The sequence below is a fragment of the Silene latifolia genome, chromosome X (genome assembly GCF_048544455.1).
Source record: "Silene latifolia isolate original U9 population chromosome X, ASM4854445v1, whole genome shotgun sequence".
Taxonomy (NCBI): Eukaryota; Viridiplantae; Streptophyta; class Magnoliopsida; order Caryophyllales; family Caryophyllaceae; genus Silene; species Silene latifolia.
The window spans coordinates 13,310,207-13,371,154 of NC_133537.1; the positions used below are offsets into that span (position 1 = coordinate 13,310,207).

Consider the following 60,948-nt stretch of genomic DNA (forward strand, 5'->3'; position numbering starts at 1 on the left):
AGATGGCATTGAAGCAGTGACCAGGTTCAGGGGTTGTGGATGGCGTGGGCAGCGGTGTACGGGTAGAATTATAGTGGGTTAGGCCGAGTGCTGGTATATGCAAGGTGAACGTGGATGCGGGATTTATTCACGGAAAAGGCGTGGGGTGGGAGCTGTGTGCAGAAGGAGCTAAGGGGATATAGAGTGGACTGCTACGGTACAAGAACAATGCGACATGGAGCCGAAGGTTGCGGAGGAAATAACTATCTATCATGGTGTCCGTGAAGCTCGTAGAATGGGTGTGAAGGACGTAATAGTTGAAAGTGACTGCTTGAATGTGGTGGAAGATTTGAAGAAGCGAAGATATGGAAGAGGCGATATCTATATTTTTCTAGTTTACAATGATATTTATTCTATATGTACTTTTTTTTATTCTTGTTCTTTTGTTTTTGCTAGTAAAAAACTAAATAGCGTAGCTCATGCTCTTCCATATCTTTGCCCATGGTCATTGGGTAGGCGTGTGTGGTTAAGTGATGTTCCTAGATACATTAAGGCTTTGGTCGTTGCTGATTTAGTAATAAATTAAGCCCATTTTGGGTTTCTTCATTAAAAAAAAAAAAAAAGATATTCATGTTAAATTATAGTTGTCGAAAATAAAAGTGTGAATTTTCATTTTAAAAAGTGTGGTATTTCAATGATGTTATTCCAAATCTGTTTGTACGGTGGTGTCGTCGTAATTATCGGCGCCTCTTTATTTTGTTAATTGAATGGTGGAAGTCGGAAGGAGAGAGGATTGAGTGAAACTAGTAGGCTGCAAAGGTGGCTGGATCGGAGTTTGATGGGGTGGTGGTGGCGCCGATTGCAAAGATGGGGGTGTCCGTGACGGGCTCGAGGTAAGAGAGAGATGGGGCGGGACTGCTGGAGGTTTAAGTTGTATAGGTAGAAACTGCTGGAGGTTTGTTAAGGGTAGCATTATAGCAATTCTAAGCTTTTTATTTTCTTTTGAATGGGACTTCCTTTCTGTTGGGCTAAACCTTCCTATTGGACCCGTCCTATGCTATAGTACAGTCTCATAAGAGAGTTACTGATACAAGTTTAATGAGCAACTCAAAAGTCGTTATTAATTCACTTAATTACTATGATTCATTGTATCTAGAGGTGATGAAATGGCACAAGTCCATTGACCCGGCCCGGACCAACCCTCTTTTTAAGGGCTTGGGCTTATATTTTGGCCCAAAAAAGCCCATGGGCCGACCCAAAAAAACCCAAAGTAATTTTGGGTCGGATTTGGGCCAAAATTTATGTGATAAACTGATAACTAATATGTTTCGTAATGCTCTGCGTCATTAAATTAGGAAAAATATACAATATACCGTCTTTTCATTTAAATTAATTTCATACATTTAAATAAATGAATCTCATATAAATACTCCCTCCATACCACACTAATGGTAATATTGACTTTTTCACAGTTGTCGAGACACGTTTTGCAACGTAAATATCTTTTATTACACATTATTAAAAATTATAAAAATTTGATATTCTTATACTAGCATTCATGACGATAAATCAAACAAGATCTCACGTGACTATATTTTGTCTTATAGATTAAGAATAATGTCGAAGATTCCCTACGACCATAAATAGTGGCAAAACGGTCAATGTTACTATTGGTCTGATATAGATGGAGTATATATACTTTCAAAAAAAAAAAAAGATGGAGTATATATACTTGTATTAAATAAACGTATTTAAATACTCCGTTAAGTAAAGGGGCGGATGTATCCCATATACACATAATTGTATTTGTATTTAAAAGATAGGGCCCAAAGCCCATGTGAATTTGATTACTGAAAACAACAATTCTTTCCCCCACTTTCATTCACAAGCAATCAGCAGCTTGACAAAGGAGGGATAAAAGACTATTTTTTGAGGGGGTTTAAAAGCTGGCCAATTTACCTTATTCATTAAAAAAAAAAAAAATTATGAAATACATTCAAGCTTGATTGTCAGCCCACAATACAAAACCTGTGTTTAACATAATACTGGGGTACTATAACAAATTGCTGCCAAAAAATAAAGAAACTACTACAGTGACAAATTAAGAGAAGAACACAAATAGTAAATGTCATGCATTATTGTTGCATTCCACCAATAAAATGATTTAATTATATCGCGTAAAATAATCTTACACAAAATTAACTGAGATTAAAAAAAATTGCACTTGTTATCCATACATAATACATTATCAAAATAACAAGTGAACAACCAATAAATTTTTAGTATCTGACCCGACCTGAACCTGACTCTATACCCGAGAACCGAAAAACAAGAACCCAAGCGCGTGACCCGCAACCACAACCACAAAAACACCAGCATTAAACGACATTACAGCCAACATAACAAAATAGGCCAGAACCATACGTAGTGCATGAACAAGAGTCCTCAACAACCTGGAAACGACACCGTTATCGACTCGAGAGCCAACAAGGAAAGAGCGTTGAAGCCACTCGACGAGAAACGCGAGTATGAAGAAGATGAATAGAGAAAGGACGTACATGCCCGTATTGCTGCCCGGCCAACCCGAGAAGAGTATTTCTGCTTCATGTCCCCAGTAAAATGTTGTGTGCATCATCTTCATTAACATCATCATGTTGTTGTTATCACTTGGCATGGATATAGACGGCGACGACGACGATGATGATGATGGGGATGGTGGTGGGGTCATCATGCCCATTCCTCCCATGTTATGGTCTTTTCCATGACCCATCATCCCATCCATAGCTGCTTATACTAGATTACAATGTTGTTTTTGTTTTGAGTTGATATAAAAGGTGGGGAATTGAGTTGGTTTATTGGACTGTTTTAACACGGGATCCTACTATATGAATACGGTTTTTTTTAACATGTGTCATAACTCAAGAATATATATTCCGTATGATATACTACTAGCAGGTATGTTCAATTATACTAATACTTCGTATGATTGGGACAGGGAATGCATGTACATATCTATAATTAGTCTCATTGTAGATGGGTATATCGTTTAAAGATATAGACGGGTCAAATATATCACCACTTTCATAATAAAAACAACTACACTCTCTCACTTATTGTTTGTTTTATTATAAAAGTGATGACATATTTAACCAGTTTATCGGTCTAAAGTGAGATTTTGTGATATATTTATTGCGTGAGATAATGGTCTTATACTTTCAACTCTACCAAAAAAACTCACGGGTCACGAATATGTTTGAAGGTCATTTAATGCAAGACAAACTCAATAAAGTCTTGTCTAAGGGCTTAGAGTAGCCTTACACAAAAATTTGTAAAACGGATTTTTATAGTAACTAATTAAATTTACAACTTGAAGGTAATCTATAAATGATGACTAGTATCTATGTTTTAATTTACTATTATTCGTAATATAGAGTAAACCGGATTTATAAATATAATCTAAAAATAAACATAACCATACTAGATTCAATGCATGCATAAAAACGGTTGGAGCATCTCCAATGGTTGAATAAAAGGACTTGCTTGCAAATTCTAAAAGTTTCAAGTTAGTTGCTCAACCATGAACTAGCTTAGTTTGAGCAACTAGCTCCATAGAACTAGTAGCTCAAATAGACTCACAAAGAGATACTTCCTCCATTCAACTTATGGAATAAAGGGTGTTAGTTAGAATATAAGTCGGTTAGGTTGTTAACATAACTAACCAACAAACTCTAACTAACTAACTATAAATACTCTTCCTCCATGTATTCTGTTAATTACGTTTTCAATATACAAGTTACCAATTATATCTCTCAAATACTTTCTTCCTTATTCTCTCTTACAATTGTTACCATGATCTAGATTGATCATATTTTATATGGTATCAGTGGTTTGATCCAAAATCGCTTCCGCACAAAATTCTCAATAATACAAACATATTCATTGTTAAATCTTTGAATTTCTTCATCAATTTCATCAAATTCATCACAATTAGTCATCACATACTTCAATCATGTCACAGCCTGATTCGAATTCACAGTCTGTTACTCAAGATTCTTTGTATTCTCCTCTTGATGATCCGTTTTTCTTATCTCCATCTGATCAACCTGGGTTGAAGCTTTCTGAAACTTTGTTTGATGGCTCCAATTTTCGACAATGGCAGCGTGAGATCATTCAGACGCTTCTCTCAAAGAACAAGATTAGTTTTATTTCTGGCGAATGTTCTATTCCTGATAAAGCTGACAAAAGGTATAATGTTTGGATTCGTTGTGATATATTTGTTTCTCGCTGGATTAAAAATTCCATGATCAAAAGTTTGCAAGATAGTTTTCAGTATACACAATCCTCTAAACATCTCTGGTCAGAATTAGTTGAGCGTTTTGGTCAGTTGAATGTGCTTGAACTGTATGAATTAAAGAAAGAACTTGCAAACGTTAAACAAGAAAATGCATCTTTATTGGACTATTATGGCAAAATCAAAGGACTTTGGGAAAATATAGATCATATGGACCCATTGCCTCAATGTACTTGTGGAGTTATGCTTAAATGCACCTGTCACATGCTAAAAAGGATGATACAAAGGGAGACACAGTCAAAATTAATCCACTTATTAATGGGATTACATGCTGGATATGAACAAGTACAGTCCTCTTTGTTATCCATGGATCCTCTTCCTCCCATTAATAGAGCCTTAGGGGTTTTGCAAAAGATTGAGCGACAAAAGACTATTAATGACAATAATGGTTATGTTAGTCTTGAAACTGTTGCTTATGCTGCCAAGAAAAGGTTTGCTAATCATAAGTTTACTGAGGACAATCAAAAGAACAAGTGTTCTAAGGACACTTCTCATCAGCCTGGTGTTCCTGGACAGCAGTCTGTTGGTCCTGGACAGTTTGCTGCTTCTTGTGCTCAGTGTGGTAAAAATAATCATAAGACTGAAGATTGCTATCAACTTCAGACCTACTTATTTTGTGACATTAAAGGGCATATCATTGAACATTGCTACAAGTTCAAGGCCTGGAAGGCTAAGCAGGCAAAGAAGGCTGCTAATTCAGCTGAAGTTGTTCCTTCTGCCAGTCACACTACTGTAAATACTGCAGAAGCCAGTTATAATCAGGATGTTGAGTATGCTCCTGTTAGTGGTCTTATGTCTCAGAATGCTGCCCCTTATGTTAATCCTTTTTATCCTACATCTTTTGGTTATGCTCCACCAATGAACTATTTTCAAGGGACATCAACCATTCCAAATTTTGTTCCTGCTCAGAATGCATCCATTTCAGCTGGGATTCAGAATGCTACTGCATTTGCTGGGGTTTCTCAGGCTTCTTCTGTTGCACCAGATATAGTGCAGGGCATTGTAGATTCTGTTACTTCCAAAGTTTTGCAAGCTTTATCTGATAAATCTAGTTCTTCTCATTCTTGTGATCCTAACTCTCAAGCTTATAGCCATTTTGCAGGTATCTCTTCTGCTTACTCTTTTATCAGTCGAGTTGTTTCATGTTATAAGGAATGGGTTATTGACACTGGTGCCACTGATTATATGACTTCAGATGCTTCCCTTTTATGTAATATTGTCAATTTGTCCTGTCCATTGCTTGTTACATTACCTGATGGCACATTAAAACAAGTTTTCAAAACTGGTACAGTTTATTTAACCAGTACTATTACTTTGTCTGATGTCTTGCTAATCCCTGATTTCCAGCCTAACTTGTTATCTGTTGGAAAGCTTATTTCAAGATCCCACTTAGTTGTTACTTTTCTAAAGGATATTTGTCTTTTTCAGGACCTTTCAAGTAAAAGAACAATTGCTCAGGGTAACAGATCAGAAGATTTATATACCATTACAGTACCTGTTTTTCAAAAAGTTTGTAATAATTCTAGCCTGAGTTCATTTAGTGCTGCTAAACAATTAAATATAGCTATTTTTCATTCTAGGCTTGGACATCCATCTGTTGAAAAATTGAAGCGTGTAAATCCTGTTGTAATGCAAGGTGTTAATAAAATGGTTTGTGAAACATGTGTTTTGGCTAAACATCATTCTTTACCTTTCTATAGAAGTCTTTCTCATGCTAAGCAATGTTTTGATCTTATTCACATGGACTTATGGGGGCCATATAGAACCCCTGATAGGACTGGTGCTCAGTCTTTTTTTACTATCCTTGATGATTACACCAGGAGTACCTGGACTTTTTTTTGTTGCAGCATAAGACTCAGGTTCCTGAGTTAATTCAGAATTTTATAAATCTGATAGAGAATCAATTTAGTACAAGGGTTAAAGTTATACGGTCTGATAATGGCACTGAATTCTTTCAAACCAAATGTAATGATTATTTTGCATCCAAAGGTATTATACACCAAAGAAGTATTGTTGGTAGACCACAACAAAATGGTAGGGTGGAGAGGAAACACCGTCATCTATTAGAAACTGCACGAGCACTGAGATTTCATGCACAGCTTCCTATTAGGTTTTGGGGAGACTGTTTGTTGACTGCTACCTATTTGATTAATAAAATGCCCTCTTCTGTTCTTAATTGGCAAACCCCACATGAGTTGTTGTTTCATACTAAGCCAGCATATGATGAATTAAGAGTCTTTGGTACATTATGTTATGCAACAAGGCCACCAACTGTCACAGATAAGTTCATGCCTCGAGCTAGAAAGTGCTTGTTCATTGGTTATCCCCCTGCTCAAAAAGGCTACAAACTTTATGATTTGGATACACATGATGTGTTTGTTAATAGAGATGTTGTTTTTTATGAGCATTGCTATCCTTTTAAGACTACTAACATTCAGCAAGTTGCAACTGATTTTGTTTCTGATCTTAATAGTATTGAGAATTCTTTATCAACTAATAGTAATATTCCTGATAATACAAATATCAATAACCTACAACAAGATAATAATAATATTACTCCTACTACTAGAGACTTTTGTGTACAGTCTGAACCACCTGCAGGATCAGATAATATCATAAAGTCCACCAGAAAGAGACAACAGTCTGTAAGATTGTCTGGTTATCACTGTCCAGCAACTTCTTCAGCATTTCATACAGCTGTCCTTCAACAACTTCATGATTTTGATCCAAGCTATAAATCTTCCCTGTTTAATGTAATTAAAGAGGTAGAGCCTAGCTATTATAGTCAAGCTAGTAAGGATCCTCGATGGGTTGCAGCTATGGATCAGGAATTGTTGGCTCTAGAGAAGAATAGCACTTGGGAACTCACTGAACTGCCTAAGGATAAGAAAGCTATAGGGAGTAAGTGGGTATACAAGATAAAACACAAGGCTGATGGGACTGTTGAAAGGTTCAAAGCTCGTCTTGTAGCTAAAGGGTTTAATCAAATCAAGGATAAAGACTACAAACATACATTTTATCCCGTTGCAAAATTTACTACTGTGAGGACTTTGCTAGCAGTAGCAGCAATCAGAAAATGGTCATTATTTCAACTTGATGTCAACAATGCTTTTCTTCATGGCTATATTGATGAAGAGGTATACATGAAGCCACCTCTTGGTTATACCAAAGCTAAAGAAGGATAGGTTTGCAGGCTAATTAGATCATTATATGGCCTGAAACAAGCCTCCGGGCAATGGAATCCAGAATTGACCAAGTTTCTCTTACATCTTGGATATGTCCAGTCAAGACATGACTATTCACTCTTCACCAAACAAGATCCTTTGACAAATAAATTGGCCCTTGTCTTGGTATATGTAGATGACATCCTACTGACAGGAGATGATCTGATTGCTTTAGGCACATTAAAGGCAGACTTGCATTCTAAGTACACTATTAAAGACTTGGGAGAAATGCGATATTTTTTGGGATTGGAAATTGGAAGGAATGAGACTGGGATAATGCTGAACCAAAGGAAATATGTGTTAGACATTATCAAAGATGCTGGTTTTGAAGACTGCAAGGCAGCTTCTTTCCCTATGCAGAAGGGTCTGAAGCTTGCAGTTGATCAAGGTCCATTGCTTCCTGATCCTGAGGTGTACAGAAGACTCATAGGCAGGCTATTATATTTGAGCTTGACCAGACCAAACATAGCATACAGTGTTCAACACTTAAGCCAGTTCCTTAGTCAACCTCGAGAGCCACACTATCAAGCAGCCTAACATCTTCTGAGGTATTTAAAAGGGACTGTTAATGCTGGTTTGTTTTACTCTTCTACTGCTTCACTCAGTTTGCAAGCTTACAGTGACGCGGATTGGGGCTCTTGTGCTTCCAGTTGTAGGTCTCTAAGTGGCTATTGTATCTTTCTAGGGAATTCTCTTGTTTCTTGGAAAACCAAGAAGCAACTCACTGTTAGTAAGAGCTCAGCAGAGGCAGAGTATCGTAGTATGTCCTATACTACGAGTGAGTTGGTGTGGTTGGCTGGCTTACTCACAGATTTCAGGGTACATGTTCAGCTCCATATTCCTCTCTTTTGCGATAACAAGGCTGCTCAACACATAGCCTTGAACCCAGTGTTTCATGAGAGGACAAAGCACCTCCACATTGATTGTCATTTTGTCAGAGACAAACAGTTGGAGGGCTTTCTCTATACTCAACATGTTAGGAGTGGCTTGCAGTTAGCCGACCTGATGACTAAAGCACTTGGAAAACAAGAGCATCATTTTTTTGTTTCTAAGTTGGGTCTTAAATTGTACCAAGATGTTCCATCTTGAGGGGGGGATATGGAATAAAGGGTGTTAGTTAGAATATAAGTCGGTTAGGTTGTTAACATAACTAACCAATAAACTCTAACTAACTAACTATAAATACTCTTCCTCCATGTATTCTGTTAATTACGTTTTCAATATACAAGTTATCAATTATATCTCTCAAATACTTTCTTCCTTATTCTCTCTTACAATTGTTACCATGATCTAGATTGATCATATTTTATACAACTCCACTCTACCTATTTCATTTTTGTACACTATTCACGAGTGAGTATTCAATTTCAATTTTCTCTCGATACGTAAGTGAAAATATATTCATGTGGGATCTTGTTTGATTCGTCTTTACGAGTACATTAGAAATATATAACTTTTATAATTTTTTCAAATACGTAGCTAACGATATTTAGCGCGTAAAACACGTGTTGGCAAACGTGAAAAAAGAAAGTGGTAGAGTGAAGTTGAATGGAGGAAGTATGTGCCAATTAAATAAATGTATACTTCTTCCATTCAACTCCACTCTACCACTTTCTTTTTTCACGTTTGCCAACGCGTGTTTTACGCGTTAAATATCGTTAGCTACGTATTTGCAAAAAATATAAAAGTTAGATATTTTTAGGGATTTGCTATATCACGCCCCCTGTTTTACTTGTTACGCCCCCTATTTTTTCATTTATTCCTATTTTGCCCTTAGACTATGTATTTTAGTTAAGTAAAATATTTCTAGTTTTTTATTTTATGATTTTTGGAGACGGTTTTTTACAAAATTAAATAAAATTAAATCGTACTCATTCATTCAAGTCGATTTTAAATCGTTACAAAAAATCGTCTTGAATGAATTAAAAGATTATATCGTTTCAAGAATAATGATTACAAGATTTAAAAAATAAAATAAAATTTAGCGGCACACATAACACGATTTAAAAAAATACGAAAATTGGCCTTGTCATGTAGCTTACAAGACACAGCCAAGGACCCGTCATGTGGATTACAAGACATAGCCAAAGACCTGTCGTGTGAATTACAAGACACGGCCATGGCATTGTCCTGTGGCTTACAAGACATGGCCATGGACCTGTCATGTAAACCACATGACACATCCATGGTTCTGTCGTGTAATCCACACGACACGGCCATGACACCGTCTTGTAATTCACATGACACCACCATGGCCGCGTCTTGTAATTCACAAGACAAGGCCACTTTTTTTTTTTTATGAAATTTTAAGTAAATGCAATAGTTGGTGGAAAATACGTCTTTTTAAGACCGGGTACATATTAAATTAATTATTCTAAAAATCGTCCCAAACTCAGTTACGACAAAGCGGTAATTAAATCAAAAATGAAAAGTTCAACAAAAATCATTTACTATAATACAATTATTAGTTATTGTAAATGATATTACCAAAACCCAATAATTATAAAACAATAATTTAAAAAACGTCCTCGATTATAATTTTGTAAAAACCGTCTCCGAAAACCATAAACTAAAAAACGAGAAATATTTTTTACTTTAATTAATTACATAGTCTAAGGGTAAAATAGAAATAAATGAAAAAGTAGGGGGCGTAACAAGTAAAACAGGGGGAGTGATATAGCAATTTTGTATTTTTAATATACTCGTAAAGACGAATCAAACAAGATCCCACATGAATATATTTCCACTTACGTATCGAGAGAAAATCGAAATTGAACACACAATTGTGAATAGTGTACGAAAGGGAAATAGGTAGAGTGGAGTTGAATGGAGGAAGTATAAGTCAATTTAAGCAACAACTCTTATAGTTTAACCATTGGGGAAGTTTGTAGCTTAAAAGTATTCTAGCTCAAAAATGTAATGTGGAGAGTTAAGCTAGTTGGGTTGTTGGTTACCATTGTGGATGCTCTTATATAAAACACAAAATCTCATTGAAGACGGCACGTATCCGTCACTTTGGAGTGACGGATACCATTTCCTCTCACAAATGACCCAAATAGAGGAGAGAGGGAAGCACATGGGGGTGCCCCCACCTTGTCCCCCTATCCGTTTTGTGAGTGGCATTACCCGTCACTTGCTCTGACCCGTCCTCAACAAGACTAACTGTATATAAAATCGTTTGTTAGAATTAAGTCCCTCCATCATTAAGGAATTAGATGTTTCCGTAAAGATGAAACATTAATCAACGTAATGAATATGGGAACGTTACATGGCGATTTTAGTTTGACATCTAGCTATAAAAGGATAACAAATGCTACGTATTTTATATCTTCACATCCTCATCAGTCGTCATCATTGCAAAATAATCTTAATGAGTGATTAATAAAATTCTTAGTGCAACTATATAATGAGAACGTAGTCAATTTAGTGCCTTAATAATTATTCGATTCTTGGTCTTTGTTATTATGTGTCTGATTCATATCAATTCAAAATCCCTACAATTTGTATAAACCCGTCTCACACAAATTTTTTTGAGGAAACTGTTAAATCATGTAACGGGCCTGGGCCGCACCCCAATGGAGGAGAGAAAGTCCGTTTTATAAGGTCAAGGAGGTTCTACTATAAAACCAATTGACAATAGAGGAAGTAGCCCCTTGTCTTATAAAGTGATTAACTCCTCTCCTCTTCTATTAATGTGAAACACTCACATGTGAGGATATATGAGTGGTTTTCTTCACAGAAACAGAAAGCGATAATACAGTTGGACATTTATGCAACTTGTATTATGGTACGCCACATTTTGCATGAAAACTTGAACAATTGGTCTCCCTTGTGACGGGTTACCATTTGTGACGGATATTTTGTGAGATAAAATGGTAACAAAATGGGTTAGTGGAGAAAGGGGACCACATGAATAGTGTTGCAGAGAGAGAAAAAGTGGGTACTTTGTGAGATAATATGGTATCCGTCTTCAGCTTGTGACGGATATGTCATGTCTTCAATGAGAATTTGTGAAACTTGAATTGTTGGTAAGTAGGACATGCTCTATGCGTTTTGAGGTTGTGTCATGTGTGTACTATGTACAAAACTAGCCCACCAACTTGATAAAATTCCAAATCTTGTGGTTATAAATTATTTTGTCACAAATTCTTATTTTGGCAGACAATATCCGTCACAAGTTTATGAAAATTTATGACGAGTCAAATAAAACCCACTTTAATAGATAAAGACAAATCATTTGTATTTCCCTAAGTATTTTTGCTTTTGTCTTATTTATCCAAGTGGGTGATACTTAACCTGTCACAAGTTTGTGACGGATATATCCGTCACAGGGAGACTTATTGTTATTTTGTTTACATGAGCGTTTATCGAATTGAAATGGATTTTTTCCACTTCTTTTCTCTCCCTTTCGTCTCACAAAACATCCCCTATATACTACACAAAATTTCATTATAGACGGCACATATCAGTCTATAACTAAAGACGGGTCAAATACAATATTACATTCTTAATAGGACAAGCAACAAATGGAATGGTGGAGGCCAAAAATGATACCACTTTCAAACTATTTGACCCGTCTTTAGCTATAGAATATTCGTCTATAGCAAGACTAGCTGTATATACTATATGAATAGGAAAAGCTTCACATTTTCCCGCCTAAGAACACTTTTCCTATTTTGATATAATTAACTCTTATTTACTTTCCTATTTTGATATAATTTCCTATAAAGATTTGTCGTATAGAGGATTTGTTTATAGGTTTTTGTCATAAAAATTTCGTTGACTTTGTAAGATAAGTCATAGCTAAAATATATGTTATTTAAAAAAGATGTCTCCTCCATTTTTAGTCTTTCTATTTATTTTCTCTTGATCTCCTAGATAATATTTTGACCGCTCATTTCGACACATATACAACTTCTTTTTTGCTTGAAAATGATATTTTGTGAAAGAAAAGAGATTTTGATAAATGGGAAGATATAAAAAAATTGGAGTATAAAATAATATCACTAATTTTGTGTAAAAAAAAATATTTTCATTAAAATACACATTTCATGTCACTACATAAATCTTTTGATTAATTTTGTTGTTTTAATTTATTTTCTCAAATCAAATAAAATAATGAGAAACGTTAAAAAAGTAATAATTGTCAATTTATAATCTATAAATAATATACTAAAAATTAAAACTCTATAAATACTGTGCATGCAATACACGGAGTCTACACTAGTTACCACGGAGTATATTATATCGATTTTTCTAATGTGTATCCTTAGGGCACACATTAATAACCTAAATGTGGTAAGATATGGATCATTATATATTCCAATCTCATTCATTTACCTTTTTATTTCCTAATAAATCTACAACCATTCAATCGAGCCCACATTTAATTTGGACCATTGAGAAGTAATGAACCTCTATTTCTTTTTGAGAAATAGAGAGAATCCTTACTCAACGTTTACTAGCGTTTATAGGTTGTTTCAGGTGTGGGGTTTGATGTCTACTTGAAAAAATATACGGAAAATGTACTCGGTGTTCCTGAGATTTGACATTTTGCCTGAAATACCCAATTTTTTAATCCGGAAAATTTTAAAAGGCCATAACTCGTGTATACGAGTTCAGAAAGTGATATTTTTTTTCCGAATCGATCATCTTTTTGAGAACTACGTTTGAAAACAAAATGCCGTATTTGTATCTCGTGGCTAGGAGTTTTTGTATGTCAAAGTTTTTTTGATCGAACAAACTTTGAGTGACCATATCTCTTGGTCACGAATTTCAAACTCGACAATTTTTTTTTAAGTCGTTCTAGGAAAGATGATTAATTTGAAAAAAAAAATTGTCAATTACCGAGTTTGTAAACACGAGTTATGGCCTCTTAAAGTTCTTCGGATAAAAAAAAAATTGGTATTTCGACAAAATGACAAACTTTAGGCGCACTGCGTGTACTATCCAGAAAAATGTATGGAATTCAATTATGAATAATTTGGGAAATACTGTTTTTTCCGTTTCAATTATATCAATCTCATTTAACAAGAAACTATGCTAAATAATGAATATAAGCTCCAAAACCGACTCAGGTAATCTTAAAATCAGTCTCATTAAAGACGGTCACTATCCGTCACAACATAATTAAAGTCATCCATATGTTAAATACCGACTCAGGTAAGCTTTTGTATCCAGGTTAATATAGGCAGGCAACTTTTGTATCAATGCCTTACATACGTTGTTTAGAAGAGTAAAGTAGGCTTAATGAGACCCATGTCATATACCGCAATGGGCCGGGCCTAAAGGAGTACAAGTACTGGGCCAGTTAGACTATAAGGCCTTCGGCCCTTGGTGTACTGATAAGTGATAATAGCAGTCTCAAACAACGATTCTTGAATGGGGGTGAGTAGTCGAGGAGTCAAGATCCTCTTCATTTCTTAAAAAAATTGAATGATTCATTTCTTTTTAACGAATCGGATTGTATTTTAGCGTCATTCAATGATTCTAGGTTTACACACGAAAATAGAGAGATAATTAGTGTAGAATATAAACTATTATTATATGATTCTTATAGAGGAAATTGAAAGAAAATAAATGAAGAGCATCCTTATGCGTAGTCGAGCACCCTACTAACCCCCTAGTTCCTCCTTATGTGACTTTGGGTAATGAAAACTATTTTTATAAGAGTGGAAAGTCTCTCGGGGTTCTCTTCTCGGCTGAAAAGAGCTGAATTGAACTTAATGGAACTAAATTTAATTGAATTTAATGGAGTTGAACTGAACTGAAATGAGAATTAATTTGTGAAAAGATGAGTTGAATTGAATGAAGTTAAACTAAACTGAACTGATTGGAATAAAGTTGAACTGAACTGAAACGAGTTGAAATTAAGTCAGAAATAAGAGAGAAACTAACTAAAACAATAAAATAATTAACTATCATCATGTAAATGTGAAATCGTCTCAAAGGGGAGGTAGGTAATGAACTAATGATACATTTATTATTGAGATATGGATAGAAAATAGGAATAATCATGGAAATATGAGAATAATATATGCTCTTGTATCAAAAATGGAAGAATAATAAAGACTTTTTGGGTATTGGACCACTTGACGTCATTGTTTACATGCTCAATTGTCCATTATTATTACCTTTTATGTGCAACAATAATGTTCATATACTTGATTGATACAAGCTCACCTCGAAACTCTTTTCAATAACTCCAGTAATTAAATTTTAGCACCAAAAAATAACTTTAGTAAATTTAGTTTACCATTGGATTCTTTGTCAGTATTAATGTTCAAATGTCATGCAAATTAAAGAAACTCAATTGAACAAACTTACAATTCCACTGATTTTTTTTTTATTTATGACGGGTATATCCGTCGCAGGTTTGCGACAGGTTCAGTATTATTTATGTGGGTAGATAAGACAAAAGCAGAGTGCCAAGGGAGTAGGAATCTGTTTTGTCTTATCTACCCAATGAAGAGATCTTGATTTCGTTTGCAAAGCTTTGATGATAGATATCGTTGTTGGAAACTTTCTTGGTTAGACTCTACATGTTCGGTAAAGTGGATTATACATCGACGATGTCTTACGACGAGATGTTATAGTTTTTGAGCATTAATATAAAGTTTTTGAGTTTTAATCTAAAATTTTTGAGTTTTATATTAAAGTTTTTGAGTTTATTTACTTAAACTTGTTTTTTTGTTTATTTACTTAAACTTTAATCTCAAAAAGTTGCATTATAACTCAAAAAAATTACATATAAGCTCAAAAAATTTTGATTTTTGACATCATAAAACTAAAATGTAATTTATAAACTCTATAATACTCGGAAAAAATACACAAAAACTCAAAAAGTCATTAAATATGATGTAGTACATCCGATGTACAATCCTTTTTCTCCTCTATGTTACTACATTGTTACTGTATTCTTATCAGACTGCTATTATCTGCGAGTAGATGACTATATGTCCCCTTCTTATCAGACCCGCTGACCAAGTCAACATATTGAGCAAGGTCAAAGATATCCACAGCAAGTCAACGACTTAGACAACCTAACCGACGCAGCCTGTCGGCCTGTCCTTTGTGCCTCGGCTGGTACAACTAGCCAGCCGGGGCACATATCCGCGAGCTCATATCCAAGGCCCCTCGGCGGCGAGTCAACAGGGCCCGCCGGCCTGCCATGGGTCCCTCGGCCGAGGGTAGATCAGTCTTTCCACCTGCTAACCACTTGGCCACTACGTGACAAAAGGTGAAAGTCTATAAATACTCCTCAACCCTCATTGAGGAAAAGATCCAAAAAAATAATCTAAACACCTCATAATCTGGTAATATCTTCCTTATCTCTCTACAATACATACTTCGCCAAGTAACATACGACTTAATCCTTTTAAGTTTACTGACTTGAGCGTCGGAGTGAGTTCGCTCGGTGCAAAGCCGAGCCCTCAGTTTGTTCATTGTTTCAGGAGACCGAAAGGGAGATTCAATCAAAGACGTCATTCTACAAGCACGGGTGGTAACAAATAACTGCTCTGGAATTACACCCGGAACAGAAAGATTTATTAATTTGATGGGATTTGGGTCACTTCCTTTGTCTCGTGAATTGTTATCTATTTCATTTTACATAAAGACGACTAACGAATGACTGCGGACGTCTGGACGGGAGGAGTCATGTTATAACGGATGTAAGAAAGATAAATAAAGAACGTGAAAAAGACAACAGATTTACGTGGTTCACTAACAATTTGTTAGCTACGTCCACCGGCAGAAGGGAAGAATATTATTGATCTTGAGGATTACAGATTTCAGAGTATACTCGTTAGAGTATTCAGATTTCAGACGACTCAGATTTTTGACAGATTTCTGAATGAATAAAATAGACGGCTTATGAGAGTTTATATAGTACTCTCATAACAGATATTTTCCTTAACTGAATTAGGAAACTCTAACAATTTCCTAAACAGACAAGGAAAGTAAATAATAGTTTCCTAAATGAGATAAGGAAACTAAATCGATGCGGAATTCGGAAACAGATTCAAGGCATATTCTAACAAATCTCCACCTTGACTTGAATCCTCTCACAATCGACAGATGTACCGGATGATGCACCATAACGGTGCCAGATGTACCAGACGCACTAAACTAGTGCCAGATAATTCTCTCCCTCCTGCCTCAGATATTGCCCACCATGGGACAATGAGATACTTCTAACATTTAGCAAGTCCAAACAGCGCTGGAACTTGCTATGCGGAACAGAAACAGAACCTGACAGCGTAGAACCTTGAAAACAATACAAGGTATCACGCTTAACACCTTTCAGAATCACATTCGAACCCTTGTAGACTTTCAGAACTCCACCTTTACCATGAAAACCGAAACCTTTACTGTCCAACACACTTAAGGAAATTAGATTCTTCGTCATCAGCGGAACATGTTTAACCTCGTTCAATGTGCAGAATTTACCATCTTGTGTCCGTATTTTAATCGAGCAAATTCCAACTGTCTTACAAATAGAACCATTAGCCATAGAAATATCGCCACCATCTATTTGCTTGTAGGTTGTAAACCACTCCCGACGCGGACATATGTGATAGGTTGCTCCCGAATCCAGGATCCACACATCATTAGGATGCGTGTATTTTTCAGCAACTAGAGCATAATCACCTTTAAGTGGTATCTGGTATTGCTATTATTGCATTTGTATACAGTGCTTTGTTGTCTGTTTATTTTTCTTGGGACAATCAAATTTCCAATGCCCATTTCCTTTACAGTAGTTACAAATATCAGTAGGTTTAGGACCCTTAAAATCAGAGGTACCAGCAGAATTAGAAGAACCGAAATAAGACGGCATCTTATAATTTTTCTTCCCAGAATTTCCCTGTCCATAACCCTCGATAGCGCTATTAAACCTGCGGCCTGATTATCTGTAACCGTACCAGCCGCCTTATGGCGCAATTCTCTAGTATGAAGAGACGATCTAACATCTTCTAGAGATACAGTATCTTTACCAACAATGAAAGATTGCACAAAATTCTCATACGACAAAGGCAAAGATACTAACAGAATTAATGCGGCATCCTCATCCTCAACTTTAACATCAATATTACGCAATTCTAATAAAATTGTGTTTAACCGATCTAAGTGATCTCGAAGAGAAGTACCTTCCTGCATTTTTAGACTGAACAGACCTTGCTTCAGAAGCAACTTATTGGTTAAAGACTTCGTCATATAAAGACTCTCAAGCTTTGACCACAGACCCTGCGCAGATTGCTCCTCCGCGACTTCAATGATAACATCATCAGCAAGACACAACATAATTGTTGAATGTGTCTTCTCCTCCAAAACAGCCATCTCAGCGGTGACGGGTTCTGCCGCCTTCTTCACAAGTGGCGCCCACATCCCTTGTTGTTTCAACAAAGCCCGCATCTTGATTTGCCATAGACTAAAACTATTCCTCCCCGTGAATTTATCAATCTTCACGCTCATCCCAGACATCTTTCTTACGATTCAGGAGCCCGAGATAAACCGCTCGATACCGATTTGTTATAACGGATGTAAGAAAGATAAATAAAGAACGTGAAAAAGACAATGATTTACGTGGTTCACTAACAATTTGTTAGCTACGTCCCACCCGGCGAGAAGGGAAGAATATTATTGATCTTGAGGATTCTGATTTGAGTATACTCGTTAGAGTATTGATTTCAACGACTCAGATTTTTGTGATTTCGAATGAATAAAATAGACGGCTTATGAGAGTTTATATAGTACTCTCATATGAGATATTTTCCTTAATGCAATTAGGAAATCCTAACAATTTCCTAATGCAGACAAGGAAACTAAATAATAGTTTCCTAAACAGATAAGAAAACTAAATCAGATGCGGAATTCAGAACAGATTCAAGGCATATTCTAACAAGACATACACTTTAAAATGAATAAAATGGACAAAGATCAGAGTTTCGTATTGTATTCCTATATGTTAAGAACGTAAGTTACGTGCACCGACGGAATTAGAGCAAGTCCAATGGTAGGCTACTTGCTATTAGCTTGTAAATCCACATCACATTTCAAGCCACAAGAATTTTAAGCTACCATATTATTCCAATGGTTTAGGCTAGCATTCATAACTTTTATTTAATTAATTAAAACATGCTATTGGTTGATTTTAAGTTGTGGGCCACTTTAAGCTACTAGCTTCATGAGGCTAGTTGCTTAAATCAAGCTATCATACATGGTCATCTCCAATGGTTTAACCACTAGCTTGCAATTTCTTAAAATTGCAAGCAAGTCTCTATGCTAAACCATTGGACTTGCTCTTATAAAACAAAATTATTTAAGCAATAAGTTGCTTGTTCCTCGTACAATCAATAATTTAATTAAATAGCTTTTCAGAGTTGTATATACATGACTTTACGAGTAAAAACAACTGATATAACAATACAAAAATTGACCAAGTTTTATTCCCATATCATTATTACTAACGTATGCATGATTCGTCTTTGATTCTTGTATGTTAAGAATTTTAAGATCGGTGAGCAACTAAAGAGCAACTCCAATGGCAAGCTACAAGGTCGACCTTGTAGCTTGCTTTACTCCATATCTTTTCTAAGCAATAAAACTTTCAAGCTATTATACTCTTCAATGATAAACTACAATAAATATAGCTTAAAATATTACACTAACAAATAAATATTACTCCCTCCCAGTCACTATAATGTTCACTCTTTCCCAAAATGGATTATTAAAGTAATGTTCCCCTTTCTATTTTTTAGAAACTTTTATTCTTATTTTATTCATTTCCCTCTCCTATCACCAAATCCCACACAACTCTTTTACTCCTATTTTATTACTTTCCTTTATGTTTTGGTCCCACAATTCTTTATTTAACTATAATAATTCATTCCTCTCTCCTACCACCAACCCCACACAACTCTTTTACTAATATTTTAATACTTTTCCTTAAGTATCGTGCCCATATCAAAGGGGACCATTATAACGACTGGGAGGGAGTATAATATAAATCATTATATTGTTTTTTAATTATTTATTTTATTATTTTAAAGGTCAAGCTACGTAGCTTGACAAAGCTACACCCGCTCGTAAGCAGGACGTATTTTTTGTACTCCAATAGTAAGCATACCGCGTAACAATTTACAATATTTGCAAACAGGTCCTTAAATTCAACCAGTGGAGTTGCTCTAACACACAAAGACACAAACATTTATAAGATAAAAGTAACATAAGACAATCTAAAATATTTGTCTAATAAACTTTAAAAAGACTTAAAATTGACACAAACAAATAAAAAGATATTCGGTATAAAGTAAATATTCAAACAGTTTCCAACTTTTTATCAGTTTTTTCTATAATACGATCATATTTTAAGCAGAGTTGTAAAGGCAAGTCTTTCACTAATTAAATAATTATCATGTGTTTTAAACGATCGTAATTATTTAAAATATAATAATTACGATCGTTTGAGACACATTTATTACTCAACTGATAAAAAGTTATTCTAACAAATTAAAATAGTAATTTTCATTGGTGATTCTACATTTCTACGTACCGTCACAAAGCAAAGTAAGAAATACTATAAAAATCCCCTAATGTGTCTAGGTGGAGAGATTAAGACATGATTAGATTGTCATTATTCAATTGTGATTGTAATTAATTTAATCAAATCATACAAATTGCTAAGAATGAAGCGACAAAAACCAATAATGAGAATTGAGAACAAAGGGAAATGGGAAAAACATGTACTATACTCTATACATTCGTACAACAATTATTTTATATTTGGTGCATTCATACAACATTTATTATTATATTGATCATGGGAACTTACAAAAACCGAAATCTTTAGGAGGTTTGGGACTTATGTCGGCTAGACAAGCAAATGCGGCCTTTCTTACTAAACTTGGGTGGCGAGTTCTGACAGAGCCGGATAGTCTTTGGTCACGGGTTCTACGTGCTAAGTATTGCAACAATCGATGCGACATTGATATTTTTCAGCCCAAGAGTAGCATGTCTAACGTTTGGGCGGGTATTACTTCACAATCTCGTACAATTGTTATAGGAGCTGCCACGGCCGTGGGAAATGGGAGGCGTACGCTATTCTGGGATAGCGCGTGGGTTGATAGAGTTTGCTTGAGTGACAAGAACATTGCTCCGATTCCAGCTGACATCCTTGGTGCTACCGTAAGCGACATGTGGTGTGATATTTCAGGATGGAAATGGGACTTGTTCTCTAATTATCTACCACAAATAATGCTACAAAAAATCGCCTCAATATCTCTTATAAATGACCAAGATATGATTGATACTCTATACTGGCAAGGGACCTCTACAAGCAAATTTTATATAAAGTCCGCCTTAGGTTTCCTCAAAGACACGGACCCGACAGACATTCCCGAGCCAACCATATGGCGAACTATTTGGAGACTACTGGTTCAGCATAGAGTCCGTATGTTCCTATGGCTTGCGGCACAGGCGTCTCATGGTCAATGTCAATCGAGTTATAAGAAACTTGGGAGATAACCCGTTGTGTCCGAGATGCAATGAAAGTGAGGAAACTACCGACCATCTCCTTCGTTGGTGCCCAATATCGAGACAAATATGGGACGAAGTAGGTATCGATGTCAACTGTGCTTCCTTTTATACACCCCCTTTCTCGGTATGGCTGACACAAAATGCGAGTAATGAGGTAATCACATCTGTACCTGACTGCCAATTTATTTCACTATAACCTGCTGGTGGATTTGGAAATGGAGAAACAATGTTGTGTTTGGGCGCGATAATGAAAACCCAATCAATCCAAGGGCTTTCATGTACCAGCAATTCGAAACGACCAAAAGAGCATTCGACATATTTAACAGCTTTATACCGCAACAAGGAGTGTCTCATGAAGAGATTTTTGTGCGCTGGCAGCCTCCGTCTCATGGGTGGATGATGCTTAACACTGATGGAGCATCCAAAGGTAACCCCGGGTTGGCTGGGAGTGGAGGTATATTAAGAGACGAGACGGGAAATTTCATTACAGCATACTATTTGTCATGTGGCGTTTGTTCTTCTATGAAGGCGGAGTTATTAGCTCTTGTCGTGGGTCTGGAACGAGCCAAATCCCTTGGTCTCACGAGGGTTCGAGTGCAAATGGACAATGTTCCTTGCGTAAAAATCATTAAGGAGGAGCAATTAATCAGTAATAGCCTTAAGTTTGTTGTCAAGAGATGCAAGGATTTAATACAAGAAGAGCATTGGATAATCAAGATCGATCACATTTATAGAGAAGCGAATGGGGCAGCGGATTTTCTAGCTAATTACAGTGTCAACACAAGCAACAATATCACGCACCTAGATGACCCTCCAGATGACCTTCGCACTATCCTTCGAGAGGACATTTTCGGGGTTGCTATCCCTCGAGTAGTAGCTAGAAGTTAGTATCGGGGCCTTACCCCTCATATGTACCAAAAAAAAAATTATTATATTGATCATGAAAAACTTTTGAGATCACTTGATTTGGCAATCAACAATCAAACATTCATACGGAGTACTCCGGTTAATAAATTATACAACCAGTTGTAGTATAAGAGACAAGAGTTGGTCTCCCTTCAAACGGACAATTTTGATCTGAAACAATAAGACGTGATTTTGTAACCATTTGACAGTCAAATGTGATCATTTCTGAAAAATAAATTAACATAAGCTGCAACACTGTCTGAACCATTGTGGTTACATATGACCGTAAAATGATCACAAAATCCGTCTTATTGTTTCAACTCAAAATAACCATCTGAAACAAGAATTTGTGATCGTACTAATATAACTCCATTAAAACCGTCACAAATATTTAACATCCATCACAGATAGTTAACCTAAAGACAAGGGATTGAATTTTGCACATTTTTTTCCGTTAAGGACCTCAACGTTTATATTTTCCAGTTAAGGACCTCCTATTATATTCCGTCAAACTTCCGTTAAATATCGTGTCTGCTGAAATTTTGCAAAGAACAATGTGGGACTCGTTGAATACTTGAATTCAATGTGAAAGTGGAGCATGCATTAACATTAACATTATCACTCAATAATTTTTTCTACTCTCTCAATAAATAATTAGTTTCCTACAAAAATTAATACAGTCGATAAATTTGATTTGGCCTATTTTTGTTTTTTGTTTTGTCTAGATTGAGCTACAATTTGTTATACTTTGTGCTAAAAGTCGAGCCCGAATTCGCTTACAATCTCAACTCTTTCCGAGCTTGAGTTGAATTTGTCTCGATTTGTATGTGTTAGGGTGCAAATCCTTGTCCCACATCGGTAGAATAAAGATGGAAGATCATCCTTATAAGTGTCCCGAAAATATAATAGTACGAGGCCTTTTGGGAAAGAGCCCAAGAGTAAATCCGTGAGAGCTTGGCCCAAAGCGGACAATATCGTACTATTATGGACAGTGGACACCGGCGCAGCAGAGGCCCAACACGTGATATTCACGCTTCCGCACAACAGTATGGACAACCTAATTATGCATGCCCGAAGAAAAAAGTTCGGGAAAAATTACGAGAAAAGTTTAGATTTATAATATGCAAATTGATTAAAATTCAAACTTGCCCTTACCTACGTTGTTTTTTACGGTAACATATATAATCGTATAATCTAAAACCGAACATGAGCACGATAAAATGTTGGTCGGTTCTATTACAACGGAAGTTGGATACGGAGTAGTATAGAGATCCTATAAATAATACCCAAAAAATACGCATCTTATCAATCATGTAAAACTAAAAAAGTCGTGGCGAAGCCAATATTTAAACTTATGGGGCGACAAATTTGAGGAGTTAAACGGGTAATGATATAATATACACTCGAAAAATCAAATATTTTAACAAACTTTCAAAAATCTCATCTAACAGGCACATTTAATTGTACAATAGGTCAAAGAAGAAGTATTAATGTATCGCGCGGCCGTATTGTAAATTTCCAATGGCATTGTGTAATGGTGAAGCTTGTTTTGGTAAAAATTTACCGGTTAGTTGTTTCGATTAGTGAGTCAAAGTGACCGTCTATAACTACGAGCGAATTAAAGAATTACGGTGCAAAACAAAGTAAAAGACAATGAAAGAGAGATCGACACAAGGAGTTTTTGGTGACGCGGAAAACCCGGTGTGGGAACAACCGCGGGGGGAGTCGGAATCCCGCCAATATTAGCACTATAATCGGAATATTTTAGCAAGTAAGGAAATAACAATGGTATTTTCTCTAGTAATTGACGGAAATAATTCTTAGGATGAAGATGATGTAGTCTTGTTGTTGTGTGTTGCCTTGGAATGGAATGTCTCTTGACTGAATTTGCTCTTCCTTTTATAGTTGCTGTTTTTAGGGTTCGGCTCAGAGCTCCTCCGAATTTGTTTCCTAGATTTTGTAAGGGCGATTACCTCATTTTTAGGAGTCAAATATGCTGACCATTAACTCCTTTGACTATTGCTTTTACTCACATTAAGTGTGTTGTAAATCTCTTCTTAAATGCTCCACTAAATGCTCAACTAAATGCCTCACTAAATGCTAGCCGTTATTTGACCAAATCCTCCATTAAACCCATATTATTCTCTCCAATCCCTATTTTTATGCTAGCCGTTATTGACTAACTCCCCAACTTTCTCCTCCTTTTAATGCTAATCTTTATTCCTCTCATATAGCTGCTTCCTCTAGGGTTTCGCTTCCTCAGGCTCTTCCGGAATGAGGCTCCTCCGGAATTAGGCTCCTCCAGAATCAGGCTCCTCCAAAGTCAGGATCCTCCGGAATTAGGCTCCTCCAGAATCAGGCTCCTCCAGAGTCAGGCTCCTCCAAAGTCAGGATCCTTCGGAATGAGGCTCTTCCAGAATCAGGCTCCTCCAGAGTCAGGCTCCTCCGGAATGAGGCTCTTCCAGAATCAGGCTCCTCCAGAGTCAGGCTCCTCCGGAATGAGGCTCTTCCAGAATCAAGCTCCTCCGGAATGAGGCTCTTCCAGAATCAGGCTCCTCTAGAGTCAGGCTCCTCCGGAATGAGGCTATTCCAGAATCAAGCTCTTCCGGAATCGGGGTCCTCGACTTCTATGTCCAGTCGCCCAAAAATAGGAAGTATGTGAGTTGACCCTTAAACCATCATATGACTCAGATTCGTCCACGACATTAATCCTCCCAAGCCTCGATTGTCCACTCGTTGCTTGCCACGTGTACCGATATGAAAATGTGAATTTTGCCCATAACAAAGCTTCACTCTAATTAATTAATTTGATGCTTGAAATATAATTTACAGAGCTAGAAAAGAAGAATTGGAGATTTGAAAATTATGTATTGCTCTAATATAGAGAAGACAAATTAAATCTCTCGAAGAAGAAAAATGGGAGTATTATTTTCGATGGGAATGTTGTTGAGGGGTCAGATTTCTTCAGATATCTAGGATCTATTATTCAAAAAGATGGGGAGTTAGACGGAGATGTGGCTCACAAAATTAAAGCGGGATGGTTGAATGGAAGAGTGATTCAGGGTTTTTATGCGATAAAGATATGCCCCAAAGATTAAAGGGAAAATTTTATCGCACGACAATTAGGCCTGCCTTACTTTACGGTTCCAAGTGTTGGGCCGTGAAACATTGTCACATTCAAAAGATGAGTGTGGCGGAGATGCGTATGTTGAGGTGGATGTGCGGACATACAAGGAAAGATCGATTAAGGAATGAGGTGATTAAGGAAAAGGTAAAAGTAGCGCCAATAGAGGACAAGATGATGGAAAACCGACTAAGATGGTTTGACCATGTGAGAAGGAGACCTATGAACGCACCAGTTAGAAGGCTGGAGACTTGGAGAACAGAAAATGTCCCTAGAGGTAGAGGAAGACCGAGCCAGACATGGTTGAGAGTGACAGAGCACGATATGAGATTTCTGGGTTTGAGGAGAGTATGGTGACGGAGAGGGCACAATGCATGGAGGGAAATGATACATGTGGATTTTTAGTATTTGATATTTTTTGACATATTTAGTGTTTTTATTTAATTTAAAAAAAAAAATTATTTGTTCTTCTCTTCTTTATTACACTTTTTTACCAACCACTTTCTTATATATTTTACTTGGTTTACTTTTAAGGCATTCCGGATCCTTAATTCTATTTCGGTTTTCAAAATCATTTTAATCTTTTCTCTCGATTTAAATTTTAAGTTTTTATAAAAGAAATCCGGAATTCGATTTTAAAACCTCTAAGTTTACCTTGACTTTCCATTACATTTTCGCTCTCCCTTTTGTTTTTCATTTTCCCTTTTCTATTCGCATTTTGAGGTGTGCGTTCATCCATGGACCTAAAGGATGATTCATGCCAGCCGACTCGAAATCATTTTGGGATTAAGACTCTGATAATGTTGTTGTTGTTGAAGAAGAAAAATGGGGAAAAAAAAGTAGTTTAAATCAAATTTGGCTGTTATGAATCATGAATACATAGCAAGAGGATATGACTAGAACAAACGGTGGTATTGACTATTGACGGAAAAGTTATTTCAAATCCTTAACTGAAAAGTTTGAAAATTCGAGTTCTTATCTATAAAAAGTTCCAAAGTTGAGTCCCTTATCTTGCACATAACTCACGCTTACATCCGTCTCAAAACCCGAACTTCCCAACTTAGTCCCTTCCTCAGCAATGAGTAGATTATACAACCTGTTGTATGATGTAGAATCCGAGTTGTGTACTAAAATTTCGCGTTTTGTTTAAAAGAATCTGAGTTATGCTGTAAAGTTTTTGAACTCACACGCTTAAACATAAAAAAAATAAACTCTTACAAAACTCAGAAAAATTATACATAAGCTCGGATTAATGTATAGGGTTATACAATGCTCATCATACAACTGGTTGTATAGTACTCCCTCTTATTCATAGTAACTCACTAACTCTCACCTTTTAAAAGGGCACGCAAATTAAGGGAGAGTTATTTTATTGTAAACTATTGTGGTAGTGTAAGGTAATTGGAGAGAGGGAAGGTATTATTGTGGGGTAAGATGATTAAAATAAGTATTGTTGTGGGGGTAATGTGATTAAAATAAGATAAAGTATGAGATTGCGGAGGTATTGCTGTATTGTTATGAGGTAAGGTGATTAAAATAAGTATAAAAATTTACGGAAAAAGGGAGAGTTATATACTTATATGAATAGATGAAAAAGGAAAGGGGGAGAGTTATTATGAATAAGTGGGAGTACTATTTGTGCTTCCTCAGATCCTGACACTCGCTCACTCTCTTCTTTATCTCTCACCTGCTTTCTGCATCTCATCTGCATATTCTCTCTCTTCTTTTGACATTTTCTCATCACTACTACCTTTTCATTTACTCCTTTTTTCTCTCTCCTCTTTCACCGACATTTTCGCCGTATTTTCCGGTCACTTTTCCGACGTTACACTCCGGTATCCTTCTATTTTTACTGTTTTCTTTCTACTACAATTTACTGAGAAAATGCGGTAATTTTTTTTTGCTGTAATCACCAAATTCACTGTGTTCTGTGTGTATTTAATGTTATTTCTAGTGTTAGTATGCTTGATTAATAATTGTCTTTACCATTTACGAGTAAGTCTTGTGTGAGACCGTCTCGTCTCATATTCAGATACTGTGAGACATTACAATGTAAAAAAGTACTCCTCTGTCTCAATAATTGGTTTACCTTTGATTAAAATACTCCTCACGAGAATATGAAAGGTAAACAAATGATTAAGACGGAAGAAGTAACTATTTTTGACAATGAACTTATCATGATATCGTCTCATGTAAAAATGAGCGAGTGTAGGCTTTAAATGATTAAATGAACTTGGAAGTTGAAAAGTAGAGAAGATTATAATATACAATAATAATAATACGCCGTATAATGTAGGCGTTAAATGTTAGTTTCCTGAAAAATTGGCCAAAAATCAGTGACTTTGTTGATTATTTGTTTTTGTCTATTTTGCGGATTTATAATTTCATTTGTTTTTGTAATCAGAAAGAATTTCTGATTTAGGTACGCGGATTAGTTTATGAAATGCAATGTTTAGGCGGAAACTTCATAGGATGAAGTCGATGAGCTTAGGACTTTAGCTGTTATCATAAATTCTCATGTGAGACGTTTTTAAATAACGTTAATGAAAGACCTTTCACGCTAATTTAGTGTGAGACGGTTGTTTGTTATTTAGTTGGGAGGTAAGGTTACTTGTATTTGGAGTAGTATGACGAGAAGTAAAGTTGCATACATCATCTAGAACTTGATCTAGTTACTTAAACCTTGCCAATGGCCGTCGTAGTCATCTTGGTTGTTTCAATACTAGTTACATGTGAGATTGTTTGCAATCAAAGAAAGGATTTCTAAAGGTATCTTGTAGTTTGATTACAAAAGTTACATGGAATTCGGAAGTACTCCACTAAGTATTGGGTGGTTACTGGTTAGTGATATGTATGATTCAGTGGCAGAGCTATGATTCGATGTTAAGTAGGGCTAAAATATGCACTGAAAATTTTAACGAGCGGATTTTCAAAGATATCCTCTAGGTTTGACTGCAGAAGTTACTTAGAATTTGAAAGTACGAAGTGTAGGCTACGATTAAGTGGCAGAGTGAGGATTCGAAGTTAAATGGGGGTAAAATATGCTCCGAAAATTTTATGACAGCGGATTAGTAACACAGTAATAAATCGAAAATTTTACCTTTCTTATTTTCACTGTTTGGGAAAACGATAGCTCCTGCTAGTCCTGCTACCTCTCTTGTTCCGTCACTGTTATGATTTTAGTCACTGTTATGATTTTAGATTTTTCTCACTTTCCAAAATTAGTTTAATTTTTGTGCTTCTAGTATTTCTTGAAATTTAAAATCCGGATGTGGATTGAGATAGCTTAGGTGGGTGTAATAGGGGGTAGGAAGATCTTTGTCATTATGTGCTAGTTGTAATCAACAATGGTAATTTCATCTTGTAAAGAGGGTAACGATTTAGTGGTGGAGTGAGGATTTGAAGTTAAATGGGGGTAAAATATGCATTGAAAATTTTATGACAGCGGATTAGTAATGTAATACAGTAATTTAACGAATAGTTCAAAAATTTTACCTAAAAATTTCTTATCTTTCACTGCTTTGGAAGACGATAACCTCTGCTAGTTTGCTACCATCTCTCCTTCCGTCACTGTTATGATCTTAGATCTTTTCTCACTTTCCAAGTTTTGTTTATTTTTGTGCTTCTAGTATTTCTTGAAATTTAAAATTTAAAATGTCACTGTTACTCCTCGCGTTCCGTCTCTGTTCTGATCTTAGATCTTTTCTCACTTTCCAAGTTTAGTTTATTTTTGTGCTCCTAGTATTTCTTGAAATTTAAAATTCGGACGTCGATTGAGATAGCTTAGATGGGTGTAGTAGGGGCCTAGAGGGTTTGAAGATCTTTGTCATTATGTGCTAGTTGTAATCAACAATGGTAGTTTCATCTTGTAAAGAAAGGTTGCTTTATGTTAATTTTAGGAGTGATTATGGACCACATTTCTTTTTTCTTATCTTCATGATTTTTGGGTTTTGTCTTTATGTTGCTGGAATTTGTTTTCTTTTAGGTGTACCAAATCACACAAAATATACTCACCAGTCACCAATCTAGAATCTAGATCACTATATTAGTGACCCGGTCAATGTTCATGAATCATGAATTATCATGACTTGGGAGGCATTAAGCTATACTATTACGCCACTATGATATTGATAAAGCTAGTGCCATCGAACTTTTTGCTTGCTTTTGTACATGAATGTGATAAGAAATTTGTAGGGAAAAGGCGTTCTGTTTACTAATGTAAGGGAAAGTGCTGTAAAGTTTGTAAATTATGAGTAAATACATGTACATGCATAGCAGTTGTGTAATCAACTTCTTCTGCAAGCTGCCTCGAGTGCTTTCCTATCTACATATGCTTCAATAGCTTAGCTTATTAATTGAGTGAATTTAAGCAGTTCGAATCACTAGTCAGAGCTGCAACATATGTATTTCATCTGTAGATGTTTATCTTTATTCCCTGACAAATTTAGTCACTTATTTACTTATTTATTTTACCCGTCTGTTACATTTTGGGTTACAGTGTTGAGCTGCGGTGCATTTCAGTTTGCTGCTTCTATTTGTTCATGATTTTCCTTTTGCTTATGAGCAGTGTGGAGCAAGCACCTGCAGGAGCAATGGCTGTTTGATCGCTGACCGTGTATGACTGCTGGTTTTAGCATAGAAGCACCAGCATCCCCATTCTAAACAATGGTACCCCTCAGGGATGGAATGGATACGGGTGCTACAGAGACCACGCGCAGTCGGCATGCCACTAAGCTACTAGATATATTAATGTCAGATAAACCCCACTTGTCATATGCTGATTTTCATCATGAACTTACGAGAAATCCTGATGCTCCCTTACCTAAATATGTAGGTAGTAAACAAAGACAAGTGTTCGAGAGAAGGAACCTTAAAGAGGAAGAACTAGTTAGATACATGTCTAATTTGCCGAGTTATTTGGAGAAAGGGAAAAATTATCAGGAGAAAGCACTGAGCGTTGGTGTTCTTGACTGGAGGCGTTTGGAAAAATGGCAGTATAGTCAAAAACATATGCCGGCTAAACATAGTGCTTTTTCTCCATCTAGTAGCAACGCTTCTCTCTTTTCAACTGATGACTCATCAACCCATTCTAGCAGAGACCAAATTTGCTCTCCTGCTCGTCAAAGATCACAACGTATCTCTCTGCAATCTGCGGCTAAAGCTTCACCAAAGGAAGATCATGTTCGAGATGCTAAATCGTCAACTGGAAGAAGCTGCACACCGGCTCGTCCTGTAGTACAAGGCTCCGTGCATCAATCTCATCCCCAAAAGGTATATGCTGGGGTAAAAATGCCACATGAGATTGACGTTTTTGGAGGAAATACCCATAAATTCAAGGACTTAACTGCTAAATTTAAGGACTCAACTGCTGTCACTGGTAACCAGTTAAGCAGACAGCACAAGACTTTTAGTGCAGTTTGTGAAACAAAAGGGTCAAACTTGCAGTCCTCAAAAATCGAAGGAAAGTTGATCCCGGATAAGTATGAGGCAACACCTACTTGGAAAGGTAAAAAAAAGATTCAAGATGTGGAATCCGCCAAAGATATAGGAAGGTTTCGAGAAACCAAGTTAAATGCAGCTGATCGAGGTTACTTTGAAAGAGATAAACCAGGTATTATAATCATGCCTAAAGAGCCACGGGAACATACTTGCTCCAGTTTTACTGGCTCAGCCAGTTTTACTGCGAATGACCGGTTGTCTATAGAAGCTGGTGAGAAGTTTCTTTTAGCAAGAAAAAATCTCGAGGGTAGACGTCCATCTAGCAATGATGGCTGCGACCAGATGAGGTCCACAGCATCTAGTTTCCAGCATGAATCGGGTGTCGATATTTCATCGCGAGTACCACATATCTCTCTTCAGTCCACAACCAACAAACTTCAGACTTCGTCCTCTATTAGTGTGCAGGGTATCAAAGTTCCTACTGAAGCACCATGTGTGGCGTCTGTTCCCACTAGGATGCTTAGCAGTCCATCTAGGAGCAGACATACACCAGAGAAGAATCCAATTGCATCAGCAAAGCCTTCTGAGGAGTTGGATGCTAGAAAAACCTCAGAGTCCATTCCAAAAGCAAGAAACCCGTCGCCAATACGTAGATTGAGTTTTGCAATGGGAAAGATGGTTAAAAATGTTGGGGTCAGAGATAACTCACCTCTTCGCACGTCAAATTCAAGAGACTGCATCACAAGATCTGGGTTAGATGGAGCAGATCCTTCTTTGTTAATTGATAATCCTTACAGTAATAAGTTATCAACTAATCATAACAATAAAGGTAGGTCGAGTAGTCCTCTAAGAAGGTTGCTCGATCCTCTTCTTAAACCCAGAATGTCCAACTGCTCCGACCCATCAAGCAAACAAACTTCGTCGAGCATTGGTGCCACGAAATCATGTACTAAGCCGTCAGATTCTCGTCCTGGAGATTCTACTGGAGTGCATTTGAGATCTGCAGGCGCTAGTGATGCTCACGACACTTCAAAGAATGGTCTGTCAACACTTCAAGCTCTTCTGCAGATATCATTCAAGAATGGACTTCCGTTGTTTACTTTTGCCATTGACAATGAGAAGAACATTTTAGCTGCAACTGTAAGGAAGTCAAGTGCTCCAGGAAAAGGTCACCATAGCTGGATTTACACATTTTTCGCCATTCATGAAGTCAAGAGAAAGAGTGGAAGTTGGTTGTCCCACGGAGGGAAAGGTGGCAATCATGGTTATGTTCCTAATGTTGTGGCTCAAATGAAGGTCTCGGATACTTTTAGTTCTTCCACTATCAAGCACGATAATGCTGATGTGGCCATCTCAAGAGAATTTGATCTCTTTGCTGTGGATTTGGGACAGGAAGATGAATATTCAACGGACTTTCATCCAACTAATGAGTTGGCAGCCATTATTGTCAATCTTCCACGAAACACCACGTTCAGTGATAATCAAGTTGACAATTCTAGCTTTGACTGGTTGGGTTTTTCAGAGGGTTCTATAAGTGAAAACTCACAGGTGAAAAGATCCAACAATAATTCTCTTTTTAGCTTGAACTCGAGTACAACTGTCGTACTTCCTGGTGGGATCCATACAGTGCCTAGCAAAGGAGAAATATCGAGACTGGCTCAGAGATGGAGATCGGGTGGATTATGTGATTGTGGTGGATGGGATTTGGGTTGTCAGTTGAAAGTCTATACCAATAAAAAAGAACATTTAACCAAGTTTAATTCTTTTGGAATTGGCCAGAACAACGAAAAGCTTCAGCTTTTCTCACAGGTATCTCCTTGACATTTTATAACCATCTAGTCTCTTGTGAGACGATCTCATATAACCATTAACTCGTGGAAAGATAAAAATATAAAATCAACAAATAATTACCATTATCACGAGACCGTTTCATATGAAAATTTGTGTATCACATCAAAGTTCAAAATTGTGGATTGACCTTGATTTATCGTAACACTTGGACGATTCTATAGAATCATAGTACTCCTTACTAAGAAAATCAAACTGTTTTGTGCAGGTCGGTCAAGGTGACCAGCCTGTTTTGAATATGGCACCTTTTAAGGAAAGGATATACTCGGTGGAATTCAGTGCATCACTCACACTCCTACAAGCATTTGCTGTAAGTTTGTCCTTTATAGACTGTCGGAGACCTTCCGAACTGTCAGAGCCAAACAATGTGCCTGTAAAGGTCCCTGGTGACGTTGGGGTTTCTGAGGTACCGATTCAACCAAAGATGTCAAATCAGGCTGAAGCCCCTGGAAGATTCGTCTCATATCCACCCCATTCCCCTGTTGGAAGAGTCTGAAACCTAATTTTAACCACTCTAATCCCCCATATTGATCTAATCATTCAGCAAAGATCTATATACATATATTAATAATATGCCCTGGTCCTCCAAATGAGAGCATTCTTAACAAAATTGAAGGATCTATTCCTCTAAGAGGAACAATGGCTCTAACTATCGTAATTGCAAATTTCCAACCGTTTCTTATATATTAATAGTAATAGTAAATCATGATAAAATGTAAGAGAGTAGCTAATAGTGTCCTTTGTAGTTGGTACTAATGAAAGTAGTAAAACTATGTTGATGAAAACTGTAAAGTATGCATTTCAGGATGGTAATGTGAAGTCGAGTTAGATAATTAATGTAATCCGTAATTGCCTTGTTAAATTCTGTTGGTTGAGATATCGTCTCTCACAAGTAGTATACACGATATTTCTGTGTTAGCTGATGTTCCAAGTGATGCAGAATGATTCTGTATTTCTGTTTGTGGCTCTCCATGTTCTGCTGCCTGGTTTAATTGTTTGACTTTTTGGTACATTGGATTCCTGCCATGTCTAGAGGCCCTCCCATCTATTCTGCCTTACAGAGACTAAATTCTCGTCGGAGTTATTCAATGCATCGACATTTAATATTTGAATGTGTTTGCCTGACGCAGTCTTTCTCGTTCTATTCGATTTTACATTACGATTTACGACCAATGTTATATAACAATAGACCATTTTCATGTTATACACACATTTGTGTACTTTATAAACGATGAATGACTTTGTTGTATGATTGATAGATTTGATACAACCATTTTACACAGATCTAGTGGGGTTTGGCCTAACTTTTAGAAGTATTTTTGGACTTAAAAGCATTTTTTTGACTACAGACATCATTAATTAAAAGCTAAAAAACAAATTCTCAAAAACTAAAAAACCTTTTTTCCCCCCTAAAAATAGAAGCGCCAATTTAGTGCTTCTAGTTTTTGAAAAACGCTTTTAAAAATTAAGCTTGAAAGCAAAACCTCATTTTTAATATGTTAGACTAAACATGCTCCTAAGAGTTTTAAATTGTTTATATTTCTATTTTTGCCAAGTCTTTTTCACGGTAAATGATCACAATATTCTACTCGTATTATAAACTCCGACTTAATGTTTTTTTTTTTTAATTATTTTGAGTAGACCTGGCAAACAGATCAGGTCGTGTCGTGTTCGTGTCAACTTTAAACTGGTCATCACCACCCCAACCCTAACCCGACCCAATTACATAAACGGGTCATTTGTCTCAACCCTAACCCAACCCATTTAATTTTTCCATAACCCAACCTGACCTGTATAACCCGTTTATCTTTTAGCAGATCATTTTTAACCCATTTAACCAATTTAACCCAATAAACTAATAAACTAAATTAAGCTTTATAGCCCTATTATGCCAAAAATGATGAATGAAATTGCATATTTTTAAGTTGTTTGTTTGAATTATTGATTCAATCCAAATATATTATGACACTTTTAAATAAACGGGTTATTCGTGTCGGGTTCGTGTCAAAAGAGCTCAACCCTAACCCGACCCATTTATATTTCGTGTCGTGTCCGTGTCGACCCAATTACTTAAATGGGTCACAAAGTCCTAACCCTAACCCACTAACTTCATGTCGGGTTCGTGTCGTGTCAATAATTGTCACCTCTAATTTTGAGTCGGGATCCTCTCCATTTATATCTCCATTATGCACTTCATTTTCTCCATTTTTTCCTTAATCACAATTATATCCATCAACAAGAAACTTAGAGGAGAAATACAGAGTAGATCGAAAGAAATGGAGACGATCCCGTTTCGTTTATTTTATCCAACTTCTAAACGTACCATGTCAGGAGTTTAGCCAGTTAGCATCACTCATGGGTGTCATCCATGAATTGTGAGGCTTGTGGGCTGTGTCTCCCTTGTGACGGATGTATTACCCATGTGGATAAATAAGACAAAACAAATTATTATTTGTTGGACCTTTAGTCCTTATTAATTGTTTTGATAATGACAGTAATGATTTGTATGTGGACTTAATATATAAACATATGCGTGTAATTGTGTGTGTAAGTTTTAATTTAGAAAGGAACAATTACAAAGACGCAAGCTTGAAGTTTGGACCAAGAAGGTACAACTTCAATTATACTTGATCGATGTTTTCAAGCGAGATCAAGATTGGAAATCAACCACGAGACTCAAGATGAGAGACTTGTGAAGAGACGATTCGTTTACCGAAGATTAGATAGTATAGGTCGTCATTCGGTAATGGTTTTACTTTGTTTGATTTAAAGGTTAATGAAGTTATGACCTAATAGACATAACTTCATTGCTAGACAAAAATAATGCGTTAATTTTTGGAAAATATATTTTTAATGGTTTATAAAAATAAGAGAGTATTTATTTTAATTGGAATTAATTAATTAGAATTTAGGTTAAATAAACTATTGGTTTGTAACACGATATTTATATCGTCATGCAACCTAGGGCTTTAACTAAATTCTATCTCGATTTGTTGCGGGCTATAGAAGCAAGAAGTGGACCGAAGGAGCCCTAGAGGCCGGCCAAAACCTAGGTGGCCGAACCCTAGGTGGGCCGAACTCTAGAAGGCCGAAACCCTAGGGAGGCCAAACTCCTCCTTCCTTTCTCTTCTTACTTGTTCATCAAATTGTTAGTATTTATTCTTCCAGAATATTCCTATGCCCTAATTCCATAACATTCCAAACCCTAATTCACTCTACTATAAATACTCTCATTCATTCAACATTAATAGTTGACACACACATCTACAAATTTCAGGAGAGAAAAATATTTTAAGCAAAAATCATTTGAGCTTTAATTCTTATTTTCCAAATTTGCTTATACAAAAATTACGCATCAAATTTGTCAATCACTCGAAGAAAAATCGTTATAGGATACTAAGTACACAAGGATAGTATACTCACTCGCATAACGTGAGATTAGTATTTGTCGTTGTACTTTTCTTATTAACGTAAGAGCAACCTAGAGTATTTAGCGATACTCAATCTGAGTTATAATCATATAGTTGATTATACGAGTGGATTGATAATTTTTGTAATCCGGAGAAAGGTACTAAAAATTATTAATCGAGAATAGTGGACGTAGGTTTCGACTTGTGAAACTGAACCACTTCAAAATCCTGTGTGTCTCTCTTTCTCTCTCTCTTTATTATTGTTATTTCGATTTTGCATTTATTGTTAATAATTTAATTAGTTGTTTTTAACCAATAAAATCAAGTAATTAATTTATATCATATATTTCGAAAAAGCGGTCATCGTTTTTGATGGGGCATATTCTGCACCGCTGACCAAGTCAACACATTGAGCAAGGTCAAGGGTATTCACAGCAAAGTCAACGACTTAGACAGTCTAGCCGGTGAAGCCCATCGGCCTGTCACGTGGGTCTCGGCCAGACATCTAGCCAGCCGGGACACAAATCTGCGTACTCATATCCAAGACCCTCGGCCAGCCTGCCACAGGTCCATCGTCCGAGGGTATAACGGTCTTTTCACCTGATAGCCATTTGGCCACTTGGCCACTACGTGACAAAAGGTGAATGCCTATAAATACTCCTCAATCTTCATTAAGGGAAAGATCAAAAAATTGACCTAATAACCACTATTCATCTGGTAATATCTTCCTTATCTCTCTACAATACACTCTTAGCCAGGTTACAACAACCTCTCTCTAAGTTCACTGACTTGAGCGTCGGAGTGAGTACGCTCGGCCAAAGCCGAGCCCTCAGTTTGTTCATCGTTTCAGGAGACCGCAAGGAGGATTCAAGCAAGGACATCATTCTACTAGCTACGAGTGGTAACAAAACACCGCTTTCCGGAATTAAACCCGAACAATTGGCGCCGTCTGTGGGGAAGGCAAACTAGAAGCTAGTCACATTCACTCCCAAACAACAAAAACAAAAACACAAAAAACCCACCCAAAAAGCTAAGATGTCGAAACAACAAGTAGTCGTGACCGACGAAACCGAGCTACACCAAGATGATACATTTCACCATTCTGGAGTAGTGCAACCCTCCACCGGCGGAGTAGTCCAACCGGAATTCGGAATGCCGATAATACCGGACACACCGCCGTCCGCCAACCAGGTCACCATCATGGGACAGGTGGTTGACGTAGCAAAACTGAAGACACTCCTGGACCTGGTGGGAGTACACCGGCTCACATAGGCACGCCGACACGAGCGGCGGAAGCCGTCCCGGGAGGCGGGGCCCGTAACGTGACTCCAAGAAACTTGAACGGAGCACCGGGAGAAGCAGACCCTACCAAGACGCCGGAGGAGCCCAAAGTGGTCGTGGTGAACGTAAGTCCTTCTCGCACTCGGGAGAGGACATCGCCGCCGCAACACCGACGAGGCACACCCCGGAGAGCGGCCGAAGCCCGACTCAGAAAGTCGGAGAAGAAGCCCGAGCCGGGAGAAGAAGTCCTTCTCGCTACGAGGAGAGAAGCCGGACTAGGAATGCGAGGAGTCGGTCGCCGCGTGTCATCCGACACGTGGTCAAACGACCCCTCGTGATTATGTCCCGGACACCGCCGTGCCAACCAAGCCAAGCCGCACAAGGCGTTCACATACAAAGGAGACAAGCCGACCCAACCGACCACGCCGAGGCTTTCGAGTCTTACATGTCGGTATGGGAGCAGACTGATGAGGTCTGGTGCCGAGTTTTCCCAACGACTCGCATGGGATGGCTGGCGGTACAAGGGACTTCCCGACGGTTCGTATATCTTGTTTCGCCGACCTAAAGGACGCCTTCTTAGCCCAAGATACTCTTGCAACAAAAGGACGGTCGTGGAGACGTCGGACCTCCTAACTATCAAACAGGAGGGGGACGAATCTCTACGAAGCTATATGAAGAGGTTCGACGGCAAGGTCCAGCAGATTCGGGAAATCAATCCCGGCGGCGGCTTTCGACCGATGAAGGGCCTCCCAAAGGGAAACTTAAAAGACGAGCTCATCAAGCACGGGGCCGGGCCTAGACGCTGCGAGGAAGATGGCCGACCAGGCCATCAAGGTGGAAGATTACCACAAGACTGGGTAGGCCCGGCCGAGGCCGAGCCCTCGAGAGGAAAAGCCGCCGGGATGATAGTCCGGATGAGAGGCGCCGTGACAATAACAGGTCACGATCCGATGATAAACACCGTGACAATAACAGTCACGGTCGATAGATCCGCCAAGAAACAGGCCCGACGGGCGCGGTGGGAGTTCGGGAATGTTTTACCAAAGGCATTACCATGACAAAACCCCTCTCGTCGCATCGGCCGCCAAGGTCTTCGCCCGAGCGAAACGAGGGCCGGAAGTGGGAACGGCCTCCCAAGCCAAAAGGAGACGGTGACTCAAACCGATCTTTGCGAGTACCACGGTTGCGCCGGCCACCTCATCGACAACCGGCATCGAAGAATGCCATTGAAGAGCTAATCCGGAAGGGGAGCCTCGACAAGTATGTGGCCAAAGGCCAAGACGACGACGCGGCTCGGATAAGACATCCGTTTTTCAACGGATAGGAGTTATCAATGTAGTAATCGGAGGTAACGAGAACGGTGGGTCCGCTCATGGGCACAAACGGCACCCGAACGAGCCGTATCGGGCTATCAACTTTGTGCCCAACGCAGCGACCGCCGCCTCCAGCGTTCCCAATATGACTATTGGAGGGAAGGACTACGAGGGAGTCATCGCCCCTCACAGCGACCCACTCGTAGTCAACTTGGAAATATCCAACCACCTAGTGAAGAGATGTCGATAGACACGGCGCCTACACGAACATCATGTTCGGGAGTGCTTCCGCAGACCTCGCCCGAGAATCAAGGACTTGAGCCCCGCGCCCATCCACTATACTGACTTCTCCGGGTGGCCCGGTCCCCCGGGTTCAATCAAACTACCGGTGATGTTCGGCGAGGGGAATGCGGCCAAGAATGTCCTAGCCGAGTTCGTCGTCATCAACGGCTCATCCGCCTACAACGTCCTAATAGGCCGAGTTACTCCGAGCGATGCCGACGCGGTGATGTCCATCCGAGCCCGACACTAATGTATGTCTCGGACGGGGGAAGCGCATAAGCTCGTCTCCAAAGACGAGAAGGACGAGGTGGTCAACATCCGGATATCTCGCCGAGAGGATGCAACATGCAATCCCTCAAAGTGGCGAAGCGATCGAGAAGGGGAAAAGCTCATCCTCACAACCGAAGGGCGACCTTATGGATGCAACCGACGGCCTGACAGGGAACAGCGCCTCTAGATAAGGCATTAGGAAACCGACAGACCTTGTATAGCGCCGGAGGTGCCCAAAAACAGTTGTGGGCATCCCGACGCATGTTAATATCGAATGTAAAATCGACCAAGTCCCCCATGAAGATGTCCATTTTCCCCACAAATCACTGGTACGAGTAAAGAAGCCGACGCCGTCTCATACTGTCGATTCGACAAGAGCGATCGTTAAAAAAGCCGACGCGTCTCATCCGTCGATTCGACAAGAGCGCGATCGTTAAAAGCCGACGCCGTCTCATCTGTCGATTCGACAAGAGCGGATCGTTAAAAGCCGACGCCGTCTCTCACTGTCGATTCGACAAGAGCGATCGTTAAAGAAGCCGACGCCGTCTCATCCGTCGATTCGACAAGAGCGGCGATCGTTATGGAAGCCGACGCCGTCTCATCTTGTCGATTCGACAAGAGCGGCGATCGTTAAAAAAGCCGACGCCGTCTCATACTGTCGATTAAACAAGAGCGGCGATCGTTAAGCCGACGCCGTCTCATCTGTCGATTCGACAAGAGCGGCGATCGTTAAAAAGAAGCCGACGCTGCCGTCTCATCTGTCGATTCGACAAGAGCGGCGTCGTTAAAAGCCGACGCCGTCTCATCTGTCGATTCGACAAGAGAGCTAGATCGTTAAGCCGACGCCGTCTCATCCTGTCGATTCGACAAGAGCGGCGTCGTTAGGAAGCCGACGCCGTCTCATCTGTCGATTCGACAAGAGCGGCGTCGTTATGAAGAAATGTAGCGCTGTGGCGATCACCCCAAATAGTAGGCGCTTGGCGATCACTTAAAGTGGTAGACGCGCGTAACACGCTATCCAGGACGCTTGACTCACACTTTGTCATAGACAAGAGCGGTGTTCCCCATGAAGAAATGTAGTCTTTGTGGCGAGTCACCCCAAATAGTAGACGCTTCGGCGATCACTTAAAGTGGTAGACGCCGCGTAACACGCTATCCGACGCCGACTCTTCTTGTCGTACCGACAAGAGCTGATCTCCATCGAAAGCGAACACCGCGACGATCGCGGCCAGTAGCATAGATTGATAAACAAATCAAAATGCCTTAAAAGCGTTAAAAACAGTTGAGATGCACACTCTAAAGCGCTCGGCCAAGCCAAGGTTCAAACAAAAAGAGACGCTCAATTAATAACGTAAGAGGGCAACTCAGACAAAAACGAGAAAAGACCTCGGCCAAGCCAGAGGCAAAGTGGAAACACTAAATACCGTTGAGACGCTCAAAAGAAATAAGGCAAAGACCTCGGCCATACCGAAGGCAAAAGAAACGAACTCTTATTTATAATAACAGTTTGCAGGCGAAAAGAATGGAGATAACACAACCTACCAAAGGATACAAAATACAAGGAGAAAAGCAAAAAACTACAATTATCATTTGAAGCACCAAAGGATGGCGGGGAGGAAGGGCTTAATAATCGGCCCCGAGCACCAAGCAGATCTCTTTGTAAACTTGCTCTCATCAAGCAAAGACATGATGGTATGTGAGGAGGACAGATCGGATCCGTAAGCTTGCCCTCATCAAGCAACCTATGCCTGGTGCGCACCGTCGATAGCGATAGCCGCATCTTCTTCAATAGGCAACCCAGCGGCTTTCCTAGCGGCCTCGGCTTTGGCCTCGGCGTCGTCATCACCGCCCTCATTTTCTCGGCTTCCTCCTTGGCCACCTTAGCCCTCTCAAGAAGAGCGCTTTCTCCGCGGCCGCCTCTTTATCAATCTTTGCCTTCTGACCTCCTTGGCCTTCTCCACCATGGCGTTCTCCTTAGCCTCGAGCTTGTCATCAAGCGACTTGTCATATCTACCCCACGGAAAGGAACCATCAAGAGGGAAAAGCTCCTCGATCACTTCCTTAGCAGCTCCTTCGGCCAAGTCCCGAAATTCGGGCGCACGATTGGGAAGCATGACGGTTTGGAGCATCTCAATGTCGGCCTCTTCTCGCTTGATGATGGCCTCTTTGCCCCGAACCACCTCCGCCCTGGGCCTTAAACAGGCCCTCGGATTCGTTCCTCTTTGGAGATAGAGGTCGGCACGCCCTTGAACGTGGTTACACTTCTCCGGCGACTTCGCGGCCTCGGCCGCCGCAGCCTCGGCCTTGGCTCTCTCAAAGAAGGACCTCTTTTTCGGCGTCCTCCCGAGTTTTCTCTCGGCCCAAGAGCGCCTTCTCAAGCATCTCCCCTAAGCTTCCGCTCATTGAGGAGACCCGGCTTGCCGACGCAGCCCACCGCTTAGCGGCATTACGCTCATGAACAGCTCGAGCCACGGCCTTCTCCTGCTCCATGAGACGAGCAGCGGTAACCACGTTCCACCTTGCAAGCTCCCTAATTAGCTTCGTGCCTTCCTCTATAAGCTGGGAGACAGAAGCCTTCTGGGATGAAGGGACGGTGGTAACAATTTGACCCCCAACCTGCGGCTGGGAGGAGGAAGCCTTCTGGGATGAAGGGTTGACGGTGACGCCTTGATCACCAACCGCGCGAGGTCCCCTCCACCTACCGCCCAACGCGAGCAGAAGCGCTGGCCGGGGCTGGCCTACAAAAATTTAATAAAGACGTCGGTATCAACGTATATCGACATGTCGGAAGCTGTCATCAGGAGCACCCAATGACTCGGCTAAATTTAGGCCACGGAATGAATAGGTACCGTGCTTCGCCTTCTTGGCCGGAGGAGGCACTTCCTTGCCAACGGTAGAGGCTGCCTCCTTCCTCTTTCGGATAAGGGGAGATTCCTCCGCATCGGAGTCCCCTCGAAGGAATATCAACAACCTCCACCTTTTTAGAAGGGGGGGTGGGAGTTGGAGCCAACGTCGACGCCCTCGCCGCCGAAGACACTGTTTTCCGCGTCCGACGAACAACGCCGCCGATAACCTTCGCCTGAGCCTCCTCCACGCTCAAGCCCCTCAGCCGCTGCTCCATAAGATCACCCGGCGACCTCCTACGGTCGTGGGTTTGAGCCTTGGGATGCAAGTTGGCAACGGTCCCATCTTTGTGCGGCCCATTCTCTAGAGAAGATCCTCGACAAGCCCTTTCCAAAGTGGTGCGAAAGAAACAAAGAAAGAGTTAAGTAGAGGAAATAAACCGGAATTCGAGGAGCAAGAGCATTAAGAGCGGCGATGGGCCTCACACCGACCCCACTCACCCTGTGCTAGGGCCGGTATGAGGCCGACATGGCAGAGCGGCTCATCCTGAAGGATGATCTGCGTCGGAGGAATCCATCTTTTCGCACACCCACTCTTGTCCACCTCAAAGAGCCTCATTGCCAGCCTCTCATCGTCCTGGAGATAGACACTGCTAGCATCCATTTTGAGCTTCTTCCGGGAAACCCATCTATCGTGCTCCGCCTGAGTCTCACACCGCAAGTTAACTCGGTCTTTGGAAAAAGGGCGGCGGATAGTCATCCCAAGCACCTTAACGTACACCCACCGGCCTTCACCGATCCTTGCAAGAAGAAAGTTTGTTGACAGAGACATAACCCGGCTCCATCTCCACGTTGTACCATCCGACGCGCGAGAAAATGGTTTGAGATGGTGAAGCGGCGGAATAAATTCACCGTTGGGGCCTCTCCCTTGAAGAGACAGAGCGGTCAAAGCCGATTATGGTCCTCATAGCCAACGGGTGCGGTTGTGCAACGGCAACGTTCATGGCTCTAATAATGGCCATAACGTGCTCATTCAACGGAAACCGGAGCCCATACTCCAAATGCCGCATATACACGCCGGTGTGGCCCGGTGGAGGGCAACAGACGGCCTGACCCTCCTCAGGGATAACAATTTTGTATCCCCTACCGAAGAAAAAATGGCCCTCGAAAAATTTCTCGCTTGAACAATGGCGAGCTTATGAGTCCAAGCACGGTCAGAACGGACCTTACAGGCGTCGCCGTGATCCATAACATACTGCCTCCCTTCGTTGGGACGAGGCCTTTCCTCTTCATCACCGAAATCATCACCAAAATCGCCATAGGAATCAGAGTCCTCCCATTCCTCAAGAATTTGAGGATCAACTTCAGGAGAAGGAGACCTAGGGCCCCCCGACGCGGGTTTACTAGGTCCAGCATCAGCAGAAGACATGTTCACAACAAACTACAAACGAAATAAAAGAAAATTTGTTTGATTACCTTAAAGAAATACACTCGCCGGATCGAAGACCGAAGATTGGAAGAATAGAAAGCCCTTGAAAGTTTAAAGAGAGGAAGATTTTGGGAGAAATTTTTGAAAATTTGAGGAAATGAAATTAATGGCCAAAATCACGGAGTAACTACCCTATTTATAGGGAAAAGCCCATGAAGAAGGACCAATCGGGGCTGACCCATGAAGCGTCAACCAATCAGCAAGCGGACACGTGTCAGACATGCAACAGTTGAATGTCAATCGTTGCAACAGTTGAGTGTCAATCAATGCTACAGTTACCAAGCGTATTCAACACGCCCATTCACATCTCTTCGCCTGTTCATCTCCCCCAACAAATTATCTAGGCGCCAGCTCTCCGCCGGCTACATGATCGACCAAGCCATGAAGCACCGGCCGGGGGCAATCAAAAATAACCGGCACTCTCAGCCCTGGTCTCGGCCACCGTCACATTATTTCCCACATCGGATACCCTTTACGCATCCATGTGGAGGGGGGATATATGGTACGGCCTAACAAGAACCACGCCGATGCTTGAGGAAGAAGCCGATACCAAAATTTTGCAAAAATACTTGCGCAGAATATACGCTCAACATACATCGAAGCCCATACCACGGCATAGACTACGCTGGGGCAAATTGATGGGGCATATTCGCACCCACGACAAGTCAACACATTGAGCAAGGTCAAGGGTATTCACAAAGAAAGTCAACGACTTAGACATCTAGCCGGTGAAGCCCATCTACTGTCACGTGGGTCTCGGCCGGACATCTAGCCGGTAGGGACACAAATCTGCGTACTCATATCCAAGACCCTCGGCCACCCTGCCACGGGTCCATCGTCCGAGGGTATAACTGTCTTTTCACCTGATAGCCATTTGGCCACTTGGCCACTACGTGACAAAAGGTGAATGCCTATAAATACTCCTCAATCTTCATTAAGGGAAAGATCAAAAAATTGACCTAATAACCACTATTCATCTGGTAATATCTTCCTTATCTCTCTACAATACACTCTTAGCCAGGTTACAACAACCTCTCTCTAAGTTCACCGACTTGAGCGTCGGAGTAGAGACGCTCGCCAAAGCCGAGCCCTCTTTGTTCATCGTTTCAGGAGACCGCAAGGAGGATTCAAGCAAGGACATCATTCTACTAGCTACGAGTGGTAACAAACACCTGCTCTGGAATTAAACCCGGAACAGTTTTTAATACTCAATTCACCCCCCCCCTCTTTCGTATTCGATCAATAGACTCCACATTATTCCTTAAGCATTCTGCTTTTATCTTATCTACACATGAGAGTTCTTGATCCGTCGCAAGCTTTCGACGGATATGCAAGTCAGAAATGAGAATTTGTGATTAAGAAGGACCTTCCCTGTCCATGTTCGTCCTCTTGCAATCTTCTTGTCACGTGACTTTTTTTTTTTTTTACTAATACAATGACGTTACTATTATAAAGGATAAGTTTGATATGATTAAATAAGATTTACTCACATGACTTAATCAGTGCGCAAATCTTTTGGTAGAGAAAGTTAAAGTATACTAAGCTATGCTTTATGCGGCACTAAATTGATGCTATAGGATGCAACACAACATCGCACATGGTAATCAAAAACTACAATTATATACTAATGAACTTTCTTAACCGTACCATACATCGAACTTGAGACTAAGGCCCTCTTTTTTTTCAAGGAGTTAAATTAAACTGAATTTACTGAATAAAATTGAAGCATGAGTTAATTTAAGTAGAGCTTTGCTAAACTAAAATTGAATGGAGGCGTACTCAACTAAAGAACATGACTTAAGAGAGACCATATTTCTAGGACCGAAATTGAAATGAATGGATGTGAACTAACTAAACTAATTAAAACTAAGACCAAAAGAACATGGCGCATAACTTTGTTAGGATTAATAAGAGGGATGATTTCTTTTAAATATACTCCGCATTAATTAGCTTTAAGAGTAACCAATCAATTGACTTTTAGCATGGTGAAATGTGAATATGTATGTATGATGCCTTCGTTGTTACCGTACTTGTTAGCTAACTAAGCTTAAGCTCGAGCTCGGTTTAGCTCGTTGCCACCTCCGCTGATCGCCTGATCTTAGACCATTGATATGCGATTTCTGGATGCAAGGAGACAGAAAGTAAAACATGTACGTGTGAATTTATTTCTTATTTATACTGAGAAATTGTTTGCCTGCCTCCTGGCTTGACATTAATTCTTTTATTAATTATTAATTATTATTCCACTTTTTGATATCCTATTTATTATTATGATTGTAACATTTCAATGAAATGGTGACCTAAGTTTAGCTGGAAACTTACCTGTTATGTTTTGAATGGTTTCTCTATTATTGGAGGCATGTTTTCCTTTTGGGCACCCTACTGTTTACTCCCTGCTGCTCATCGAATGTTCTTAGTATCGGTTTGACCCTCATAAATCGGGTTCTATTGATTATCTACTTTAATATCTCACGGGAATATTTCCTAAATCTTCTCACATTTAAGTTATTAATGTGTATCTTTAAAGCATAAGAATCCTAACAAAATTTCCCGCCTAAGTTGATTTATCTCTAAATGGGCCTTACTTTTGTCATAATTCTACACCTTAGCTAGGCTAAAGTTTTTAGCCTAAATAATCAAGTTTGTTGTTTGCACCATCCCCTTGTACTAAAAGAATAAGAATTCTCTAAAATTTTCTCGCCTAAATAAATTTCGCTATAAATGGGCTTTATTATATCATATCTGTAATTGGGCTTGTATTATACCATATCTGTTATTGGGCTTTCATTATATTATATTTACATCTGTATTATACTGAACTTTTCCTTTTCCACTGATTAATAACTACAAAACATCCCCCTTATACTAAAAGAATAAGAGTTCTCCAAAATTATCCGCCTAAATGAATTTGGCTATAATTGGGCTTTTATTATATCATATCTGTAATTGGACTTTTATTATATCATATCTATAATTGGACTATTATTATATCGTATCTGTTATTGGGCTTTCATTATATTAATTTTACATCTGCATTGTACTGAACTTTTCCTTTTCCACCGATTAATACAAAATATTAATAATAATAAATTTACAATTAAATTTCAAATTGATTTAAATTTTTTTTTTAATGTTTCTATCTAAAATATAGCGCATTCGCGCGAGATCATACTAGTTAATAATAATAAATTTACAATTAAATTTCAAATTGAGTTAAATATAAGTTTTATAATTATTATCTTCTTTAATATTCCTATTTAAAAAACCGCGCATTTGCGCATGATCTATACTAGTTTATGACTAATAAAATAATAACCACAAATAGTGCATAGATGAGTTAGTACAGTAATCTTGGGAGATATCTTTTTGTAACTATGGAAGGTTCTATAAAACTAGAAAATTCATTGGTCTCAAACAAGAAAACGTGAATTCTTTTTAAATAAGGAAGATATTGATAATTTAATTGTATTCACTAAATAAGAAAATTAGTAATTATAATGTATTTCATTATATAATTCTTTTCATTAAAGTTAATCTTTTCTTCAAATTATATAATTTTCACTGAACACTAAACTATAATATTTTAATTAAAATATAAATAATATAAAACTATAAAATATTAAATCTTTTATTGATCCTATTATTTGAGAATGACTTGACTCATACTATGTATAAACAAAATTATAAATCGTTTTGATTACTTTCATGAAAAAAAGAATCAGAGAATTTTTAAATTGGAATCATTAGTTTTGTGATATAAAAAAAATACATTTCAGCACATTACTCAATTCTCTTGGATTAGTTTTCAGTTTTTTTCCCTCGAAGCAAACTCAATAACGAGAAAAATGAACAATTACGTTAATGAGATACCACTATTATTTTGCAGTTCAATTTTTGTTTCTCATATCAAAATATAATGACGTGAAATATGAAAAATAATATAAATAAGTAATACAAAAATCAAAATTCTATAAATACCGCACATTTATTGCGAGGGATCTAAACTAGTTAAAGAAGAATTCAATAGTACTCCCAGTATTCTTTTACACTATGATTGGTTCTTTGACATATGATTCTGCCTCTTTATTTGGCGCTGGTGACACATTATTAGCATAATAACATGCAATTTTTTTAATTGGGTCATTGTTAGTCGGTCCACATACATAAACGTAAGGTTTATATCATTTTTAAGTGGGTGGAGATAAATGATGATACTTACGAAAGCTCAAGCAAAGTCCCTACGTCGTTAATTGCAAACAAAAGGAGATAACCATGCAAAGGTATAAGGGTTATCATGTTACTATGTTTGTGTTTGTGTTTGTGTGTGGCGGAGTTGGATTTTGAATTTAACGGAAAGAAAATTTTTATACGTGTAAACTCGTAATGGTATGAGAATACTGAATGCTCGAATTTTGTTTTTGAAAATTTAACTAAAATTTTTAAAATAACCGGGACGGAGAGAGTATCAATCAATCAATACTATATATTAAATCCAGAAATCAAGGGACTTCCATGTAATTAAAGAAAGTTATACAAATTAATTATACTATATAGTTTTAAATCACTAGCACCGTGTGATGGACCCGATTAAGATATCTCAATGCAAATATTATATAGTTTGGGTTAAAATTAAATTATACAGAAACTTGGTAATTTTCCTAAACATTTGTAGGATACTAAAACATGGTCAATTTCCTTGAAATAAAATAATTAATTAAGATGGTAAATTTCCTTAAAATAAAATAATTAATTAAGATGATCAATTTCAAGGAGACTAAAAGAAAAAAAATACTTGGTAATTTTCCTAACTATTTATAGAAAACTAGAAGATTGTCAATTTCCTTAAAACAAAATAATTAATTAGTATAAACATACACACTTATGGTATTAATTATTATCATCATAAAATTATATATTAAATTTAAAATGTATGCAATTTTATTAAATTTTATAATTTATTAGATGTATAGAGATGTTAATTGTTTAACATACAAAAATTTAATAAGTAAGTTATAAATAATTCAAGTCAGATTCCATAATACAGAATATTGCATAATTCTTTCGATTTGATTTAATGCATATATGTAATATATTTATATATAAATATATAATCCTCTTAAAATTGCATGCCTGAGTAGTAAAAGTAATTTCGTCAGTAAAAAAAAGAATTGTAGTAACATTGGATATAGTTATATGATTGTAATCACTCATTCGAATAGTAAAATTAACAATATTATCAGCAAGATTAGTGAAAGTGGTAGAAACAACAATGAGAGTAGTGAAATAATCAATATTAATGCGGTAATAGAAAGTAACAATAATTACGGCGAGAGTAGTGAAATTATCAATATTAATGCGGCAGTAATGACAATAACAATAATTACGGCGAGAGTAATGAAAGTAACAATGATTACGGGCAAGTAGTGAAATGTTATTACTATTGTTTCATTAATAAGAGTAAAATATTAATAGCGAGAGTAGTGAATTTGTCTCAAAATTTATTTCATAGTAATCTTAGGATATGTCATAGAAAAATATATTAATGATAAGTTTATGGGTTATGCAACTTTAATCAATTTTGTTTAATGAAAAAAAATTAATGGTCAGTAGAGGTAGCCCGGGCGAAGCCGGGCACCAATACTATATATTAAATCAATCAATACTATATATTAAATCCAGAAACCAAGGGACTTCAATGTAATTAAAGAAAGTTATACAAATTAATTATACTATGTAGTTTTAAATCAATAGCACCGTGTGATGGACCCGATTAAGGGATCTCAATGCAAATATTATATAGTTTGGGTTATAATTAAATTATATAGAAGGTTGGTAATTTTCCTAAACATGGTCAATTTCCTTAAAATAAAATAATTAATTAAGATGGTCAATTTCAAGGAGACTAAAAGAAAGAAGATGCCTGATAATTTGCCTAAATATTTATAGAAGACTAGAAGATGGTCAATTCCCTTAAAATAAAATAATTAATTAGTATAAACATGCACACTTATGATATTAATTATTATCATCATAAAATTATTTAACATACAAAAATATAATAAGTAGGTTGTAAATAATTCAAGTTACATTCCATAATATATAATATTGCATAATTCTTTCGATTTGATTTAATGCATATATGTAATATATTTATATAAATATATAATCCTCTTAAAATTGCATGCCTAAGTAGTAAAAGTAATTTCGTCAGTAAAGAAAAAAATTGTAGTAATATTGGATATAGTTATATGACAGTAATCACTCATTTGAATAGCAAAAGTAACAATATTATCAACGAGATAAATGAGAGTGGTAGAAACAATAACAGGAGTAGTGAAATAATCAATATTAACGCGGCAATAGTGAAAGTAACAATAATTACGGCGGAAGTATTGAAATTATTAATATTAATGCGGCAGTAGTGACAGTAACAATAATTACGGTGGGAGTAGTGAAAGTAACAATGATTACGGGCAAGTAGTGAAATGTTATTACTATTGTTTCATTAATAAGAGTAAAAAATATTAATAGCGGGAGTAGTGAATTTGACTCAAAATTTATTTCATCGTAATTTTAGAATATGTTATAAAAAATATATTAATGATACATTTATGGGTTATGCAACTTTAAGTAATTTTATTTAATGAAAAAAAAATTAATGGTAACTAGAGGTAACCCGGGCAAAGCCGGGCACGAATACTAGTTATACTATAATATAAGGTTATATTCTTCTCAACTTAATTTCAACTCATTTCAATTCACTTCACTTCAGTTTCACTTCACCCATATCTACTCAAATTAACTCTTAGTTTAGCTACATGCTTCCTTTCGGTTCAGCTCAGCTCAGCTCTATTCAATTAAGTTAAGTGCACTTTTTTTCGGTTCAACTCCTTCCAATCAATAAAAATAAGGCCTAACACAATCCTATATGACTTAGTAGGATTCTCAAATTAACTCCAAAAGAACATGATTTTACTTTGACCTAGTAAAAATTGACGCGCCTCTAATAACTTGACCCATCCCGACACCCGAATTGAGGATCTGAGCTTGGTCCACCCGAAATGACCCGACAGTCCGACACACTATTACTTCGACTCAAATGTTTAGTGTCGCACACTGATCATTATCCCTAAATTACTTGGTGATAATTAACCCATAAATAAATCCAATCTAAAGTAACCCGACCTAACCCAACTTACAAAATCGAAATTTCCAACCTGAATTAATCCAACCTAAACCCAATCTGATTGACTGGATTGCCATGTCACTCACACTCACCTAGTCACCTCCTCATCATGTTGTTCAGTCAATAAACAACTCGAAAAAACTGCACAAAACCCTCCAAAATCATAATAATCCCCACTAAACTTCACAAACAATCTTTTAATCTTTTATAATAAAAAAAAACTAACAAAAACCAACATTAAAATCCACATTCTGTGATCTGGGTTTTTCACTATACTCAGCAAAGCTTAAACAAGCACATAACAATGGGAGTTAGATGCTCAAAGCTCACATTTTGCTGGTGGTCTAACTCTCATCACAACTTCAATGTTCCACATTCCTCCGATCTTGGTATTTGCTCTCTCTCCGTCTCTGTCTACTTCTTTACGTTTTTACTCTTTTGTGATGAGTATTTTAATCAAACATAATGTTTCAGTTGAAGTAAAGTCGCAATCTTTTGTATGTTTCCCTAAGCTTGTTTCTTATGTTCTTCCTATGTCGTATTCATTTGTTTACTTTTTCATTCTCGGGAATTTTAATCAAAGGTAAACAAATGATAGGGACGGAGGGAGTATATTTAGCTTGTCATAATCATCACATTAGCATAAAGTCGCAATCTTTTGTATGTTTTGCTTAATTAATATGGAGTACTAATTCCGTCTCAATTATTTGTTTTCCTTTCTTGTATATTCATTGTGAGGGGTATTTTAATTAAAGGTAAACAAATGATTGGGACGGAGGAGTAATTATAAATTTATAATGACCAATTATCCAAAGGTCGGATTTTTTTTCCAAGCTTGGTTCTTATGTGCATTTCAGCTTAGCATCCTGGTCGCAATAGTTAGGGGGTGAACTATTAATGTAATAAGAATAACACAAATTCTCATTGAAGAGTATGAAGACGGGTACTATCCGTCACAAGCTGAAGATGCTTTGTAAGAATAAAGTTTCAATCTTTTGTATGTTTTGGTTAAATAATAATTACAATGATCAATTATCCAAAGCTCAATTTTTTCCCAAGCTTGGATCTTATGTGCATTACAGCTTAGCATCCTGATTACAATAGTTGGTGATGGAATAAAATTTTGTAGTTAAGGCCGGAAATTTTAGGGGCCGAACTATTAATGTAATAAGGAAACTAGGAAAACAAATATGGAAAATTTAAACTGAAAGTTTCAGCGGGGTGCTGGACTGCTGGCCTCTAGTTCCGCTACTGATAGTAGCATAATGTTATGATCTTTTGTATGCTTTGCTTAAGAATAACGAAAAATGTGTGTTTTTTTGTTGTTGTAGAGAATGGTGGGAAAGATGAGGGTGAGTCAGTACCGAGTTTTACTGAGTTTAAGTTGGAGGAGTTGAGGTCTGCCGCATCTGGGTTTACCTCTGATAACATTGTGTCTGAACATGGTGAGAAAGCTCCTAATGTCGTGTACCGGGGAAAGCTTGATGATGGTCGTTTTATCGCCATTAAACGGTTTCATAGGTCTGCTTGGCCTGACACCAGACAGTTCCTGGTATTTATTTCTTGGTTAATTGATTTTTGCATATTCTCAGATGAGACAGTCTCATGATACGATTGTCAGTATTAGCATTTCAGGTTATTGTTCATAAAAGGGTAAATTGGGTAGTTTTTTTTTTTTAATTTATTTATTGGGACGGTCTCATGATAGGATTGTCAATATCAGCTTTTCAGGTTTTTGTGCGTAAGAGGGTAAAATTGGTAGTTTTTTTTATTCAAATGAGTCGGTTTCACGCTGAAATAGCATGAGACGGTTTCTAATGAGAATAACAGACTTATTTTGAGTTGTGCTGTAATGGGTTTATGTAGAGCTCATGAGTTTATGTAGAGCTTATGACTAAATTAGGGGTTGTTAAGCTTTCAAAAAAACGATTAGGGGTCGATTAGTTATGCATGTTTTGGTTCATATGAATGATATAATCGAAATGTAGGAGGAAGCAAGGGCAGTAGGGCAGCTGAGGAGCGAGAAGTTGGCAAATTTGATAGGCTGTTGTTGTGAAGGTGATGAGAGATTGTTAGTTGCTGAATTCATGCCAAATGACACCCTTTCAAAGCATTTATTTCACTGTGAGTTTTTCATTCCTTCATTTAGCTTTATAATCAGTGTTTCTTCTTTGGTGATTCACTTGACATTTCAGACGAATGTTTTTGCTAAACGGGTTTATAATCATTGCGTTCAAATCAGGCAGTATTGATTTTGTATTAGAGAATGTTTATAAAAGCAAAACTACCCCGTAAGATAGAATTGATAACAAAACTAAAAGTTACCCTATGCGATAGAATTTATGGATCCGCTACTCCTGTTAAGAACCTGTTCGATATATTTGGACACAAAATTCAGGTTTGAGATTCATATTATTATTTGGAACAGGGGAAACTCAACCCTTGAAATGGGCAATGAGGCTTAGAGTGGCACTTCATCTAGCACAAGCCATGGAGCATTGTAGCAGTCGAGGGCGATCATTATACCATGATCTTAATGCTTATAGAATTCTCTTTGACCAGGTACAATTTGTATTATCATTTTTAGTTTTTACTGCATTTTCCCCCTTGCGACCGACTTTTTGTGTGTATGTTATGACTCAGCTTTTGACAGGATTGTAATCCCAGGCTCTCTTGCTTTGGCCTCATGAAAAACAGCCGAGACGGCAAAAGCTACAGCACAAACTTGGCTTTCACTCCACCTGAGTACATGAGGACAGGTACTATTTGTGTTTCTGAATCGTCATCATTCATCAATAATAATATTGAGAGAAAAGGTTGCATATTCACGAGCAAAGAAAGTTTTCAAAGCTTTGTGCTATGTCTGCTTTGAATCTAATATTTATCGCCTTTGGCCTGTGTATGCTTTCTTGTTGAAGATGACACGGTTAATTTCAACTGACAGGTAGAATTTCTCCTGAAAGTGTGATTTACAGTTTTGGGACTTTACTGCTTGATCTGCTCAGTGGAAAACATATACCACCCAGCCATGTAAACTTCTGTCTTTGTTTCAAATTTCATATGAACTCGGAGCCCTCTTTCATATCGACATGCGTTTGCTGCAGGGTAACTAGATTGGTCATCCAAGTGCGCTTAAGCTTTAGATTTAGTAATAAACTCGTAGGGATGGTCTAATCACTGCTTTCTTTTAATTCTCGCTATTGCATTCTTCGTACTACTTTGCATACTACTTGAACTAGTGTGTGCGTTGTGAAGTTGTGTTTCATCAACATTAGCAGAAGATTTACGGTCAAATATAAGCTACTAGATGAGCAAACAACGATGTAATCCTATATTTTCGGATGTGATATGCAACTTTTAACTTCCATTGCAGGCACTTGATTTGATACGCGGCAAAAACTTCCAAATGTTGACTGACTCTAACTTGGAGGGCCATTTCTCAAACGATGATGGAACCGAACTAGTAAGATTAGCATCACGTTGCTTGCAGTATGAAGCTCGTGAGAGGCCAAATGCAAGATCTCTCGTCTCTGCACTTGCTCCACTTCAGAAGGAAACTCAGGTGTGCCTCATTATTATAATGTCCCGAGACACTTTCCCGCTGTTAATTTGTTTTCCATCTTCATTACAGAAAGTATTCGGAAATTTTATGCCAAGGACTGAACTTTTATCCAGTATATAATCCTGGAGTTGAATGTTGTCCTCGTATTCAGAAAACTGAGTTCTGTACTAAAATTTTGTGAAATGATTCTTTGATAACCAATGCAGAAATTTTTAGTATTTTCAGTTTTTCGCATATTTGTCAACGTATTTACCGTCAAATGTGAAGATTGATGTGAAACAAAACGAGTAACATATTTCCGTGACTCCATTAGGTCCCTTCACATGTTTTGATGGGTATTTCACTTGGAAGTACATCACCCAAGGATTCACTATCACTAACTCCTCTTGGTGACGCTTGCTCAAGACTGGATCTTACAGCCATGCATGAAATTTTAGAAGACATCGGATACAAGGACGATGAGGGTATTGCAAATGAGGTACTGATCTGAACTAGTTTAATACGGAGTAGTTTATAGACTGTAACCAAGGTGACTAGAAATTGCTACTAAAAAAAAAAAAAAAAACTTGGTGCATTTCGTTTGACCATTTTTTTTTTTGCAGCTGTCGTTTCAAGTTTGGACGAGTCAAATTCAGGAAACGCTCAACTGCAAGAAACGTGGAGATACAGCCTTTAGAGCTAAAGATTTCTCTACTGCTATCAAATGTTACACTCAGGTATCAAACTGTAACCAAAATGCCTAAGAAAACGCTCGACTGCAAGTTACATGAAACTAACCCGACCTGAAAACCGACTCAATTCAGACCCCTTTTCTGTGGATCATGGTCACGTAAACATACATTATTTTTCTTTCCCCTATAAATCAGTGAAAATAAAGTAAAATGTATATTTAGTGAATACTTCTTTTATAGTATAAGTAAACATATTTAAATGTTAGGGATATCTGTTTAGTCACGATCATTAATTTAAATTCAAGACGTAAATAACCCCCTTGTATTCCAGTTGCATTTGAGAGGTTTTGACATAAATAACTTGTTCGGGTTTGTTAGTTCACCGATGATGGAACAATGGTATCGCCAACTGTGTTTGGTCGACGAAGTTTGTGCTACTTAATGAGCGACATGCATCAAGAAGCACTGGCAGATGCAATGCAAGCTCAAGTTGTTTCTCCCGAGTGGCCGACTTCCTTTTATCTCCAAGCAGCTGCTCTCTTCAGTCTAGGGATGGACAATGATGCCAAAGAGACCCTCAAGGACGGAACTTCCTTGGAGGCTAAATGGAAGAAACACTAATACTTTGTATAGACTTTTTTAAAAGAAATTCGATTTTTTTTTTTCGAGTGTTTATCTTGTCGTATCTATTGAATATTTCTCCAAAGCAGAGATTCATGATGGTGGTTTTGCTTTTATTTTAGTCAAAGCAAGAAGGGTTCTGTGTATTGTTGTTTGCATTGCAAATGCAGTGTCAACCCAACTAATGATTATTAAGGATCGCATTTTTTGGTATGTGAAGTTGATTTTCAATTGTTTCGACAATTTCTTGAAAGCGTGTATTATAACCTTCAAATTCGGGCTTTTGAAACAATGTTAATCAGAATTCAAGCTGTGAAAATATCTGCACAGGGGAGATTCATTCGTGAACAAATTCGGGTTTGCAAAATTCTGATTAATGGTTGAGAAATAATTCATCAAATATAAGTGATCTTCATTCAGTCTGAATATCATTTGCTTATACTCATTACTCACGACGATGATTGTGTAGGACAACGAGAAAATAAGATTCTCAATAACAGAAAAGATTACTACACAGCAGAAAGTTTTGTTAAAACATCTAAATTCGAAAATTACTAACAGCAGGATGCTTACAGCCTGTCCCAATACAGTGTCGACGAACACTGAAATATTCAATCTTCTGAACTACATCTAATTTTAGGATAAAGATACGAGGAACGATCCGAGATAAAAGGAATCATACAAAGAGCCTAACAGAGTAACAGGAGGAGAAATAAACCATAATATAGGTGATTGCGAATTTGCGAGAGATGAATGACTTAAGACTCATTTTCATCTTCTTCGATCTTGGGAGCGAGATAGAATCTGATGTAACCCATCTCTGCAATCTTGTATTCAACAGCCACTGGAAGCTCTGAAGACAAGCTGATTGTTACCGTGTTTGAGAGAGGAGTTGCTTTGGTGAATGAGTTCAAGTACCTTAGTGCAAATGTCAGTGATACTGGTTCGTTCATTTCTATGGTTATGGCTTCTTCAGGCTGCATTTCAAACATTACCAACAAAAAATTACACCTTTTTTATCATTGTTCTGTAGTATTACATCTTTCACCAAAATCACAATGATCATACCTTGTCTACTGTAGTGTTCTGTTTGAGGAAAGTGTTTGCGCTTGCAATGTCACCGCTTGTGGAGAACTTAACACCCTCTTTAGCCACAGAGATCACCACTGCAAAAACACATTTCCCAGTTAATCTTTCCGTCGTGTTAACACAAGGATAAGGCTAAATACATCCAAGACTCCAGGTATAAGTACGAGGATAAAACAATAGGATTAAGAGACGTACCAGTGTCCCCAATGCTGCTCAGATCTCTACAAATCCTGGCAAACTCAGCAGAAGGCATCCTCACAATGGCATGGTACTCTGCTTCAGGGATACCAAGATGCTCACTGTCAATGTCCATCAGCTTCATTTCAAAATCCGATATCTTATCCTGGTCTGTCATAAACACAGACAACAATAACAATCAATACCACTTCAGCTAATCAACTATAAGCCTAACCGCAACAATGCAAGTGAACAATCATCTATAAGCCGCAAATTGAGCAGTTTCAAGTTTTGTCCCTAAAGCTGAAACTTGTTACTCGTATAAATATTAAGTGGCGGATTTAAAGAGGGATCACTCCCTCTGAAAATTGAAAATCTCGCAATTTTTAGTTTAAAACTTTCGAATTTTTTTAGTTTGTTTTATAGCATACCCCATTCTAGCTAAGAACCAAATTCAACAACTCCCTACATATACACAGAAGTTCTATAACCAATATATGTGCTTTCTACAATGAACAAAGCTATGCAGATAATAAAACCGGCTTAAAAAAGACTAACTATTTAATCAATTGATAGCTATTTTTTAACATCTATGGGCTATGGCCTATGGTCTAGGTAGTTGGAATCCATTTTCGCAATATTCACATAAAACCATCTTACAAAAGACTAAATGCTACTCATCAGTTCCACCTTTTCCACAAATCGCAAACAAACCAAACATTAACACTTCTAAATCAGCACAAATCCCAAACAATCACAACAATTGGTAAACCCTAAAAACAGTTATTAGAAATGAAGAGGGGAGGAAAGCATTAAGGTAATCCTAGTATTATTGATAATCGTTCGTTCGTGCTTCCAGCCATTACAATAGCTTCGTATTTATAGTACTCTAATATATCTAAATAGAATCATAATATCTTCTAATAATGTTAACATAATAACTTATTCCATAATCCGGTATTATTCCAATTACGATATATCACAATATCGGAATCTTCTCTAACAACAGTAAAAACAATATAAAAAATGCAGTAAATAAACAACAATTAAACTGTAAATGAATAAATAAAAACTTACTAGGGCTCTCAAACATGAAGGTAATAGTATCACTGCCATCATCAGCCTTAAGAGTAATAATATCATCATTACCAGCACACTTCAACATTTTAGCCATATTCCCTAAATTCATCCCCATTGATATATTCCTATCACACCGGTAATGCTCGAACCCTTCCGCTCGTAGCAACAACGCTACGAGCGCAACATGGCTCGAGTCCATTGCTTGTAGCGAAAACCCGGTCGCCGAACAATCGAAGTTGGCATCGGTTACTAAGTCTTTGATTGATTCTAGGAGTTTTTTAAGGAGACTCCCTTGGACTAGCCGAAGCTCAAGCATTTTCGATCGGTTTTTCGGGTTTCAGGGAAGGGAGATCTAGGGATTTTGAGTTGGGAGTGGAGGGAGGCGAGTCGGGAGAGAGGGATACGGGGGTGCGGGTACTTATAGGAGAAGGGTTTGAATTTTTTGAGAAGAGTATTGGCGGGAATTTTGGTGGTTTGTTTCCCGCGCATGGAAAGTTGTGTTGTGTTGAGGAAGCTGTGGATGTAAGCCCATGGGCTTTCATAGCATGAAAGTGGCCCACTAGGCCACTTGTAAAGTTGTCATAGATCCAAAATTCAGATTGAAACTAGACCTGGTAAATGGGACAATCGGGTCGAGTTTGGGCAGGGTCATTTCGGGTCATTTTGGGTTTCGGGTTTGTTGGCCGGGTCTATTCCGGGTCAAGCGGATCGGGTTGTTTCGGGCCGGGTCAATGAATAAGAGAGAAAGGTCAATTCAAGTTTTTTCAGTTCAATTAGAGTTATGTTTTCTCAGATCAGTTTCGGGTTTGGTGGTTTCTAATCGGGTTATTTTTGGGTCAAGAAAACTCGAGTCATGTTTGGATCGGGTCGGGTCCATTCGGGTTTCGGGTCACATTCGTGTGATACGGTTCCGGTCAATTTTGGGTCTCGGGTCAACCTTTTCGGATCGGGTCAATTGGGTCGGGTTACTTTTGCCAGGTCTAATTTAAACTTTAGATAAATTGATAGATTCGCTACTGCATTTAGGTGATTTATTATATTGTTAAAGCTCCATTTGGCATATATATTTTTTTCGATAAGGAAAGGAAACTAGGTCAATCGAAATCGACCCATGACATCCTCGCAGTCTCGCAGATGAAAGCGGTAATCGAAAGTCAACAAACTTTCAAATCACCAAAAGAACATAAAATACATGGGAATAAAGGGTACAAATTAATCTCAAAGAAAGTCTTGTGAAACTTTTTTTTTTTTTTTTGGTCGAACTTGTGAAACTTTAAAATCGCGAAAAAAAAAAGAAAAAAAAAACTAAAGGAGACAACCAAATTTCCAAATACTCCAACTAATAAAAAATACACAGCCTTTCAATAAATATCAAAGAAAGGAGGATCAAAAATACAAGCTTCGTTCCAAACCAGCACTAAATCTTGAGAATACAACAAAAAAAACTTAACTTGCAAAAAATTTTCTTGTTAAGATCATGAAAAATTAAGATCTACACAAATTCTTATTTCAGACCAACACTATCCGTCTTACACATTAAGACGGGTCAAATTGACCCATACCCACCCAACTTTATCCGACTTGCTAATATGGATCTCTGTCATGCATTAATTGCACTGCACACTTTCTATTATTTTATTATTTACAAACCCCAGTGCATTTAATGTCACAATGAACATCATTATCCCTTTGTATTCCTTATTACTAATTTGTTATCATCCTTGCCTCTTCTTTTTCTTCATCTATGCTTTTCAATATTCATTCCCAACTTCAACATCACACCTTCAACATTTATACACTATCAATTACCATTTATAATCTACGTAACCAAAAAAACATAAAACATGAACATTCGTACTTTATGATCTCCATACAAGCTAATCATATTTCAATTTTTTTTCAAGTAACCAAAAAACATTCATACATAAACATGAAATATGAACATTCATACTTTATGATCTCCATTGTTTCTCCCTTTATTTTATTTAAATTAAAAATAAAAATAAAAAATCATACTCTAACAATGGCATCTGAGAACAAAATCGTGTATGAGATCATGAAAGCGGAGGTTGAAGTTGATAATGTTTAATGTTTGCTTAGATAAGAAGGTGTTTGTCAGGTTTAAGTTTAGCTTCATGGATGGTGAATTCGACATGGTAATTTTTTTGGATATAGCTTGTAAAACTGAGTTTCTTATTTATTGTCAATAAAATACCCATTTAATTCATCTTTGTAGACAGATGTTACCACTTTTGTTGTTTATGCGTTCACTTTTTTTTTTTGACAAATGGTTATTTTATGGTTTGTATAAACTTGAAGTTCTTCAATCAATGCATTTAATGGTTGAACATAATCTTGAAGTTCTTCAATCCTTTTTTTTTCACTATTTTTCATTATTATTGTTATAAATTTACGCAGAATTTAAGTTTCAAAGTTTACAGCTATTATGAAATCTGGATAAAGAGTTCTTCTAGATCTGTATAATATCCACTCAACACATATCTTCTTTGAAGTTCTTCAGAATGATCTTTGAAGACTTTGTAACCAAAATAATGTAAAATGTACCTAGTTGTCGTGTTTTTTTTTTTGTTTCCATACCCATTTTAATTTCACCTACAAAATAAAAATCTTCTGTGGTGACCTGATAAGTTACGATGGCCATATTTTTGTACTACATAGTGATAAAATATAGTTATCATGATTACATAGATTTTGATGGTAACAATTTTATGTAAAATTGATAACATAAACAAACATAATGATAATTTTAACATGCTACGCTATGATTAAGATCACATATTAAACGAAGTTGGTAACATTATGATAAAAACTAAAAATATGATTCTCGTGATCTATATAACCAAATTTATATAATCAAGTATCTCTCATAACATTGTTCATGAAGATGATAACACATTTGTGAGGGACATTGTCAAAGAAAACTGGTAACACTGTTAAACTAAACTTGTAACATTTTACAGTTACCTGATTATGATAACATTTCCAACATATAAGGTAACATATTACACTTTCTTGATTTCATAACCTATATCAACCTTTTATGTCAAATTATTCATCATATGTCATCCACCAAACTGGTTACATTGTTAAACAAAATGGTAACATATTTGTGATGATATACATCCAACTTTTACTTGTAGGTCATTACTTGTTGCTCATTAGTTCAAGATGCGAAGTTGGTAATATTATGATACAAAGTGAAAACATGTTTCTCATGATATACAACCAAATTTGTAAAATCAAGCA

The 60,948-nt window shown here is 37.7% G+C and overlaps 4 protein-coding genes across 5 annotated transcripts; 2 read left to right on the top strand and 2 right to left on the bottom strand.

Moving 5' to 3' along the window:
* Nucleotides 1-2,101: 2,101 nt before the first annotated feature.
* LOC141621226 (copper transporter 6-like) lies at nt 2,102-2,899 on the bottom strand. Its single transcript, XM_074437880.1, has one exon. The coding sequence runs from the start codon at nt 2,759-2,761 to the stop codon at nt 2,288-2,290; it is 474 nt and encodes a 157-aa protein (XP_074293981.1). The 5' UTR covers nt 2,762-2,899; the 3' UTR covers nt 2,102-2,287.
* Nucleotides 2,900-26,735: 23,836 nt separating this feature from the next.
* Nucleotides 26,736-33,269, top strand: LOC141622928 (uncharacterized). Of its 2 annotated transcripts, XM_074438957.1 has the most exons (4): nt 26,769-26,955; nt 29,688-29,871; nt 29,955-32,368; nt 32,616-33,269. In XM_074438957.1, the coding sequence occupies exons 3-4, from the start codon at nt 30,017-30,019 to the stop codon at nt 32,901-32,903; spliced, it is 2,640 nt and encodes an 879-aa protein (XP_074295058.1). In that variant the 5' UTR covers nt 26,769-26,955; nt 29,688-29,871; nt 29,955-30,016; the 3' UTR covers nt 32,904-33,269. The 2 variants fall into 2 exon arrangements, with proteins under 2 accessions (XP_074295057.1, XP_074295058.1); XM_074438956.1 differs by having other exon boundaries at nt 26,736-26,955; nt 29,688-32,368.
* Nucleotides 33,270-50,606: 17,337 nt separating this feature from the next.
* On the top strand, nt 50,607-55,548 carry LOC141622929 (serine/threonine-protein kinase BSK5-like). Its single transcript, XM_074438958.1, has 10 exons — nt 50,607-50,870; nt 51,813-52,033; nt 52,470-52,605; nt 52,910-53,043; nt 53,135-53,240; nt 53,426-53,511; nt 53,855-54,043; nt 54,357-54,521; nt 54,646-54,759; nt 55,093-55,548. The coding sequence occupies exons 1-10, from the start codon at nt 50,786-50,788 to the stop codon at nt 55,333-55,335; spliced, it is 1,479 nt and encodes a 492-aa protein (XP_074295059.1). The 5' UTR covers nt 50,607-50,785; the 3' UTR covers nt 55,336-55,548.
* A 248-nt stretch (nt 55,549-55,796) lies between these two features.
* Nucleotides 55,797-58,083, bottom strand: LOC141622930 (proliferating cell nuclear antigen). Its single transcript, XM_074438959.1, has 4 exons — nt 57,679-58,083; nt 56,620-56,772; nt 56,404-56,501; nt 55,797-56,312 (listed from the first exon to the last, which is right to left on the bottom strand). Exons 1-4 carry the CDS (start codon nt 57,995-57,997, stop codon nt 56,094-56,096), a joined length of 789 nt encoding a protein of 262 aa, XP_074295060.1. The 5' UTR covers nt 57,998-58,083; the 3' UTR covers nt 55,797-56,093.
* Between the last annotated feature and the right edge of the window lie 2,865 nt (nt 58,084-60,948).

Coding starts and splice junctions, on each gene's coding strand:
- LOC141621226 (XM_074437880.1), bottom strand. CDS start 2,761: ATGGATGGGATGATGGGTCATGGAAAAGACCATAACATGGGAGGAATG.
- LOC141622928 (XM_074438956.1), top strand. CDS start 29,786: ATGGTACCCCTCAGGGATGGAATGGATACGGGTGCTACAGAGACCACG. Junction 32,369..32,615: donor AGCTTCAGCTTTTCTCACAG/GTATCTCCTTGA, acceptor TGTTTTGTGCAG/GTCGGTCAAGGTGACCAGCC.
- LOC141622929 (XM_074438958.1), top strand. CDS start 50,786: ATGGGAGTTAGATGCTCAAAGCTCACATTTTGCTGGTGGTCTAACTCT. Junction 53,241..53,425: donor ACCTGAGTACATGAGGACAG/GTACTATTTGTG, acceptor TTCAACTGACAG/GTAGAATTTCTCCTGAAAGT. Junction 54,522..54,645: donor ATGAGGGTATTGCAAATGAG/GTACTGATCTGA, acceptor TTTTTTTTGCAG/CTGTCGTTTCAAGTTTGGAC.
- LOC141622930 (XM_074438959.1), bottom strand. CDS start 57,997: ATGCTTGAGCTTCGGCTAGTCCAAGGGAGTCTCCTTAAAAAACTCCTA. Junction 56,502..56,619: donor GAGCAGCATTGGGGACACTG/GTACGTCTCTTA, acceptor GTGTTTTTGCAG/TGGTGATCTCTGTGGCTAAA. Junction 56,313..56,403: donor AGAACACTACAGTAGACAAG/GTATGATCATTG, acceptor TTTGAAATGCAG/CCTGAAGAAGCCATAACCAT.